The sequence below is a fragment of the Microtus oregoni genome, unplaced genomic scaffold, assembly GCF_018167655.1.
Source record: "Microtus oregoni isolate MIOR12 unplaced genomic scaffold, Mior012 000004F_ref0000308, whole genome shotgun sequence".
In the NCBI taxonomy this organism is placed as follows: Eukaryota; Metazoa; Chordata; class Mammalia; order Rodentia; family Cricetidae; genus Microtus; species Microtus oregoni.
In genome coordinates, this window is record NW_024543063.1 from 60,799,231 (window position 1) to 60,871,319 (window position 72,089).

Consider the following 72,089-nt stretch of genomic DNA (forward strand, 5'->3'; position numbering starts at 1 on the left):
TGACCCCCACATTAAAATTATTTTCGCTGCTACTTCATAACTGTAATTTTGCTATTGTTATGAATTATAATGTAAATATCGGTGTTTTCTGATGATCTTAGGTGACCCCTGTTAAAGGGTCACTTGACCCCCAAAGGGATTGCGACCTACAGGTTGAGAACCACTGCTCTAGAGGAACAGAATGGACAGAATGAATCCATATCTCTGTGTGTGTATGTATGTATGTATGTATGTATGTATCTATCTATCTATCTATCTATCTATCTAAAGGGGACTTATTAGCGTGGCTTATAGGTTGTGGTCCAGCTAGTCCAACAATGTTTGTCTCTCAATGGAAAGCCCATGAATTCAATGGCTTTTCAGTCCATGAAGCTGTATGTCTCAGCCTGTCTTCAGTATATGCCAGAATCCCAAAGAAGTGGGCTCTAGAGCCAGTGAAGGAATGAACTTGCCAGTGAGAATGAAGGCAAGCAGGCAAAGAGCAAAACCTTCCATGTCCTTTAGATAAGCTGCTACTGGAAGATGAGGCCTGAATTTAGGGTGGGTCTTGCTACTTCAAATTATCTAGATTTAAGGCGGGTCTTTCCAACTGCATGGGTTTCAGTTAATTCCAGATGTAGTTAAGCTGATAACCAAGACTAGCCATTGCAGATGGTGAATAAGGGATTCCTTTCCACCGTGACCACAGGACTCACTATCACAAAACCCGGAATGGAATTCAGGGCATCTGAGAGCTTGTACCCAGGCTAGGATGCCAGTCGGTCTCTCTTCACCCGAATCTCCTGGCTTACCTTGGATAAGGCTGGTTCCCTGGTCCATGTGGTTGCAACTGTGTTTGTTGCTTACATTTCGTGTCTCTCCCAGCTTCCTCACAGCCCTTCTTAGCTGTTCACCACTTCCGTGTTTCCCCAGACTTCCCTTTTCTCTGTTTGCAACAGAGTCTGCTCCTTCTTGTACCCACTCTTCTCACCGGGGCCATATGGAGGCAGCTTCTAGTCTTCCATATTACCTGGAAATCTGTTGTTTTTATTTATTATTGCAAGAGTGAGTGACAGGCAAGCTGTTGTACCAGTGATCTTACAATGGAGAGGCTTAAGAAGAAGGATATCAAATTTGATGCCAGCCAGGAGTGAGATCTGGTTTCAAAAACAATCAAAAAGACAGGGATGGTGGTGGCTAGAGACTGGCCTAATGGATAAAGTTGTGACCTTACAAGTACGAGGACCAGAGTTCAGATCCCCAGAACTCACATAAAAAAAGCTGGGCAGGTGTGGTGACTGCCCATAATCCCGGTACTCTGGGGAGAGGAAGAGGGGATCGCTGACAAGCAGGCTAGCTGGAGAAGTCAAATCTGTGAGCTCCTTGTTCCGGGAGAGACTGTACCTCAGTGAACAAGGTAAGAAGCAATTCAGGAAGACAGCTGACATCAAGTTCATGTCTTCACATACACAAATACATGTGTATCCACACACATGTGGACATGCACAAGATGTATACTACACACACGTACTAGACAAAATGATACATGTTCATATATTCTATATTTCCATAGGAACGTTACCAAACAAAGATCAGCACAGAGGAGGAATATTAAATCTAATCATTCCGCTGTAGAAGCTGCTAACCCTTGGCATGTAATTTTCTAGATATTTCCTTATTTACATTGTGTATTCTCAGTTTTCAGGGAAAGATAAGCTTGGGGAAGGTGGTTGTTTATGTGCCCCTTTTCTCTCACCATTTCTGCAATTCTGTCTTTTTAAACAACGTCTGTGCAGTGCGGATTAGAGGTACTGGGCTGCTGCAGCCAGATGGGGAACCCTCAGGCTCCTACATTGAAATCATGTGACTTTGTACTTCTCCAGCCAATGAAACCTCTTGAGCGAGAACCCAATGACCGACCGTGGTAGGGCACACCCATAATCCTAGTACGCAGGAGTCTGGGTTGGGAGGGTTCAGCTGCCTGGGTTACATCCCTGTGTAAAGAACCCCCCTCATCCCCATCACACCCTTCTTGCCTTTTATTTGCCTTTCCCCGAGAAACCTGTCTTGGGAGCCAAGAGACGTGAGTTGGCGCTGGGAAACTGGTACGGGGGTAGACTGTGAAAGGAAAACATAAGGAACCCTGACAGAGCTCAGGACAGATGGACAGACTTTTCGATGCCGCATTCTGATGCCCAATGTAACAGATGACAATTAGCAGCCACCAGCTGTTAAGTGACTGTGAATAAAATTAGTCTTTTTTTTTTTTTAAACTCATTTAGCAAAAGCGTTTTAACAAACCCAGCAATGGATGTTTGTTGGCAGCCCAGGGGCTACGTGGCACTGGGAGGGGTGGTTATTTCCTGCAGATGAGGATCCTGCTGGTACCATCTCGCAGGTCAGCATGGGCTTCTCTGAATGCAGGGAAGTGGGTTCTGTGATACAGCCCTCTAAGGCCTGACATTACATAAGTTTTCTTTATAGTCTCCAAAGTCCTGGTCTTCCGGCTCCCACCTCATGTTCATTGTCTATGTGGTCTCTAGGGAAGAACTTTTGAAAATGTGTTTGCGTCATGCCCCTGTTTAAAACCCTCCTACGCCAGCTAATAGCAACACACCACTCAGCAGGACACACAGAGTCATCCAGTAGGGTACCAGGGCATCTGAGTCTCGTTCCCCAGCGGCATCCACTCCATCCTTGGTTGTTCGGATGTGGCTCCACCTACAACATGTCAAGACGGTTTCCTGACCGGGATCCCGCAGACTTCCCCTTCACTGTCAACTTGATGGGATGCGCACTCACCTTAGAGACAGAGGCACGCTCTGGGACGCTCAGAAAGGATTATGGAAGGGGAAAGACTTGCCCTGACTGTGGAGGGTACCACCCCTAAGTCCAGACAGAATAAAGTGGGAAGGAGAACGGCAGTTGAGCGCTTGCCTTCCTCTCTTTCCGATCCCTGGCCCACAGAATGTGCGCTGCTCCACCCATGCCTTCCCGCTAGGAGAGAAGGAGCCCCCTGAAGCCATGAGCCGGAGATTTCCCCTGCTCTAAGCTGTCTCAGTCAAGCGATTTGATAAAAACTAAGACAGGGCCTTTGTTTCCAGTTTTCCCTCTCCCAGGAACTCTTTTCCTGGGGGTGCACAGGGACTCTCTATCCTCCAGGATAGCTCTCACGGGTCACTTATTTTTTTCTGACTATCAGCGGAAGTGGCCCCCTTGGCTTCCAGTTGCTCCTTTTCTGTCTAACCCGATTTTATTTCTTTAATTTTGCAGGTCACTATGGACTGCATGGGGTTTCCTCTTCTATTCTTTTTACTGCCATGCCCACATGCATGCCTCAGATATAAACTTTGAAAGGCAGGCATCTTGCGGCGAGGACAGTTCTAGCTCGTGTAATTTCATGTCACCTACCATAAAGAAATTGTAACTAGTTGGGAATGATGGCACACACCTGCACATTCCGGCTCTCCAGAGGCTGAGGTAGGAGGATCAGGAATCTGAAGCCAGGTTGGGCTACAGCCTGAGTTACACTGTGAGATAGCCTCAAAGCAACGGAAGCAGGAGTAGGGGAGATGGTGCAAAGTGCTTGCTGCAAAAGCATGAGGACCTGAGTTCAATCCCCAGCACACATGAAAGCTCACATAGATCATGTATGTATAATATAAGTGTTAGGGAGGCAGAGACAGGAGTCTATCTGAGGTTTGCTGGCCAGTCAGTCTAGCAGAACCATTGAGTTCCGGGTTCAGTGAGAGGCCACCACACATGTATATAAACATGTATGCATACCTATATACAGACACACACACACACACACACACACAATCCCCAAGGTGAAATTATCTCTCCCTAAAATAAACCAACCAAAAATATAATATACTGTAATAAGCAAAAAGATGCTTAATGTCTTTCCTGGACAAACACTGTTTTCCTTTCTAAGTTCAAAATATGGAAGGGGACACATCCTAAACCCTTTCCTCCGTGTCTTCAGGACTTTGGTGTCAGGGTTAGGTATATCAATATATCTGTAAATCGTCTTTCTGTCCTACATCCCAAGTGGGAAGGGAAAGAATTTGGCCATGACGTTCTTTCTTGGATACACACCATAATTATTAAGCCCCTCGGCTTCTTGTTGCAGGTGCAGAGCTTCTTTTACTTCTATTGCTTTGCTCTTCAGCTTTTCAGAACCCTGGGTTAGGCTCTTGGGTAGCTCATGGTTAAAGGTTGACAGGTTCCTTGCAGGTCATCTGCATCAAGGATGCCAGGCGTTTGGAGGTAGTAGAAGTTTGTGTGAGTGTCTATGAGAGCCAGGTATCAGCTCCAGTTCTTCTACATGGTTCTGGAATGTCCTTCTGGTTCCAATGCATCCTTCTTCACCCTCACTCATGCTCAGCTTCCTTTCTCAGCAGTCAGGCCTACTGACTTCAGGTTCAGACTTGGGACAACAGAGCTTTGCAGATCACTGACTGGCTTCCATAGTCACTAGGGACCTAAAAGCTATAATAAACCTATCCTATTAATCATGGTGGTTTTGTTTCTCTAATGAAGCACGTCTGGAAGATACCCACCCCTTCATCTTATGGTACATCCTGATTGACAAGTTGCTCATTCAAAAGGAACCCATTAGATTGCATCTTCTAGTGTCTTGTCCTTTCTGCCCTTGGGGCCATTGGTCATCTGGTAACCTCTCTCTCTCTCTCTCTCTCTCTCTCTCTCTCTCTCTCTGTGTGTGTGTGTGTGTGTGTGTGTGTGTGTATGTGTGTCTCTTGTGTGCCAAGGCATCAGGGACTCTTAATATTGATACAAATGAATTTTATGACATGAAAGTCAAGAAAATTTTTTTTATTGATTTTTATTGAGATCTACATTTTTCTCTGCTCCCCTCCCTGCCTTCAACCCTCCCCCAAGGTCCCCATGCTTCCAAATTACTCAGGAGATATTGTCTTTTTCTATTTCCTATGTAGATTAGATCTATGTAAGTCTCTCTTAGTGTCTTCATTGTTGTCTAAGTTCTCTGGGATTGTGATTTGTGGGCTGGTTTTCTTTGCTTTATGTTAAAAAACCTCCTATGAGTGAGTACATGTGATAATTGTCTTTCTGGGTCTGGGTTACCTCACTCAAAATGATGTTTTATAGCTCCATCCATTTTCCTGCAAAATTCAAGATGTTGTTATTTTTTTCTGCTGTGTGGTACTCCATTGTGTAAATGTACCACATTTTCCTTATCCATTCTTCGGTTGAGGGGCATTTAGGTTGTTTCAAGGTTCTGGCTATGACAAACAAAGCTGATTGAGCATCCTTTGGATATATACTGAAAAGTGGTGTTACTGGGTCTTGAGGAAGGTTGTTTCCTAATTTTCTGAGAAATCACCACACTGACATCCAAAGGGGTTGTACCAGCTTGCATTCCCACCAGCAATACAGAAGTGTTCCCTTTTCCCCACAACCTAAGAAAGAATTCTTTTTTTTTTTTTTTTGGGGGGGGGGGGTTTCGAGACAGGGTTTCTCTGTGGTTTTGGAGCCTGTCCTGGAACTAGCTCTTGTAGACCAGGCTGGTCTTGAACTCACAGAGATCTGCCTGCCTCTGCCTCCCGAGTGCTGGGATTAAAGGCGTGCGCCACCACCGCCCAGCTGAGAGAATTCTTTATTGGGAACAAGTGTTAAGTGGGAGGAAGTCCTTCGGTAGATGTGTTGCTTTTATTGGTTCATGAATAAAACTGCTTTGGCCTATGGTAGGACAGAATATAACCAGGCTGGAAAATATATATATATATATATATATATATATATATATATATATATATATATATAGAGAGAGAGAGAGAGAGACAGACAGAGAGAGAGAGAGAGAGAGTAGGTGGAGTCAGAGAGATGCCATGTAGCTGCTGAAGGAGAAAGATGCCAGAACAGAACCTTACCTGGTAAGCCACAGCCTCGTGGTAATACACAGATTAATAGAAATGGGTTAAGATGTAAGAGTTGACTAATAAGAAGCCTGAGCTAATAGGCCAAACAGTGTTGTAATTAATATAGTTTGTGTGATTATTTGGGTCTGGGAAGCCGGGAAACAAATGAGCAGTCTCTGTTCACACAAGTGGTCTACAAAGATTCATGCCAAGTCCTTAAAAACTCAGCATTTGGGAGTCCATCTCATTTGAGGGTATGTGTTCTCTTCTCTTCCCTCAGATCTATTCAGGGCCAGGTTTCTTTTCATAGGCAGGTATCTTGTTACCTTGTGCACAAGGAGTTAATTTACCCAACGGTCTGCGGACTCTGTGGGTTATTTCATATTTATTTCAATTATACAAGTATCCTGGGCCAGTGTATTTATTTTAAATCACATTATCTGCAGCTTCCAAGCATGTGTCAACAGAAAGAACGGTTTCAATTTAGTAGACTTTGAAATGGTGTGCAGTTTATCCTCACTTCAATTATACCCTCTACAGTAAGTCATGGGCAGCTTCGGGATTATTCAGGAAAGCGTAATGCTATCTGAAAGCATTGATTTTCCTTCCTCTTCAGGAGCAGTTCACTGAAGGATGTGCTGGAATTTTCTTTAAGGAAACACAAAAACACATTTCTTAACTGCAGCTTCTGAGAAATCTCAATTTTAGGTGGTGGTGATGGTGGCGGGAGGGGGGGGGTGTTGATGCTGGATGAAGCTGCCAACCAAGTTTCTGACTTTTAAAGAAACAGCAGCAAAGCCAGCTGCAAAGGGATGACCAGAGCAGGACTCCAGTTTCCTAGCTTCAGACAATGGGCAATGGAACGAAGGAGGAGTAGTCAGAGAATCTTTGTTCTCTGTTAACTTATGAATAATCGTTTATTTACCAAGCTCTGGGCTAGGGGCTACATATACAGTGGTAGACATGGCCTGTGCAGTTACTCAAGATCACACACAAAGAGGTTAGTTTAGTGTTGGCTGGCTGGTCCCTGGGAGAGGCAGCCCTTTCACAGCTGGGGAGTATAAGGGAGGGCAGTGTGAAGGGAGGAAAGCTGATCCAGGCTCAGAGTGTCAGGAGTTTGTTTCCACTGGTGAGTGCATGTGTCCTACCATGTGCAAAAACACTGTTTCTATCTGGCTTTTCCAACCCCTGGCTCTTACAGTATTTCCTACCCCCTGTCTGAGATAGTCCTCGAGAATTGGATAGAGAGGTGTTGTTCAGATGCCCTGTTTTCATAGTGGTTCTCAACCTGTGGGTGGCTAACCCCCTTGGCATTGAGTGACCCTTTCACAGGGGTCGCCTAAGACCATGGGAAAACACAAATATTTATGTTACAATATTCATAATTACTGTTCATAACAGTAGTAAAACTGTAGTTAGGAAAAAATGAGGAAATCATTTTCTGGTCAGAGGTCACCACAACCTGAGAAGCTGTGTTAAAGGGCCGCAGCATTAGGGAGGTTGAGAGCACTCCATTTGTGCCTGAGCACCCTCTGCCTTTGACCTGTTGGGAGTCTCTGAATTAACCACCATCCACTCCACAAAGGCAGGCTCACTTCTTCTTTCCCTAAATAAGCACTTGCTCTCATGAGAGCTAGTTTACTCAAGACCAGCATTAATCCTTCCTCAAAGGTGTTCGTTCCCCCAGTACTTCCTCCGGACTTTACTTCTTTGAAGTTCAAGTATTTGATACATTGGGAAGCTAAGCATCCTGGTTTTGGTGAGGATCCAACGCACTGAAACTGTAGCATTAGGTACAAGAGATCTAGTCTATCCAGATCCATTGAAGACACTGGAAGCAGACATCAGAGAGGCAGGATTTGTGCATGTAGAACGCAGTAGGTCGATTATTGCACACTGGGGAACATTGTGTATAAAGGCCTCCAGGGCCGGAAGCGACTTGGCCTTTTAGAATCAGAGAGGAGGCCTCTGAGAAAGTAAGGAGGCAAGATGGGATTCTCTCTGCCTAGGATACCAACATCTGGATATATTGTGGTCAGATTTACATTGTTGTTCCAACCGGACACTTTTCTTATTAATGTCTGATGCATGAATTAACCTAACCTCTTTAAGGTGGAGGGCTGCTTCAAAATCTCTCGCTCAAAACTGGGATTAGTTCTAAGTTACTTGGACGTAAATGATACATGGTGATAATTATTTATCATTTACTCAAGAGTTCAGAAGGGGCTGGGTGTGGTGGCACACACACCTTTAGTCCCAGCACTAGAAAGTGAGAGGTGGGTGGATCTCTGTGAGTTTAAGTCCAGCCGTGTCTGCATAGTGAATTAGTCTCGGGCCAGGTCAGTCAGGTCTACATAGTGAGACAGAACCTTCAAAAGCCTTCTAAGCCAGCTCAGCCCCACCTTTTAAAGCTTCCACAACCTCCTAAATTGGCATCACCAGAGGGCAAGAAGTCAGAACAGAAGCCCGAGAGGATCCAGACCGCAAGGACTTCACTCCCGAGCTCCCCTCAAGCCTTGGCAGAGCTTCTGGGTGTGGTTGTAACATGCAGTCTCCCATTAAATATGAATCATTTTCCTTTCATCTGTTCTTCCTCAGCCTCTTTGACCCTTACCCGCAGATGTCCCCGGACCTCGCCTTTGTCCCTCTGCAGTGGCTATGAATTTACAGTTTCTTTCTTTGTCACTGTCCCCAAGGCTGGAGAGAGCTTCTTCATTAAAGACCTTTTACAGGTATGGTGAGGTTCCACGCTACCTGTGATGGGGGAAATGGAATCCAGTGTACATTAGAAAGCTGGCCTGGCTGAAAGACTTGTCATGTGAGGTCACGGGGAACCGTGAAACTGGACGGGCGGGCAGGCGGGGGACAGGGTAAGCAGGGGTGGTGGTGGTGGTGGAAAGTGTCCAATGATGATTACTTATATAGCCCTGTGAATCCTATTTCAAAAGACAGTCCATATGTTCACTGAATTGGTCTGTTTGGACACATAGAAGAAGTATGTAAAATAAAAGAACAGAGAACCCCAACAGATGACCCTTCTCTGGTTCTGTGTTCACTGTGGTGTCGAGTTGACACCTCACTTTATGGTTTGTTTTAAAAAAAAAAAGAGTCAGACATAGTTGGCTGACAACCATTAGTATAGAAAATAACTTTGGGCTCAGTGACAGCGGCAGGGCTTAAAATAAGTTTATCAGCAGGACATGGCGGCACACACCTATAATCCCAGCTACTCAGGAGACTGAGGTAAGAGGATTGGAAGTTTGAGGCTAGCCTGGATAAATTAATGAGACTCTGTCTCACACTAAACTAAAAAGTAAAATAAATTCAAGAAGAAGTGGGGGTGGGGGGAAAGAGGCATCTGAGAAGCTTAGTGGTACCCTCTGTGTCCAATCTTTTATACAGTGGAAACAAAGTTTTCGGAATCTCATTGAATTTATTCAGGAGATCTCTATTTGTTGTATTGGCGGGGTTTGACAGACGCTATAGGTGTATTTGATTGTGCACTGTCTCACAGAAAGTTTTCTGCTCTAAGAGATGGGCTTCAGGAGCAAGGCAGCAAGCATCATGGGAAGTGGAAGGCTTCTCCAGGAGCGACCCTTTAAAACCTGGCCACCTCACAGCTCTTCTGGGCTACAAGGCTGGCATGACTACCCCTGCATCATGCAAGAAGGTCTTTGGCTAGGGTGCAAGTGACCAAGAGAGCTTAGTGTTTGTCAGGACCGTGAGCATGCCGTCCACGGTGGCTGTGGGCATCGTGAGCCACATGGAAACCCCATGAGACCTCAAGGTCTGATGTGGCCTTAGGGTCCACTGGAGGCTGACTACATCCCAATTTCTCAGAAAAGAGTGGAAACAAACATTGAGGAGCCCGTGACGACTCTGAGGAGCCACTACATTTGGGAGCCTACTCCTTGATCCTTGTTCTATCCATATACGTTAATATTTTGATGTTTTAAAAAATACCACCATAGCCATAACTGAGGTAAGTTTTCTGTAGAAAGAAAGTCTTCCATTTAAAAACTGTGTGGGAAAACCCACACAGTTCAGGAAAAGAAAAATAGCCTTTTAAAACTGATTGTCAAAGTTCCACACTAAAGTGAATGGTTTCCCGGGAGAATCAGACATAAAAATTATGTTCCTCAGAGAATTAATTTAATGGGTAACAGCTGATCCCAAGCCCAGCCAATACTACACCCTGCAGCCTCAGTCCATGTCTTCATTGTCAACTACTTTCTCCTGTACTCGAGTCTCAAAATGCCCCTTAAGAACACCTGCTTAAGAGGCACAGCTGGATGGCTGCGTGGACGAACCTTAAGAAATGAATCTATGCGAAGAATTCAGTAACCACGGCAAGCTGGCCGGCAGATGATTTTGAGGTACACAGGATCTTTGGATCTTTGGTGCTCCCTTCTTTGTCTATGTGAAAGGCCAGGCTCTCTCTGCAAGGAGGAAATGTCTTCCTAGCATGCTGGAAACTATTCCTATATGTTGGCTTTGTTTGTTTATTTGTCTATTCTGCAATTCGTCTATTGCTCAGTCTGTAAAATCTCGTGAAATTCTTGCTATATGGCAGACTCTGCAGATAAGGATAGATTAGTGAGTCACACGATTTCTACAATGTGAGAGTTTAATAGTGCCAGGAAAGACAGCCTTTGTTCAAAAATGTGCGGCATGTTACAGAGAGAAGTAGCATTAAGGAAGGAAGCATGACCCAGCACTTTGAAGAATGAGTCCAGGTCTTTGTTTCTTGGTACCATCAGCCTGGAATATACGGAGAACTAATACGTTGTGCACGTGATGTTCATGTTGATAGATGAAGCATCTCATCCATTTGATGGGAAAGAGCTGATTTGCCTGCCCTGCCATTTATTAAACAGAACCACTGTGTGGGAAAAGCAATGGGGCTTCGCCCTCGTGTAAGCAGTAAATTTTAAGCTGAGGAGACAGTGATGGGAAGTTGGGTAACAAGGCCATCGCACACAGGTAACAGGAGCTTGGCACTAGAAAAGTAAAGTGTGCAAAACATGCAACCGAGAGATATCAGTGATGTTACCCACACCAGGCAAGCTTCTTGTGTTTCTTCCCAATTGTACCAGCCCAACACTCATTTCCCCCAGCTTAGCAGGAATGCAGAGACAAGACTTCAATTTTGGCTTTGAATTTCAGAGACAGCAGAAAACACGTGGGACTGCTCATTCCGTAGATTTCCCGGTTATATAGGGCGTTGCCTACTGTCTGGGGAGTCATTCTCTCCCTTGTCCTACTTTGGTTTGGCCCACAGGGTTGATTGCTACAGGCTCTTGCCCAGCTGGCTTCTGATAGATACTGTTTCAGGGGTAAGAGGAGAGACACTGGATGCTACTACTCCCCACCTTTCCCCCTATTTCTGGTGGCACCTTGTAGACCAGCTTCATTTCATCACCAAGTTCTGTTCCTAGCAGGTAGCCTCTGGGCCCCGTCCTTAGGGAGCAACCGGATTCTAGAACCCTCCCTGTGCCCTCTCTGCCTTCCGTTTCAGGGTATTAGCTGCTTGCTGCAGCTCTCTAGGCTATCCCCCTGGTGATGCCCATCGGTCCCTGGTGACCACTCCATGTTTCCCACATCTCTGCAGCTCCCTCTCCATGCTCCACCACCTCAGTTTTTCTTATGCTCTAATTTCTTGCTTAGATGCTGGACGATCCCCTGGAGCTTACGAGAAAGGAAAGAGATGGTGGGGCCTTGGCTGAGGGTGGCAGTGGTAAAAGGTGTCTGTGGACCAGACAGATGTTTGTCTACACAGTCATTTGAGCAGTCAATTCCAAGGATACCAGAATTCTCATTATCAAAACAAACATAGAATGGGGGAAACATCTGGTGTCTTGACTTCATTAGATGTTCGGGTCATCCTTTAAAGGAAAATCTTGTCTCCTACTGAATTTTTCTTTTTCTCCCTCTACTTTTCTAAAAGAGGAAACTAATTTCCAGGGTCCAGGGTAATAAGGTTCAAGTGTTCTTTGTTCACAACCTTAAGCAACATGTCTGAATATGTCTGATAAACACATTTACCACACCCTCCCCTTCCCTGGGAATGAATTCTTCATCTTCAGTAGGACTACTGGTCTAGGTTGAAGTTTGTTGTTCAGCTTCTAGGAGCTGGAGAGGTAGTAGCCTTAGACCATTAGTAGCCTTTCCTTTGACAAATGGCAAAGGCTATCTCCCCTTTGGCCAGCAGTTCAGTGACCTTGTCTGTGCCCCCAGACCCAACTCTTCGTAGAAACCCTACATTAGCTCTCTTGGCCCTCCTAAGTCCTCCACCCAGGGTGGCATCTTGGCCTCCGAGTCACCTCCTCGCTCAAGTTCTACAGATGGTAACACCAGAACACAAGCATCCACTTTGCTCTTAAAGACTGCAAAGAACAAATCTGAACTATCTTGAAGATCGGTTGTAGGAAAGGCCGCCAAGATGCAGGGGGGTTGCCGTGGCCAGGGACTCCCGGCTGGCCTTGCATCTTCTCCGACGCCGTGGTGAGTGCTAGCGTCTCTGGTGGAGGATCTCTCACTCCTACCTGCCAGAGCACATCTACATTTTAAATGATTCTGTGCCTGCGAGTGGAAGTTGCTCCCGAACGGAAGTCTGTTTGCGCCTGTAGCTTCATCTCTCCATGCATATTCCTTGTCTAAAAATGTCAAAAATCTATTTTGGGGGTTTTGCAGAAGCGAACTCCTTCTGAACGACACTTGAACTGTTAACTATCATCTCAAATTTTGTTTTTGGGGGGTGGGGGTGGCTCTAACCTTCTAAAAGCCTGGCACAGGACGGAACTGGATTAAGGCTGAGATTTTCCAGAGGCTTTGCCTCACATCAGTGAAGTGTTTCTAATCACTTTGTGTCGTTATCCAAACCAGAACGGCTTCCGAGTCTCGTGCCCCTGCTGCCATTATTTAGGGAAACCATGTACCGTGGTCGAAAGAATCATTGAGCAGAATTCTTGCTATTAAAACAGACTTAGAAGGAACGACTCTCTGCATCCTTGACGTCATTAGACATCAGGTTCATCTCCTTGAGAAAGACACTGCTCCCCCCCTCTCTCCCCCTCCTACCTACTGTTGCTTTCTCTCCCTCCAGGTTTCTGAAAGAGGAATAAATGCGTGGGACTCAGGGTGGGTTTTGGGTTTTCTGCTTAGGCGCCTCGGTGACAGGCCTGAATGTTTGGGAGACCCTGGTGCGTCCCCATTCTTGTTCACCCTCAGAAAGAGACTAATTTGGATACATGCAACTTAGGTAGATCATCTTGAGATTATTTGGCAGGTAAATGTGAACCCAACATCATCTCTAGTCTGTCCCCTTCCCTGTGACATTCCAAGAGGCATTAGTGAGGACGCAGGCGGGAAAGTTTCCAGTCTGTGTCTTTGCATGCATTTGTTCATCTCCATCAGAATCCTTAAGGAATTACAATAACAGAGATTCATTCATAATTCACAATTTCCATTATCTTCTTTCTACATCTAGTGTGGGGGGTAAAATTTATGGCTTCATTTACATTGTGTTCTATGAATAATAGAAGAAATACAGTAAAGGCCCGTGGAAATGCTCTTGCAGCAGAGGCTCCTCGGAGCACATCTGCATCACAATAGCTTCCTCGCTCGGGTGCAGAATCTGCCAGCCTGCAGCTGCACGGGGAGCATTTCAAAGGGGCCATCCTCATTATACAAAGTCTTCTCTTTCTTTGAACTTCAAAGTAGAAAGGGGAGACCTTAAATGATATGGGGTAGGTGAGCGATGAAACTGTACGTTCAGGTATAAAATATCGTCAATTAGGAGGATGGGGGAAAACAGCCGGTCAGTGGAGCAAGCCTGTTTGCTCGGAATGCTGACTGGCACGCAGGCAGGGACAGATCTGAATTTAAGATTTCTTTGAGCTTTGGAGGCCTTAAGAATAATCTAGCGCAAAGCCCCCCCCCCCCCCTTCTGCAGATGGGGAAACCAAGGCACAAAGAAACAGACTTCTTCAACATTCTATATCAGAGCAGAGGGAGGGCCTGGAGCAGCCAGATCTCCCTGCAATCACATCACCTTTTGTTTTGAACTCAAAGTACCTGGCTTTGTGACAGGGCAATAAAGCTGGCAGTAATCCTCTTGGTGAGCCATTCTTTTTTCTTCTCAAATCTGGAGCAAAGATGTTGCCAAAGGTTCCCCCGTACTCCCCCCACCCCCACCCCAAAGTAATAATCTTCTTCAATTGAAAATCTTCTCTGAAAAAAATTTTTGAGATTTGAAGAAAGACATTGGTCATACTTCTAGGATGAAGTAAATCTCAATTTTCTTTTCTTAAACAAGGACGGTAAGGCTGATGCAAACCTGTCGATGGCCCATGTCTCTCCCTGATGTCTGGAAGGAGCCCTATCTGTTGCAAAAAATAAAAGAAAAAAGAAATAAAAAGCAACCAATGTCTGCGGAGAACGGCCTGTCGCTTGAGGCAGTCACTTTCCAGCCATCATCGGGTGTGACCAAGGCACGTCCGAGTCCCCTCGGCACAAAGGCTCAGGGTGTTGTTATTCAAAAGATTAGATTAGATTTTTTTAAAATGTACCTTTGCTTACAGTTTGTGGTGGGTCATGAAGAGTGATTTCTCAAACCATCTGTCCATCACTTCCTTTCCTGGACTCTGTCTCCTGATTCTTCTATGTATTTTTGGTAGGAGGATAAAAATAGAAAACCTTGGAAAAATCATCCTCTAAAGGTTTTAGAAGGGCGCTCAGGTTTTCTACGGAAGACTCATGGAGCACACTCTGTCTCTGATTTTCTAAAGTGGTTCAGATGCCAAGCAATGTGGAGGCTATTTGTATCGGGAAAAGGCAACCGATATTAGTAGGCGAAACGCATACAGATTCCACAGCCCTCCATGGGCATACATTCTCTGTGATCCAACACATCTAATACATTTAGTCATGCACAATACAAATCAAACAAAAGAATCAACAGCCAGCCTTTCGCCATCCCGCTTCCCACCCCAAGCTTTAGGGGATTCCTCCGGTTAAGCACAAGCAAAACAGAAAGCAGCGTTTTCTGCCCCCACCAACAAATGGGAAAACTCAAAGCCCATTTACTACAGTGCAGGGGGAGAAAGAGCACACTGCCTTGTTTACCTTTGTGTGCAAAGGGCTTGCACTCTGTATTCTGGGGAGTGTGGCAATACAAGCCGACCTGGTTGCAGAGAGAGGTCTACTAGGGTGTGTACCAAGATATACATGTTGGGCTAACAACAACACATCTGAATTTCCATAGTTTACATAGTAACCCAGATTCAATACATCAGCTAGTGTAAGAAAGAGCCTGTCCAGCGACCAAGATTAGCCTTTAAGTTCTGTAGAACCACAACTTCTCCAGGTTTTTCTTTTCCTTTTCTTTTTTTCTAAAATACACCAGCCTGCTACTCTTTCAGTTGTAGCTAAGAGCTGCTTTACTAAGCTTCAGATGAAGGCTGGACTTTTGATTCTACATCGTGAGACTTGAGGATTTAAGAACTTGATGGTTCTCTCACCTCGTAACTTAAATAAACTAACAAACTTCCTGCACTATAATGGGATGGGGGGCAGGGTTGATGTGGAAGTAAATTCATACATATTTTATTTCTGGACTCTGGTTCTTTTTTTATTATCTGGATATAGATTTCTGTTTGTTGAACTCTTTGGCGCTTCTGAAAGAGCATTGGGTAAAATAAAACTATCAACTTTATTTTAGAGAGAGCAAAGAGGAAAAGCCCACATTGTGGATGGTGCAGACTTTAGTTTTCTCTGCAAAATTTCATTTTTTATTTTATTTTTTTATGATACTGAGAAGTAGAACCAGGGTCTTGTGCACACCAGACAGTGTGTGCTGAGCAACTGAAGGGCATTTTTAGGCCTCCTCCTCCTTCTCCACTTCTCCCTTCCTCTCTTCCTCCTTCTTTCTTTTCCCTCCCTCTCTCCTTGTCTCTCTGAAACATGGCCCTATTGTATTACACAGGCAGGCCTTGAACCTAATCCTAATCCTCCTGCTTCAGCCTGAAGTAGCTGAGACTACAGTCCCCAATATAACCCGTAGAGTGCATACGATGTTACTCATATGTATGTTTTCAGGGCTGACCCTTTAGCCCTGGACAGCCCACTGTGTACTCTTCCCTGGGGAGGGTGACCCTCCCACTCCAAGCTTTACTCCCTTGTCTCTAGTTCTTTGTGTAGAGTTGAGGCCTCCTGGGATTTGCACCACGCAGTGTGACATGTTCATTGGTGTCCTCCTCGTTTAATTCACATGTGGGCAGTCATGTTTGGTGTGGCTTCTGTGTGAGGAGACACAATCTCACAGCAAAGTCCCTGGTCCTCTGGCTCCTACCGTCTTGTCTTTAGACCCCCTCTTCTGCAATATTCCCTGAGCCTTAGGAGTGAGGGTGTTTTGTAGATGGGTTCACTCCAGCCCCCATTGTAAACTTCTTTTGGAAGTACTCCACGCCAGCAGACATGTTCACATGAGGCGAGTCTTCAGTTTGCTGAAGCCCTACAAGGGTGAACGTACCCACATCCTAACTACTCATATTGAGAAACTGTATTTCTAGCACTTTAGACCTACATATTTTCTCCCTTCAGCCCCTGTCTCCATAGGGAAAAATTACCATGTCTTTGAGTAGCATGGGCTACCTTCTACCTATGCATCTTACCTGGGCCTACTTGACCATATCTGTCTTCTTCCACTCCCATCAAAGTTCTTACATATATCTGGTTACACATACCATTAATCCTACCATTTAGGAGGCAGGCAGATCTTGTTGAGTTCGGGTAAGACTGGTTTGCAGTGAGTTCCAGCAGGCCGGCTAAGGCTGTCTCAAAGGAGAACAGAAGAGGAGGAGGAAGAGGAGGGAGAGAAGTTCTTCCAGGTGTTAGGTCCCTTACTCACGCCACCCAATGGCCTTCTACATACAGTGACTATGGTTTATCTATTTAGACATGGGTGGGCATTTTGGGTAGTATTTTGGAGTGCTATGAATATTGTTGCTATGAATATTATAGAAAATTCTTGTACTTATGGTTATGAATGAAATCATAACAAACACATAACAAGGAGAATGTGTTATCTTTCATGTTTCTGTGGATTTCCTTGTTGATTCTGCGTGGACCCATGATGCAACTGCACTCAGCTAGAATGAGAGATTCAAGGTAGTCTTACATCTGGCTATTAGCACCGGCATTAAGTCAAGACAACTAGTGTCTCTTCCACATACTCTTATTCGCTGGTAGACTAGACGAGCTTCCCCTCGTGGTAGTCTCAGGGTAGTGTTCCAAAAGGCGTAAGTAAAAGCTTTAAGACAGCTGATGCCAGACCCTGGAATCACACCCAAAGCATGTGGCTAACCCAAATTCAGAGTTTGGGAAAACAGGCTACATCTTTGGATGGGAGGAGCTGTTAAATACTGTGACTATGTTTTATTTTTATTTATTTATTTTAATAATTTATTTAACTTTATTAACTTTATTTATTTATCTATTTATTTATTTTTATGTGCTCTGGTGTCAGATCCCCTGGAACTGAAGCTACAGACAGTTGTGGGTACTGGGACTGGAACATGGGTCCTCTGGAAGAGCAGCCAGTGCTCTTAACCACTGGGCCATCTGTCCAGACCGGTGGCTATGTTTTAAACACACAGTAACAGTGTCTTCTCTTGACTTTTAACCTTTGTATTGGGATCACACTTTGGATTGGCTGGCTGGATCATAGGCTAGTACATGCTGTGAAATAGCTTCTTGCAGCAATGGTTCGATTCCTATTCCCACAGGCATGCCTGAGAGTCGGATCTGCTGCATCTTTGCCAACACTTGGTATGTTAAAGGTGTCTTTCTTATTTGAACCAATGTGACGATACAAACAAGGAGTCAACTGGCCCTAACACACAAATCTAAACTTTTTTTCTAAGTGTATTCCGTGTGTGACAAAACAACAAGAGCCAAACAAGACCCCCAGACCTCCCTAAATCCTCTGTCGGCCCTGCTCTGTAAAGGTTATCCAGTCACTGGGGAGGTAGATGTTGGACAGTTTCAGCCTCTCTTTGAGCCTGTAGTCTGTGAACATAATTTAGCTTTAAAAAGGTCATTTGTCAAGGACCCATGACCAGAGAGCACAGAGCCTCCTAATTCTACCTCACTAAATGGACACGACATCAGATTGGCTTCTGAGTATGTATGTGTCTCTATACGCATAGATTAGTGCAGCTGCAAGCTATCATCAGGGAAGCTTCTGTTTGCATTAGATAGCAGTTGATAGAGAGACTCACAACTGGTCGGATTGTAGAGGACAAATGTCTATAGAGTGTTCAGGTATATATGGGACATCAACATCATACCACCTCCTCACAGGGTTCAGAGGACACCATGGAAGAGGGACAGATAGACTGTAAGATCCAGAGATCAGATCAGGGAGGCCCAGAGAAAAACCATGTTCTGAACACGTCAGGACCTCTGCAGTCATAAAATCTTAGATTTGTGCCTGCACAAGATCTGTACAAGAACAAGCCAGTCAGCATTCTATTATGAGTGAAAGGGAGACACAGGAGACCCCACCCCAAGGTGAGGAGCTCTCTAGAGTTGATGGCTATTAGGAGATGGATAACTGATTCTTGTTAGGGATGTGGTCCCCGGTAGGTTGACAGTGTTCCTATGGATGACTCATACCCATTGTGTATGGACAGCACCAATTGGTCTTGGTGGGTTATTAAAATCAAAAAGAGTGCCGGAAGTTGGGATAGGGTGGTGGGGATCTAGGAAGAGCTGGAGGGGAAGAGGAGGGGCAAATGGAGAAGAAAAATCTAGAATGTAATCACAACGGGATTTTCAGGCACAGAGAGGAATGAAACCATGCTATTTGCAGAAAATGGATGCAACTGGATGGGGATAATGATGCTAAATGAATTAGGTCAGTATCAGAAAGACAATATGTTTTTTATGATTTATTGTTCCAAGACTTTATATAGTCACTTGAAGACATGTATTCTATATAAGATGAAAGTGTTCAGGGAGACAAAGGTAATAAACAGGAAGGAGGGGGAGAGAAAGGGAAGGAGAAGGAGAAAATACACTTGACATACAAGAAACCTGTACAAAGGTAAAAATAAAATAAACTATTAAATTTTATTTTTATGTGTGTATTTTACCTGCATGTATGTCTGTGTACCATGTGCATGCAATGGCCAAGGAGGCCAGAAAAGGCCATTGGCTCATCTGGAGCTGGAGTTACAGACAGTTGTGAGTTTATGTGGGTGCTGGGAACTAAACCTAGGTCTTCTGGAAAAGCATCTGGTGTTCTGAACTGTTGAGCAGTCTCTTTAGCTCCCTAAATACAAATTTTAAGAAGGGGCATTCAGACTAAAGCATTTGTAATCTGCCTGCCCATATGTGTAGCCAGGGTTAAACATTGGCCCATGTACTCTGCTGTTTGGAAAAATATGAAGGTCAGGAGCCTTTGCCTGGGGTTCAGCCTGTGTGGTTTCAGCAGAGCCTGTGTGCATGCTGGTGTATGTCTGCCTATACCTTTGCCTGGAGTGAATGAGGGGTATAATTAGCCTCTGAGTCTATCTAGTCTCTCCAGCCTCCCAGGCTTCTGTGGTTTTTCCTCTCCTGCCATGGGAGCTTGGACCTCAGACTGTGTTTCCCTCCAGGTCCACACTTTTTCCTCGTCCCACAGAGAAGTGTGGAAATGAAAAATAAGATCCTGGAGTCTCATGGGCTTCATCTGATGGCCAAGGGGGTGCCTCAAATCATTGTGTTTTCCTGGGGAAACTCTCCTTGAAGTACTTTTCACAGCTGTGAAATGGATGTGCTTATTGCATGTCCCTAGAGGAAGATTATATTTATGTCATGTATAATTCCCAGGGGCTTTGTGTACATCTGGGAAACAAACCAATGCCTTGAACTTAGTTATTCCTGTTGCCTCCTAAACTTTATGAAGAAGATACTTTAAGAGGAGTAGGGGGTGGTTGTGTGTGTGTGTGCACGCACACACGCGTGTGGGTTTGAGTGGATGGGAGAGAGGACAGCAAGGACATATGGGGAACAAGGAACAGATAAACATGACAGCAAGTGCTGCAGTAAGGAACCCCACCCTGGAGGTGAAGAATAAAAATCCAGTCCGCTTAAATGACAAATCCAAGGGCTCATGGCAGAATGAGATAAAGCAGAGGTCACAGTCCAGGAGGACTTACTGAACGTATTGAAGAACAATCCCAAAGCAGGGCATGGTAGCACACAAGTGTAATCCCAGCACTCAGGTGGCAAAGACAGGCGATTGAGAGTTCGAGGCCAGGATGGGCTCAAGGGTAAGATTTTGCCTCATACCTCCAAACTAGACGGAAGTAGAACTGACCAACAAACAGGACTCTAGATCCTGATTTTCTTTCCATGGCCACAGCCGCCAACCGTCCCGTCTTCATCCTAATGAAAGTTCAGGAGCTTATCCTTCAGTGAGGGTCAGCAGAGGCTATCTGAATTGGGAACCCCTTTCATTGTCGAATGCAGGCCACTGTATTAGTTTGCTTTTGATTGTGGTGAACACCATGACCAAAAGGAACTTGGGTAGGAAAGGGTTTCTTTGGCTCACATGTCCTGATCATGGTCTGTCATGAAGGGAAGTCAGGACAGGAAGGTTGGCTACTGGGTTGCTCTCAATGGCTTGCTCAGCTTGCTTTGTTTTTACAAAGCTACCTGCCCAGGAGTGGTACCAGCCACAGTGAGACAGCTCCTCCTACATAACCATCAATCAAGAAAATAGGAATACCTACAGGCCAGTTTGATGAGAGCACCCGCTCAGTAGAGGTCCCCTCCTCCCTCTGTGGGTGTAGTTTGTTTCAGCATGACTAGAACCGAGCAGCGCCGTCATCCTATTGAAAGCGTAGGGTGTGAAGATTGCTTACCCATCCGCTCAGCCTTGGACACTGCTCAGAGCCTGGTGTCTCCTGGGACTCTAGGACAGGTGGCTTCTCAGGGAACTCTGGTCTGATCTGTGGACATCTGAAATGCTCAGCCAGGTCAGGTGAAGTTCACCATCAGTATCAGCCTCTTGTGGCTGCCAATCTGCTTTCCCCCCTCTTTTTACTTTCTGTCTGTCTGTCTCTGTATCTCTCTCTCTCTCTCTCTCTCTCTCTCTCAATTTATTTTTTAAAACAATCTTTTCTCATTTGACATACCAATCCCAGTTCCCTCTCCATCCCCATCTCCCCCTCCCCCCTTCCACTCATCCCACTCCCAATCCACTCCTCAGAGAGGGTAAGGCTTCCCATGGGGAGTCAACAAAGTCTGGCACATCACTTTGAGGCAGGACCAAGAGGGCCTAGTTTGGACCTATACAAGTTCCCCAGCTGTCCCACTAGCTCAGGTCAGCTGTTCCTGTGGGTTTCCCCAGTCATGGTCTTGACCCCTTTGCTCATATCACTCCTCCCTGTCTTCGACCGGACCCTGGGCTAGCTGTGGATCTCTGTATCTGCTTCCATCAGTTGTTGGATGAAGGTTCTATGATGATAGTTAAGGTAGTCATCAATCTGTGTAGTAATAAAGGCGGCGGCGGGGCTGCGTCCCCAACACCCCAGCCACCTGCCCGGATAGCTTATGCCCCGAAATAATTACACGGACACTGTATTCATTTAATCACTGCTTGGCCCATTCTCTTCTAGGCTAATTCTCACATATTAATTTAGCCCATTTCTAATCATCTGTGTATGGCACCCCAAGGTGCGCTTACCAGGAAGATTCTAGCCTATGTCCATCCTGGGTCACATCCTGGGTCAGAGCTTCATCCCGGGAGCGGGGCATGGCGTCTCTCTCAGGCGTCTGCTCCTGAGAGGAGAGCTTTCGAGTCTCTGAGCTCACTTCCTCTTCCTCCCAGCATTTTGTTCTGTTTACTCCTCCCACCTATCCTCAAACCAATAAAATGGGCCAGGGCAGTTCCTTTATTAGCCAATGACCTTCCTCCATCAAATCTGATTACAGGAGAAGGCCAGTTCTGGTACCCTCTTGGTGGTCTTTGGGGGCCTGTACTCTGAATTTAACAATACTTAAAAGAAATTTTAATTGACAGCTAGAAACAAAAATGAACAACAAAGGTGGGCGATGATGGTGCACACTTTAGTCTCAGCACTTGGGAGGCAGAGGCAAGAGAATGTCTGTGAGTTTAAGGCCAGCCTGGTCTACATGAGAGTTCTAGGACAGCTCAGGGCCACACAGAGAAACACTGTCTTGAAGAACAAACAAACAAAGAAAGAAAAACAATAATAAAAAACAATGTGGTAAAAATGGAAACAATGCCAAAGGAAAAAAAAAAAAAACCCTGATTGCTGTTTCATCTCCCATTCAAAAACAGGGAAGTTTTTATAAAAGATACACTTAGGAAATAGAACCACAATAATTATGAATGGAATGTAGATGCCAGGTTAACAGACAGGATTCAGTTGAGTAACAAGCCAAACAGATCTCCCAGAAGGTCAAGTTCAAAATAAAAAGAGACCGAAAGTAAGACCATTTAGACTCTGGTGGTTTGAGTGATAAATGTCCGCCACAGGTACATGTCTTTCACTACGTGGTCCACAACACCGGAGCATGACTTTGGGTGTTGATAGTCTAGCTGCATTTCCATGTGATTATGCTTCATGTTCAAGGTGGAGGATGTGAGCGCTCCGCTTTCTGCTCCTGCATCCATGCCTGCTTCCTTTTCTCTCTGCCATGATGAGCGCTCATCCCTTTGGAAACATAAGCTAAAATAAAGGCTTCCATCTCTAAGTAACTAACAGAGAGGTTCAGTTTGGAACGTTTAAGATCTGTGCAGTGGGCTTTCCTGAACAGGAAACAATTTCTTAGAGTCAAAGGGCGAATACCCAGAAAGTGAACCCCCGCTCCCTAAAGTCCTCAGTACAGTGATGATAAATACACAAGGCCTACAGGTCTCAGGACCATGGGGAGAGAGGAGAGGGAGGGGCCGGGAAGCAGAATGGTTTCAGATTTCTCCATGGACATAGTGGACATGGGATGACTAGAGAAATAGAAGGAGAAATGGTCACCACTTGGAAATATGTACTCAGGCAAACTATCAAACAAGGGACAGATAAGCATGATATGAGAGAATTACTGGGAAGTAGAGATGCTAAGAAATGTCACTAACAGCTACTTTAGGTTTGTGCCCCAAATAGGGGAGCTTCCTTGCTTTGGTCTGGCTTTAAGTTTGTTTCTTTTACTATAAGGACGTTTCCAGATGTATATATGATAAAACTTGTCAAAAGCTTTTGCTGTTATTGTTTCACTGTCCTCATTTTTTTGCCTCAAGCAATATTTTAAATATTTATTCGTGTCTAGTACTTAGAAAGGAAATATGAGGGTTGAATAAAGATGTTTTAGGTTAAAAAAAAAAAAAACTATCCCCTAGAAGCTACTTAAGTGTTCCGTCCAAAAGAAGAGAGGATTTGCCAAGGAGGAAGAGAGGGGATTCAGCAAAGAGGAGACCCATTCGCAAGAAGAAAGCGAATCAAATCTGGCACCTTCCAGAGCCTTCTAGGGGATTTTCTCCAAGAAAAGAAACTTGCTAGATAGCTGAGCAGCTAATGTCTTGAAAAGAGATTTAGACAAAAGGCAGAAAGTTTTAAGTTGCATTAGTGATAAGTTCGCAGGAGTGGGGGGACGTAGAGAAAAAATAAAGTTATTATGTCTAGAGGAACCAAAACTACACAGGAGAGAAAACAATCGATATTAGCTTATTCACGACTGGACAGCTGAAATGTCAACATTAGATATTGTCTGACAAAACTACAAATGGTTTTATTGAGAAGAGTGTGTGGGACAAGGGTATTTGGTGAGGCAAGGGGAATGAATAAAAGCCCAGTTCTCATTAGAAGTGGAGCAGGTCAACACAATGTTTAGAAGGAACCACCGAAGATACCATAGTAGGTTTGCTCTTTAGAGAAGCGCAGATAAATGCCAATGTTTTCTCTTTGGAGCTTTGTGAGTAAAGAAGAAAGTGGAGCAAAGAGTGCCAGTTGCTGAGTTTCATATAATCTTGAACAACTCTTTGACTCCTTAAGTAGATGCCTTTATACATTTGATAATCATAAAATTAAAGATAGCTTTAGTAGAGTACCTGTTGTGTCTTGAAGACCCCCTAATTAGTTTTTATTATTATTTTTATTATCTCTAGTATGCTGAAATGGAGCAGGAGTGAAAGGAAGGGAGGAGAACCTTTTTTTAAAATTATTATTATTATTATTATTGCCATTGTGTGGGGGCACCCAGGTGCCACAGCTCAAGTGTGGATATCAGAAGACATGCTTCAGGAGTTGTTCCTCTCCTTCATCTGTGGGATCCTGGGATCAAATTCAGGTCATCAGGCCTTTGTGGCATCTCACAGGCCCAGGAGAACCGTTCTGGATATAACACAACTCACGCTGTTATTTCAAAATCATTTTCTGGGTGATGATCTGGCTGTTGAACCTCAGCAAAGACTTGGAGACCTGTGCTCTCTTGAGAAGGAAGGACGAAGTCAAGTCTTTTACACAGACTGTCTACTCCGTGTTTGGGACAGCACCCTTCATGTTTTATGATTGTTTACCCTTCAAACCTCTGGGTCCCGATACAGTCCAAGAATGGAGTCGTGTGAGAATTCTGAGTGTTGAGAGAAAACTCCAAGAAAAAGACACGAGTCTTGTGACCTCAGTTTTTTCAAAACGCAGAAGTTCTTGGAATGTGTTTTCGTCCTCCGCCCAGGTGTACAGAGAGGAGTGAGCTAACTTCAGCTGTCGTTATTCATGTGTCTCTATGGAAATACAGTTCTTTGCCACGTGTGGCAGGTCTTTGTGATTGCACACGTTACACGGTGACTCTTATCCTCAGAGTATAAATTGCCTTATGCTCTGACTAAAGTTGGCTATCGCACGAGACTTTAGTTTGCCTTATTTTTAGGTCCCGCTCTCCCTGGTTCACGCCACCAATCAGAGCCGTAAACACCACTGCTGCTTATGATTGTCTTCGGTGGGCAGTTGTGAGAGGGTCTTGGAAGGGTTAACGTTGGTCGCCATCGCACAGTAAGAGGGAAGTAGGGCTGGGAGTGGAGCCCAGCTCCAAAGTCTAAGTCCATGCTCCTCCCTCATCCTCTCCACCCACAGCAGCCCAGAGCACACAGGCACAATCTTGAATGACAACCCCACAATAGAGTCGTGCAGAAAGGCCGGATGTGTGGGGGACTGGCAAGGTCCAGCTACATCTGTGCGGTCTTGCCAGTGAACAGACCCTTGGGCCGGTTCCCTGGTTACAGACTAGAGGCCTGCCCTTCTGTTCGTGGGTTTGCAGAGCATCCAGCCTCAAGAGTGTGGCACCACAGAACCAACCGGCTATGTGTTTAATCTTACAGATCCCTCCGACAAGACAATTGGTTCTCTTTTCACCCCGGGTAGGATGGGTGAGGGCTGAATGTGAACCGAATCATCATCTTGCTCAAAACGAAGCTAGCAACTTGAGATAACGGATGTCACAGGCCAGGAAAGTAAAACTCTAAAAACCACTGAGATATTTTTTGCCTTACCTTTATCCTGCTGGCCAGAACCTCTTCCCTTCACCCCTGTGCAAATAATTTGGAACCTGCAATGACTGAAAGTTTTAGGGGTCCCTGGAGCTGTGCAAACTTGGAGGTCGACTGGATTTATGTTTTGTGGATATTCCACTTTACTGTTGTTTGTTTGAAATAATCTTGATATGCCGTCCAAGTTGGCCCCAAACTCACAATCCTCCTGCCTCAGCATCCATTCCAGCTTCCATCTGAGCTTATAGGTGTGTAGCATCCTGCCTGCATTTAAACGTGTAGTTCTGGTGTGGGCCCTCTTTCCCGCTTCCTTTGTGTGTCTTTGCCACCTCTAGATCCTGTCCTGCACATAGTGCCAGCTCTTCTCAAGGATATGGGCACTCTCAGCGAGTATATTTTTATTGTGAAGACATCTGCACCTTCTTGCCAGCCAAAAACAACATATGGAAACGTTTCCCACATTTTCACCAGGGGGCACTCACTCCTTTTCCATGGATGGCTAGAGAGACTTTTTGGGAAGTCTTTGCTAGCCAAAATAGAATCTTTTTTTGTAGGCACAGTGACTGTTGGTTTGAAATAGCTCTGTCCTAAAGTGATTTCTTTGTAGCTAAACAGTGTTTCTGTTTGAAAGATGACTGGACTCTCGGACGCTTTCTTGGTAAATGTTTAGGGCCCAGCTTGCACACTGCCAGGAAAGCGTTTGGGGCTAAATGCTGTCTTATTCTCCCATGAAAATGAACAAAGCCAGGAAGACTTTGAAACAACAATCCACATGCCTAATCTGTAGGTACATTTTTTAAAAAAAAAAAAATAGTTGAAACCCAACAAATTGAAGCCGGTTTTGAAAACCCTCTCTGTAGGAATTGCCTGGCTATACCCCCATCGCCATGATTCATCGTCATGGACAAGTGGAGGGTCCTGGGGGAAACGTGTTTTCTCAAGTATGAATTCTTCCAAATGGAAAGCCATTTGTTTGCTATCATATCAGTCTATTAGCTGTGAAAGTGACACACTCTCTGTCAAAGGATCCATGCAGTCAGCCAAGCAATAGAGCAGTGAATGGGGGAAGGGGCCTACTTCTGGTAAGAACGGATCATGTTTGAGACTTGGTAAAAACAATTACGGATCTCAGATACCTTTTAATTAATTAATTAATTTTGGTTTTTTTGAGACAGAGTTTTTCTGCATAGCCCTGGTGGTCCTGGAATTAGCTCTGTAGTCCAGGCTGGCCTCGACCCCACAGAGATCCTCCTGCCTCTGCCTCCTGAAAGCTGGGATTAAACGCGTGCACTGCCACGCCCTGGCTCTTTTAAATGAGCTTTGTATTGTAACTCCAGAGAAATATAAAGATTTACTCAAATGTACAGAATGGAGGATAGTAGGAAAATTGGTTTCTCTTGTCCTATTGGAGTCTTGGCATAGAGCTTGTTTGATCTGCCAAAGAGTCACCAATCAATCAATCATCAATCAGTCATCAAAGAGGTAAATTAAAATAGGCTGTATTCACAGCATAGCTTGTCCTTCAGTCTGGACAGTGAATGGTACAGTGGAGAAGAACAAAAGTTTTGGCATAAGATCAATCTGGATTCAAATCTTGGCTCTAACACTTCTCTCCACAACCTTGGTTGGGAAATTTAACCTCTTGAGCTGAAAGTTTTCTGACATATAAAGTTGGGGGAATTATATTATCTACTTAATGGAGCCAACATGAGGACTAAAGTGGTAACCCAAGGAAAGTTTCTGTTGCATAAAAAGCAATGAGCAGAGGTAGGTGTTACCATGATCTTAATACTAAATCAACCCTATTCCAAATGCTCGCTGTTATATAACAAGGAAATAATCACATGGGTTGAAGTAATTTATTACTTGGCTTTTTTCCCCCTTCAATTAACTTCAGTAGCCAGCTATGGTAGCGCTAATTAGTTATTTAAAAAACAACAGCTGTTTGAGGGAGTTTACTGTCATAAAACAGAGTTGGGAAGACGAACCAATTCATTTCATCCAAACTTCTTTTAACATGAAGGGAATTCTTTAAAAAACTCTTTAAAATAAAGCCGATTTATCCACATAGTCATAAATAGTGTGGCCATATAACCACAGTACCCGACTGAGGTCCTTTCTCACAAATAAGGGCTTCCCCACGATCAAGGAGAGATTTCTTTTTATTTTCTGTATTCCAGCGGACTGGTATGTTTATTTTCATTACTTCCTGTCGATGTCTGAAACATGTTAGAGGACCTTCTAATCCAGCTTTCAATGAAAAACTAAAAATATTATCGAGTAATAGGTAGATTTAATCCAATCTTAATAAAAATGCCAAGGGTATTACTTCCAGAAATAAACAAGCCCGAAATTTACAGGGAAACACGTGTGCATATGAATGTGCGCCCGCGCGCGCGCACGCGCGCGCGCGCGCGCGCACACACACACACACACACACACACACACTCCATACCAACCAAATCAATACTGAGAAAGAAAACTGAAGTTGGATGTATCACACTTTTTGACCTAAAATTATAACTCCAAGTTATACTACTTAAAATAACGTGGTGCTGAGCTTACTCAACCTTAAGATATACTGCGGAGCCATGGCAATAAAAACGGCAAGGTACTGTCATAAACAGACATGTAGATCAATGGAATAGAACAGAGGACCTAGATGTAAGTCCTCACAATTCTATCACCTGGTTTTTGACAAAGATGGCAGAGAGGAGACACAAGAGAAAAGACAGCCTCTTTAACAAAGGATGCTGGGAAAGATGGGAGTGTAGCATGTAGGAGAATTCAGCTAGATCCTCATCTCCCACCTTGTAAATCAATTCCAGATGGACCAAAGCCTTGAATGTAAAACCCAGAATGCCGCATAATGGTAGAGGCAAGAGTAAGAAACACACGGCAAGAGACTGGCACAGCTTCAGACTTTTGAAACAGGAATCTGGCTGCTCAGGGCATAAGGTCAACAATTGACAAACAGGGCTTCATAGAATTGCAAACCATCTGTACAGCAAAGGAGACAGTTGCACAAAAAGGCAAACCACAAAATGGGAGAAAATCTTTGTCAGTTCTGCATCTGGCAGGATTTATATCCAGAGCATATAAAGAACTCAAAACTAAACCCAAGGAAATAAACACCCAATTAGAAACAGTCTTTGGAATCTGAACAGGAAGTTCTCAAGGGAAGAAAAGAATTGGCTGGGAAGTCCTTTAAAAGGTGTTCAAAATGTCATCATTCAGCAAGCAAAATGCAAATTAAAGCCGTGTTTGAAATCACCCCCCTCAGAATGGGTATCGTTACTATCAAGAAATCAACTGTCAAGGAAAGCTGGCGCTGATGTGGGGAAAGGGGAGCCTCTGTGCACTCCTGAGGGGAAGGGAGTGTAAACTAGTAGGATCACTGTGGAAATCAAGGAAATCAGCGTGGACAGTTCTCAGCCTAGAGAACTACCATGTGACCTGCTATTCCACTCCTGGGCAGATACCCAGAGGACTCTCTCGCTACAGACACACGGGTTCACCCATGCTCACTGGTGCTCTATTCACAACAGCTGGGAAGTGAAATCAGTCTAGACGTCAATCAACGGATTCATCCGCAGAGAAGATGGGATTATATTCGTCTGTAAGGAAAAATGAGGTAATGAAATTTGCAGGAGAATGAATGGAATGAGAAAACAGACTGAGGGGACCCAGGCCCAGAAAGACCATCACTCCAACTGATTCTCTCTCACTCTTGAATCCTGGCTTTGAAGCTCTAATTCGTGTTGAATTTGGAACATCTGCAGAGGCCCTGAAACTGAACAGGGAGCATCGTGGAGAGCAAGCCTGAGCAGTGGGGAGGGGTGCTGGGAGTGAGAAGGTCTTAGCAGGGATGGAGTGAAGAAGAGGAGGGATGTGTGTGGGAGGCAAGTTTATGAAAGGTGTAAAAATACATGGAAACTTACTAATTTGTAAACCAATCGCAAGATACATTGTTTTATTTATTTATGTTTTAAATTGATCAAAAGGAGGTACCCTTCAAGGCTGGATAGGGCTGCTTCTAGAACACGGTTGTTAAACAAAAATTCAGTGCCAGCAGTGAGATTACCCCCACTCCGCCATCCCTAATTGTAGATCAGAGAGTCACCGGAAGTCCTTAAAACAATATAAGCCTTTGCATTTCCTCTCAGTTGTTCGTAGCACTAGTTGAGAAAACTCAGTTGCTGAAGACACCACACGCTGAGGCTGCAAGATCGAGAGAAGCCAAGCTGGAACTGAACTGGCAGCTTTCTCCCTGCTTGCTGGTTTCTGCAATGCCTGGAGGTGTCATGCAGGCTGCTAGGGCACAAAGGCATTAGCAGTCTTACTCTGCTGTGAACCCTGTGAACTATAAAAACAGCCTCCAGGCAAGATGTGCATAGCCACATGATTAATTTTTTATATAAAACACAAAAAGCCTGTATGAGTAGAAGCCACAGGAGGTACTCATAACCAGCACTGTAAACTTGATCACAACCCATGGCCCAGCAGGGCATAGGTTCTAGCGGGGAGAATATACTACTATTGCTTGGCTAAATGGACATAGTTCAAACTGCCTTCTAGATACTGATGTTTTATACTCATAGATCAGTCCTGGTCTCAGCCCTGGTCAGAGAAGCTTCTGTCTGCGGTGAGCACTGGTTAATGCAGAGACTCAAAACTGGTCAAATGCCCATAGTAAGTGACTCTTGAGTGCTTATCCCTGTGGGGTTTCAGAAACCAGGGACAAAGTGGCTAACTGAGGTTCCTATTAACGTATCAAAGCAGATGCTGGTCCCTCTTCCACTCAGGACCTCTGGCTCCTCCCACCCCTCCCAGCATCACCCAGTACCCGTGTCTCCTCCCATCCCTCCCAGCATCACTCAGGACCTGTGACTCCTCCCATCCCTCCCAGCATCACTCAGGACCTGTGGTTCCTCCCATCCCTCCCAGCATCACTCAGTGTCCGTGTCTCCTCCCATCCCTCCCAGCATCACTCAGTACCTGTGACTCCTCCCATCCCTCCCAGCATCACTCAGGACCTGTGATTCCTCCCATCCCTCCCAGCATCACTCAGTATCCGTGTCTCCTCCCATTCCTCCCAGCATCACTCAGTACCTGTGACTCCTCCCATCCCTCCCAGCATCACTCAGGACCTGTGGTTCCTCCCATCCCTCCCAGCATCACTCAGTACCTGTGACTCCTCCCAGCTCTCCCAGCATCACTCAGGACCTGTGGCTCCTCCCAGCTCTCCCAGCATCACTCAATATCTGTGGCTCCTCCCAGCTCTCCCAGCATCACTCAGTACCCATGGCTCCTCCCAGTCCTCCCAGCATCACTCAGGACTGGTGGCTCCTCCCAGTCCTCCCAGCATCACTCAGGACTGGTGGCTCCTCCCAGTCCTCCCAGCATCACTCAGGACTGGTGGCTCCTCCCAGCTCTCCTAGCATCACTCAGTACTCATGGCTCCTCCCAGTCCTCCCAGCATCACTCAGTATCTGTGGCTCCTCCCATCCCTCCCAGCATCACTCAGTTCCTGTGACTCCCCCACCAGCACTTCTCACCCCTCTCCCTTCTTTGAACCTCTTCTTCCCAGGGGCAGGATTTCTTTCTACTTTCCTTCTCCCAGCCTGATTTCTATATAACAGTCATTTTGGCTCAGTAGCTCTCTGGATCTCTTGGCCTGGGCCATCTGTCTTGGTCAGAGGCTCCTTTCTTACTCTCCCTTCCCTTCTCTGCTAGCATGGTCCTGTTTAGTCTGATGGCCATACTTAGCCTGACTCTGCCCTCTGTCACTTTTCTCTCATACTGTCACAATAAAAATCTTCTCCATACTATAGGAGTAGTCATATAATCCACATTTTTATTTCATTTTTTTCACTCATCCCTCCAAATGGAACAGCTATATCAATTCGTCAGGGCTCAGAGAGTACCATGAAGAGTCTGTAGAAAGAATTTAAGAACTGAAGGTTGGGACAGAATGTTGTGAAGTGCCGGTTCATGGATGTGTCTGTTGCGCCCATGAACTCATAAGGGCAGTGGTTGCCTGCATAAGACCTGAGCAAGACAGGCCCATCAACATTCCATTATTGACAAAGGAAGGGCTCATAAGGCTCCTCCCTTCTCAGATGATGTGGTGGTTTGAATAGGTATGGCCCCCATAGACTCATGTGTTTGAATGCTTGTCCCATCGGGAGCAACACTATTAGGAGGTGTGGTCTTGTTGGAGTAGGTGTGGCCTTGTTGGAGGAAGTGTGTCAGTGTGGAGGTAGACTTTGAGGTCTCATGTGCTCAAACTATGCCCGGTGTGACAGTCTACTGTTGGTACCTATGGATCTGAATGTAGAACTCTCAGTTCCTTCTCCAGCACCAGGTCTGCTTATACACAGCCACGCCCTGCCATGATAATGAACCTCTGAACAGTAAGTCAGCCCCAGTTAAGTGTTTTCCTTTATATGAGTTGCTGTGGTCATGGTGTCTCTTCACAGCAATAGAAGCCTAACTCAGACAGATGAGCTGTTAAGAGTTAAAAGCTGCAGAAGGAGGGGCCTATCCCTCAGTGTTGTAATCACTAGACATTGTCCTCACGCAAACAGAAAACTTCCATCCGTGCTCATGCAGGCAGCCCTAATGAAGCGCAGTGGTTCACACGTTAAAAAAGATGCAAAAGTAAGAGGGAGGAGAAGAGATTTAGTGGGAGGGGAGAAGAGAAGATAACGGGGAAACTGACCAAAGAGTCTGTGTACAAAATGCTGAATGAATAAGTAACATGATAATGGCACAAAAATAGGAACCTTATTTGGGCTGCATTCTTTAAAACTTAAAATTTATTCGCATGTGTGCATGTCTATGTGTGAATGTCTGTGCATGAGTGTGCACCATGTGTGCATGCATGTGGTGATCAGAGAAGGACTTGTGGGAGTTGGTTCTCTCCTCAGCTTTACTATGCAGGCATGGATCATGGCGCCATTTTATGTATCAGAAGCAGGACATCAGAGTCTAGAAATAGATACAAAATGTATGGTCAAGCAATCTCTTTATTATTTATTTCCAAAGTCTCAAGAATGTCAGAAGAGAGTGTGGAGTGGGGTAGTGGGCGTGGTTTGGTATAGGGGAGTGGCAGGGTCAGGGTGGGCTACTTGACATTGGCCATGGCAATGACTTTTGTGACTCTCACACCAAAAGGTCAGGGTCTAAGAAAAAAAAAAAGGAATTAGGACTACACCAGCTTAGAAAGACTTTGTATGAGAAGTGAAAAAAATTGACAAGATGAGAAGGCATCTGACACTCTAGGAAAAAAAAAGTACACTAGCCACACATCTAATTTCGAGGGAATATCCTAAATTTATAATTAACTTTTACAATTCAATAATAGGAAAACCTATAGCCTTGTTAAAATGAGAGGAATGGGCTCAGGCAGACGTATTTTCAAAAGAGAGGTGAAAATGGACAACAGTTACGTGCAAGGCACTAGCGACCAGAAAGGGCAAACGTATGCCCAGGATGTCACTCCATATACATTAGAAATACTGAGAAATAGAATGGGAGACAGCAAATGGGGGCAAGTGCATGGGGGTGAAGGGACACTGATGGGGCAGATGAATGCTACACCAAGAGTCCTCAGGACTCACAAAAGCCCACCCCACTCACAACGGCCTATACTACCATGCTACCCCAGAGGGTCTGATGCCCTCTTCTGATCTCTATGGTGCCTTCTCTCACAAGGCAAAACATGAAAAAATTGAAATAAAACCTTAAAAAGGAACTCCTTCCCCCCCCCCCCCCCCCCACACAGTATGGATGGATCTGGAAGTCATTGTGCCAAATGAAATAAACCAGATCCCTAAAGAAGATTGTCGCATGATCTCACACACACATGTGGAACCTAAATTAAACAAACGGGTCAACTCTATAGAGATGAGAAAAAAACGGAAGGAGCAGGGAAGGGTGGGGAGAGGGAGGTGAAAGGGTAGAAGTAACAGATGTGTAGGACGAGCAAGTCTGGAGATGGAGTGGACAAAACGAAGACTATAATTAATGTTGCTTTCAGTCGGTCTCAGCCGCCCCTGTCAAAAGGAGTGTTGTGAGGTGACAGATATTAATCTGTTTTGTTATCACAAAGCCCTCCACTATCTGTGCATCCCATAATAGCTTGTTGTAAATCTCAGACATCTACAATAACATCGGCTAGAAATCCAAAGCTTGAGTAAGTGTGTGGTGAGTGGGACTGAGCTATCTCACTGCGAAGGAGGTAAGGCGTTCATTTTGGATAGGGACTGCACCGGGTCAAGTGGTCGCACGCACTCCGTTCTACACGGCTTTGTCCCAGGGAGGACACAAGAGTGCGAGCCTTTCCTCTGTGTTGGCTTTGGCTACGCTGTAATGGTGCTTTTACATCTGCTCTGCACTTCTTAGAGAGACATGAACCTATGGTGGCTTATGTTTTATGCTGGTAAAATAAAAAAAGAAAATAATATATTGGTCTAAGACTCATATTTTCTCTTTCCGGTATGACCTACTTCATCCAAGGCATCATATTTACTAGCTTTATTTGACCATCTGATTTGACCATTTGTCCATTGTATCTGTCTAGGGAATCTCATCATAGAAAAGGATGTTAGTGTACCACATGGCATGTGATATTTTAGAGGCTAAATAAGGTACAGAGATGAGATCCTGGTATAACATAAAAATGAAATGTATAATAATTTTTCTACTTGGGGATAGCCTTCCCTCTAAGAATCCATTAATATATTTAATATAGTAAATATATAGTATATATATTATATAGTAAATATATAATAGATTCCACATAAATGGTTGCAACTTCTTAATAAATGTTATTTAAAGCAGCTACAGTAATAAAACAAAGTACTAGCATTCTACAACCTTTAAAAATATGGCAGTGCATGGGAACACTGAGTGTGTCTCTCCCCCAGCGGCTCTCACAGGTAATCGATACAGATACAGTCTTCACTGTATCTCTGTTTGATTGAGACAAGGTCTCACTATGTAGCTCCCTCGGCCTTCAACTGCCATCCTCTGTCTCAGCCTCTTGCATGCTTGGGTTACAGGTGATGGTTACCTGCCAAGTGGATGCTGGAAACTGAACCAAGGTCCTCTACAAGAATAACAAGTGCTCTTAACCATTAGCTCTCTCTCTAGTCTGTGGTGATATTTTATTTATGCTGTAACAAATACAGCTTGCCTAGAGATCAGAGTGCAGAAATAAGTCACTAGCTAGCCATAGAGGCTAGGCAGTGGTGGTACACCCCTTTAATCCCCGCACTTGGGAGACAGAGGCAGACGGATCTCTATGAGTTCAAGGTTGCCCTGGGCTATGCAAAGATTGAATCTGTCTAAAAGAGAAGCAGAGCTCACACAAAGGTGATCCCAGCACTTGGGATTTCATGACTTTAATCCCAGCACTAGGGAGGTGGAGACAGGAATGATCTGGCTGGGCAGAGAGAGGACTATAAGGTAGGAGGAGACAAGAGTTAAAGGTCGTCTGAGGATGCAGTCCTCCAAGGACAGGATTGCCCTTTTGATCTGAGCATTGGTAGAGGTAAGAACTCTCTGGCAGCTGGCCGCTCTGCTTCTCTGTTCCTTCAGCTTTCACCTCTAGATAGTTGACTCTGAGTTTTTATTGAGACAATTAGAATTCAAGCCCAAGGTTCTTATTTTATTTAATTTTAAAAAGGTGAGTGCTTTTCCTTTCGTGTTCATTCTGTGTTATCCAACAATGCAGGCAAGAAGTACAAATGGCTAACTATACATAACACCTCCAAAATGAACCCGTGGGAAGAAACAGTGCAGCAAGGACAGGACCAACATTGTGTAAATAACCCTGGCTGGGAGGATAGAACTGAAGACCTGCTGGGTAAAGTGACCCTCTAATCCCTCTAATCCATAACAATCAATAATAAATAAGTAATAACAGAATGATGTGATTTTGGACAGGGTAGCACACTGCTGGTTTTTACTGCCATGGCGCTGTTTTGTCCCCTCGGACTCCTTGTCATTTGGTTGACTATGGCAACTAGGATTGAGTGAGATGGGAGAAATAGCCTCAGTCCTTGTACTCTGAGCTCTGAGTTCCACCAATGGAGATGGAGATGCCCATTGGAAATTGACAGACAGCAGGAAGAAGAAAGATGACCTAATGGCTTTTTGTTTCCTTTAAGATCACCTGATTTCAATCATTTAAAGCAAAAAAGAGCTCACAGGATGGGAGAAATCGGCAATCAACTTCGCTTTTAGTTCCGAACTCCAACCTCAGGAGTACACTTGTCTAACTGCTCAGCTTGAAACGTCAGCCGCAGAAGGAAATTCCTGCAGTGTTTTGAGCCTTGCCTTGTTCCTCCTTGTTGGTCACATGCTTTGACCAGCTTTGTGTTAGGACAGAGGTGGGAAATTGAAGAGCCAGCCAGGCAGACAGACATAGCCTTTGAGACTTAAACAACCCAAGCTTCTCTTCCCTACTCCACCTTTGTTCTATCCCATTGGTTGAAGTGATACTCTTAACCTACAAATCTACCTTGTTATTCTCTTGTATAAAAACTTCTACAATTCTATCCTTATTACACCCGCAGGGTAACCAAAATGATACTGTAGTTTTGAACTCTTGTTCACCTCTTCAGGACCCATTCTTGGCTTCCCAGAAATCCCTGGTTGACATTCCTATCCTTCAGACCTCGTGACATTTCCTCAGAAGCATCCCCATTCCCACAAAGTAGGACTGTGCAATGAAAATATGGGATTCTCTTAGGTCATGCTAATTTATGTAGCCACATTAAAGAAGTGAAAATAAATAGGTAAAACTAAGGGTTCTGGTATAGTTATTCAATATATATAAAATATTATACATATCTAATATATATATATATATCTTTAACATAAAAGCAATTTAAAGTTATTGATATCTGTTATTAGTATTTGGTGGTTGACCTTAAAATCTGCTGTGTTTGCTACACCCCACGTCCTGACCAATAGCGATGTGTAGCTGGGGACTTCAGTGCTGGACAGCGGAACTGTAAACTAAGATTGTTACTATTTTAGTCCATTTTATCCCATGTGTTCTTTACAAGACATCGTTTATGTCTCATGCTAAGATGCCAATGCCTGCTTATAGTTCCTTCTGGACCGTGAGTGATATGAAGGGATTGGGCGTGTCTGATGCATTCCTATGCCCAGTACACGTGTTTGCTGAACCATTGCTTCTGATTTTCAGATACTGTGAACCAGCCTTTCTACTCGTTTCCCCTGAGTTAACATGCACAGTCAAGGGGGTGACTTTCACCCGAGTTGAAGGCCCAAAAGCTAGCCGACTCCTGAAAAGCTATTGACTCACCCTCTTTTCTTAAAAATTTAGATTGATTTACGTGTATTCATGCTTGTCTGCATGAATGTGTGTCATGAGCCCTTTGAATTCAGAGGAGGGCGTCAGATTCCCTGGAACTGGGGCTGCATATGGTTGGAGTCACCCTATGGGTGCTGGAAACTGAACCTGGCTGGGTCTTCTGCAGCAGCAACAAGCACTCTTAACCTCTGGGCTGTCTCTCCAGCCCTTTGCTTGCTTTCTTAGAGAATCTTGTTCAAAAATAAACAGTACAGACTAACTTAAGTTTATTATTCTAATGTCAGTTTTCTGGTTTTGACAATGCGGTATAGAAATATGAATTATTATCAAGGGGAGTTGATTAAAGGATACCTGGGAACAAGATGCTATTTTGCAACTTGGAAACTTAAACTATTTTGGGATACAATGTTATTTTTTTTAAAAGTATCCCATCTGGGTGTAGTGGCTCACATTGCAGGCCCAGGCATTTCAGAAACTGAGACTGGGGGGACAACTGGAGAACTACTTGGGCAACAGGGCGAGTCATTGTCTTGTCAGAAATGGTCTTCACAATTTAGGCAATTCTAGGTAATTTCAATACTCCATAGCTCATAAATGTTTTTGGTTTTATCATCACAATGCTGTTTCTTAAGGGCAGAATTCTCCATGGGCTGGGAAAGGGCCGAGATCAGCAGCTCCTAGACTTTGTGGATTCCTGCCACACTTCCGAATATTAGTATTCTGGCAGCCCTCTTGGAGTGATTAGGAGACTAAAAACAACATTTAAACAAATTAGGAATAATTACAATGCAATTATTAGCACAGTGTTAACAATGCCTCCAGTGTTTAGAAAGCAGTCAGTGGCCACTTTTCCACACTGCTCTGCTGTTCGGTAGAGTGGGTTACAGCCTGGACATATATTCTCTTACACATTTCCAAATGCTTGCCTGCTCAGTCTCACACGTCTGTGCCCAGGGCAGGAGGCACCACCCTTTGTTTTTATGGCTTAACTGAACTGCCCATTGAACACTGCAACTGTGGATATTAACTCTGATTCAAAAAAATGTTGCACTGGACAGGACAAGGTTGTGTCGCTGTTCTGGATCCCTGGTTTATTAGTGTTCCATGGTTCAATAGTGGAGAAGCACAGACTTAGACACAGGGGAATATGTTTTCATTTTTGACCTGCGTAATTATTTTTACCAGGGTTGAGTTAGAACCCTGTGTATTTTTGACGTATAATATAACATTTATAAACCCTCATGTAATTTTTTGCTAAATGGACAATTTCTTGAGAAATTCTAATAACTTGCAAATTCCACAAAAATAGGAGAGCTATCTATGGTTTCTCTGGTGTCATTTGTCCTTTGGTGTTTGATTCCATTCAGTTCAGTTCTATCTCTAAAATTAGGTAAACAAACTTTTAATCTCTTATACAGTGAATTTCTTGTTGACTGTTCTTGCCAATCCAGACATAGACCTTGAAGAAAATCATCTATACTTAGAATGTTCATGGATTCGTTTCTCAACTACGTGTGAATCACACGCTGTGCCCGGTACTGAGGGGCTCAGAGAGCACAAGGGAGGTGAAGAGTTAACACGGGTTCTTTGCTAAGTCTTGGCAATGATGTTGGTACATACAGACACCTAAAGGGATGTCCACACCCTCCAGGAGCCTGACTCTGCAGGATGCAGAGCATCCCAAATCCTTAGGATGCTTTGTTCCACCGGTATAGCCCGTGCTTTTCTCTCTTGACAGTTTGAATGTAGATTTCATGCTCTCCCTGCCCGTGCGCATAATAGATCTCTCTTCCCACGGATAGGTAAGACAGTGGTATCTGATTACACCTGCTGTTTACCAAAGAGTTATATTGTAGACCCGTTTTGTGTCAACAGACATGTGAGTTAATATACACAGTGCAGCCAGAAAGCACAGAAATCACGCTGCCTGTGCTCAAACCCCAGTTCCGATATTACTAGCCTGGTGGGTCTTCTGAAACCCAACTTCTCTGTGTCTCGACTGCCAAATGAAGGATAATCACATGACCCTCCTCACCGTGCTGCCACAGGATTAAATGATAATGGCTGGAAGGCATAGTCTAAAAGCTCCACATTCCTTATCTGTCGACATCAATGAGTTTCAAGCTAGTTTAAAGCAGTCAACATTGTAAGGAAATACTCACAGATGAGGCTGGGATGAGGGGCGGGGCTCTCTGATGGTCCCCCATGGCATCTAAGGAAAGTGGATCTCAGGTTTCAGTGTCTCACAACCACCTAGGGAATGGGGTGAAAATACAAAGGTCCAGGCCTGACCTAGGCAGATAGCTTGCAGGCTTCCCTAGCGATTCCAGCGGCCCCAGACATTTGATCACTGACGCTCTGCAATTCTCTGTACTTTCAGAACTGTTCATCTACAGCATAATATTTAGTGGCAATGTAGACCTCATGGAATAAATTTGCGCTGAAGTATTTAAGCACTCCACAGTGGTGGTTGTTAAGGTGGTCCTCATCCCCCCCCCCCCACCGCCCCCCGCAGTTACAATTGCTGCAGTGTAGCTTCCCTGCGCTGTTCTGTTCTTTACTCTAGGATACCATATGCGCTACGATGAGGTTCGCGGGCAGGGCAAGGGGCTGGAGATTGAAACACACACACACACACACACACACACACACACACACACACACACGTCACTCTTGACTAAGAGTGCCAACTTTATTGCGTTCCAGAGCAGCTTATATAGTGCCTTCCCTGACCGATGGCCACATCCTTGCTCTCGGGATCTTCAGCTGTAAGCCATCAGAAACCACTCCCTGCCATCAGGAACTCCTGAGGGGCTCGTGCTCAGAGCAGCTGCAAGCACAGGGAAACAAGTTGTTTTGCTCAGAGCAGCTGCAAGCATAACAAGCTGTTTACTGCAGCAGGCAGGGGACATAGGAAATTCAGGGTCTGGGGATCCGCAGTCCCCAACACTGTAGAGAATCTTCAAGGAGTTCATAGTTTTCTGTTCATGAGTCACCATGTCTGCTCAGTATATTTTTTAGAAGTGAAATTGCTAGGGCCTGAGTATATGCATTTCGAATTATGATAAATATCAAATTGCCCTCTGGAAGGTTATGTCAATTTACTCTCCTGCCGTCTGTGTTGAAGAGGATACCTTTCTCCCTTATTCTGTCATTTTTCTCTTAATAGACTGTAACACTCTTTATTTGGGGGCATTGATGGAATAGATCCACATCAATGATGCCTGAATCTGTGAGCACCCAGCAGCCACATTTCAGAAACCCCTGGATCCTTATTATTTTCTTCTCAGCCACCTTCTACCCTACCTGGCCCTGGCTTCCACTAGTACGGCTGCCTCTTGTTACTTATCTGTCATATGCCGAAACCGAGGACAATGTCCTGCTTCTCTTGATTCCAGGCTGAAGTCCCTATTTTCTACAGCCAAGTTATTTATAGTCAAGAAATTCTGAAGTCAAAAATACAGTTCTCTCATTGTTAGTTCCTAGATGCCTTGCTCTGATCATAACCGCATCCCTGAGTGACGCATCATGGGAGTGAAAGCTCTCTAGTGATTTAGGAGCCTGCCAGGCAATTAGGGCTTCACCAGTGTAAGGACGCAGTAGCCTAGTGTGTCATCAGCACCATGACACACTAGGCTATGATGCATTGCCCCAGAGTAGAACAATGGCCCCCCAAAATTGTCATGGATTCTTTTAGACTTAGACTTGAAAACTTTGTTTGGAATTTTGGAATTAAGGGATAAATATGTCTCCCACCACAGAAGAGAGACAGGAGAGAGAGAGAGAGAGGGAGAGGGAGAGGGAGAGAGAGAGAGAGAGAGAGAGAGAGAGAGAGAGATATCAGCTCTAGGTCATTGTCGATTATGAGCTGGAGATGAGTCTTCAGGCTGGAGGGGCTGGAGGCTTTCTAACTGCAAAAGCAGTTAATTTTGCTAAGGGAAGATTGGCATTCTAAAAGAAGGGGCTTCCTTACCCTATTGTTTATGGCGTGCTTCCCTGTAAGCCAGGAGGCATTTGTCAGAATTCATTTGTCCATTTGCTTCTTTCCCATTTTTCTCCTTCCCCCTTTCATTCATTCTTCTTCTCTTCTATTCTCCTTCCCTCTCTCCTTCCATCTCTCCCTTCCATTGCTTTTATTCTTCCTTCCCTCCTTTTCTCCCTCCCTCCTTCACATTCTCCTTCCCTTCTCTTTCTCCTTTTTAAAACCCACAGCCAGTATGTGCCAGGGAACCATACACTGAGTTCTATCTCCTGCTTTGCACGTTTGTTTTTAAAGGGAAATCCTCCTTAATTACATGGTCCATTACTACAGAGTGTCTTGAACTCTTGACATAGGAACTTTCTTCCCGCAAATCCTAAAGTCCCCTGACAGAGCCATTCCTTTTCAGCATCCTTAAAATGAAACCGAGTTGAGGAGAGCAGCAGGAGGTGCCATAGTAACTCCCTGTCAGCAGCAAGAGTAGGGAGGACCAGAGAGAGGAAGAGGAGGAGACAACCTGGCTCTGGTTGCCGCTAAGAACTGGAGGAGTACAGGCTGTGGAATTACTCTGGTTTGAATTTGAGTTCTTACGTAGTCTCTTTTGCATCTGGGCAACTTGTCTTAACCTTGTTGGGCTAGTAAGATGGAGGTATGTCCAGTAACTGCCTTATAGAATCTTTGTAGTGATTAAATGAGTTTATTGCATTGAAAGGGCTCAGAATGTGCCTGGTAAGACTGAATGTGCTAGCAATTGTGGTGGCTGTCATTTTTACATCTCGTTACCCACAGGGAAAGCCACCCTGATGCTTGGCAGCAAGGGAGAAGGGCCAGTGAGTAATCTGGTATCTGTAGGCTCACAACATTTATTCCCCAGCCTAGATTTTCCCTCTGGATTAAGGTCCTTAGCACTCACTTTAAAGGACAGACTTCCAACCAGGCTGTCCTAAAAGTTCACGGGTCCTTCTAGAGACCTCTATATTGTGAAGCTCAGGACCTGCCAAGGGAGTGGGAAACTGACAATTGGCAGAACTGAGGTGCAACTGAAAAGTGATCCTGGCAGTAGGAAGGAATGAAGAGGGGACACCCTCATTACAGTGTGCCAGGCACTGTGAAGAATGCGCAGTGATGCTCAACTCTTAGCTCTTCACCGTGGTGTTAATACCCCATCGAGTAGATGAGAAAGACAGGGGAGGGAAGTCAGGCAACTTGCCCCAGGACATACTCTGACAAATGTATGGAATCAGGACTCTGTTCAGGTTGTTTTGATTCCAGAGCCAGAGGTCTTAATTGATTTACCCCTTTATACACATGTTGCGCTCCCAGAGACCATGGTCATTGTGAGGCATGTTCACTACGCGCAAGCAGTATGTGAACTCGAGATGAGACAGGTAGAAAACAGACCAGAAAAAGAACCCTAGTCCCTCAGCGGCTAACAGAGCTCCAGGAAGCTCCGGGTTCCCTGAGGCTAGGCAATCAGCACAAACTGAGTTCACTAAATTCAAGTGGGGGGGCTTGCAGGAGGGGCTCTGGGCTCTGCACTTGACTTCCCCGCCCTCCACAGCCAGCTTCCTTGTGATCAACCGGTGCAGGGACGGCAGGCACTCTGTAGATAAGCAAAGACGGTGCCAAATCCATCGCCTCTTTCTGCCCCTCCCTCCTTAGTCTCCCTTCAAAGCAAACTGCAAGGAACAGTTGTGCTCCGGTCGGGCATGACAATGTCATCCCAGCACAGGGCTGTGAGCAACTTAATCCTGCAGCTTGCAGCCCAGGCTGCATCATCATGGCCGGCTCTGGGTTGTGGGGGGAACAATGATCTTCTGCGGCTACCGATACATCTTTTCTCAAAGCACATTCGGTGGAATAAACACATCAATGCCAGAGACGATATTGTCACTTACTCCAGCCAGCCTTTAATTTCAGCTGGTAGATGGAAAGTAAGTTTGTTGAAATGAGTTTTTCCTAGTCTGCAGGAGTCCCGTTCTCTTTGGATTGGCGATGGGAGGCCAAGGAGGCCACTGTTTCCCTTGAATTTTTTTTTCTCCTTGTTGTTTTGGAGAACAATTTTCTCTGACATGTAGTTGGTTGTTTTATGGCTCTGAGAAATATATTGGTTTATTCATCTGTTGCAACTATAATAATATTGCCATTGGAGTCCCACTCGGTAATAAATCAGACCATTCCTTTCTACTCTACACAAATAATTAAAATCAAAATCGACTCTGCCAGTGAATTTGTCCTACAAGCTGAATAGAAGTGTGTGCTATAAGTCTAGATATTTTGGTTGACACAGGACTGTATATCTTAAAAATAAGAAACCAAAAGGTGGGAAAATAAGACCTTATTTCATTATGTACAATTTATAACATTTATCTTGAAGATAAAGTCGCTGTACTTGGCTGCCTATTAACTGGGAGCTAGGATTTGAATACTGTGGGGGTGTTCATGTTTCACAGCTTCCCAGACCCCAACACCATCCTCCTCTCTCTTTGTCTCTCTCTCTCTCTCTTTCACTGCTTGAGCCCTGGAAACAAGGACTGATTATTTCTGTCTTCATGCTTGCATGTACATTTTCATTTCTTCTTCTATAAAGAAGTAAGGGGAATATATAAAAATGCACAATTAAAAGCAAAGTAAAGCTGAGTGAGTCTGAGAAACAGATAGAAAGCGGGGAAGAGGTGCAGGAGGGTGAAATGATGGCGGAAGACAGACACAGAGCTGGTACTCGCTGAGGGAGGAAGGTTGTGTGCTGTGTACTGTGTCCTGACTCCTACTGATGGTTGATAAGACACACTGTGAAGACCAAGAAGTTACACCCGGTATTAACATTAGCGAGGGTTTTCCCCTCCAGGCCCTCACTAAGAGGACCCTTCTACTCAGGGACTAGAGTCTTCAGCAAGATCCTTAAGAAACACAGTTAATTAATTGGACTTGCCCTTATACTCGGCACATCAAGTAGCAGGGGTGTTTCTAACAAGGCCAATTGTGAAGCCAAGACAGTGGCTCCTTTTGGCCTTCTGTGAGCCAAGTAGAGAATTAGATACACTCAGTAGTCATTCCCGGTTGCTATGTCCCTCCTCCCTTTGTATATAAAGGGATACCCGGTGATTCAACGGAAGCCAATATTGCTGTAATCTCAGGGCTGTCCTGAAGCAAAGGCTGGCCTGCTTCTGTTATTTAGCTGATGTACATCAGCCTGGCGATGGGGTGGGGCTGGAGGACTATGGTGTCCTTACTCTGTGGCTTCTGTACATAGGGATCCAGCTAAAAGTTACTCCATCTCCATGATTTTGTAATGCTAAGACAGGAGAAACGCCTGAGAGAAATGTATATAGGCTCCCAAAGCTTCTAGCTGAATATGTTTGTTTACTTCTCAAGTCTATTTTATTGGTCAAAGCAAGTCATATGGTCATGTCTCATTGCAGGTTGGTCAGCTTGGCTGTAAGTGGAGAATCTGTTTTATATTAGAGCCTCAGGGGCATTCAGGGATAGCCTTTGGACCATATTTTGAGGAACACTAACCCAGAGAAAGACTGGATTGTGTGTCCTCAGGGAGTCTTTCAGACACTTTCCCCTGAGCTGGACTTTAGTTGCATGGTTGATAGGGGTGTTTTTGTCTGGTTCGAGGCCTCTGGTTGCTGCTACACTATCGATGCTGGGCCCTCCCTGGAACTCCTCTTGGAAATCATGTCATTGGACACACACACACTTGAACACAGAAACTAAAAGACAAACAAACAAAACATATATATGCAGATAATTTTTATAGCATTTATATAACCCCGTGTGTGGAAAGTATCATCATTTCAAAGTATAAAGATTAGTGTTCTATTCTATATTTTTTTGCATTGTTCTTGAAGTTTGTGTGTGTGAGGCAGGAACATTCCAGTGTAACTCTCATGTGCATGGCATCCCACACAGGTAGGTAGTGGCTATGATAGTGCACAGCAAGACCCAGAGGTTTAAACCAAACTAATTGGTTTCACCAGAGACATCTTGGGGGTTTTGTTCGAGTGAGTATGTGAGCAGAGGCTGACCTGGTCTTGAACTTAGAAAGCTGTGATTTGGAATGGCTGGGGCCACCAGGAAGTCTAAGGCTTTAGTCCACACATGGCACCATGGTGGAGGTGCGAGGTATAGAGACAAGCTGATCCTCAGTCTGTGCTTGAGCTCTTCATCTGTGCTGGCTTAGGGCATATACTCCTGCAAGAGAAATCTCTTGGTACTACCAGTTTGGATTCACAAAAAGTTTAAACAAGTTGCTTCTTCGATTTTGATGAGTTAATTTCCAATGTGGATTCCTTGGCTGATCATCCCTTATGATGCTTCACGAATGTTTCAGTGGGATGATGGGGTTGCTTCCCTCTACTTGGGAATTCCCATCTATTTTATTATGTAAAACAGCTTTAGAGTTTGAGAAAGTTGATTAGTCATGTTTTTCTAAGACGTACTTGGCCATTGCACCATTTTTTTGGGAGGGGAGATGAGTGGGGTGCTCATGTTTGTCACGGAACATGCTGTGCCAGGTTTGCTTTGGGAGGGAAGGAGCTCGTCTATGTTTTCAGTAATTATATGATTACGTAAGACCTACCTCCAGTCTTGTCCACTTCCCCATGTCCTTCTTACCACCTTGGTGTAATTAAAGTACTTTATCCTTAAGGACCCATGTGCCTAAATAGACATTGTGTATCTGACAAAAAAAATGTGTTTTAGACTTAATTTAGATTGCTAGGCAACCAAATTAAGATGGGCTAGATATTTAAATCAGGCAGCTTGGCTTAACTATTTATATATTCACTGGGTAGATGGACATTTATTTATCTATCTAGCTATAACTACTTATCTAATAATTATCTATGAGCTCAACAAATGTTTACTGAGCTACCATTTTGCTCAGCCCTTCACCTCTCAGATGCAAGAATTTGGAGATCTTCATCTCCTGAGTTAAATTCTGGTCCTTCCATGGCTGCTCCTGCAGTGCCCTCCAAGCCCTGTGGCCACTTACGCTGCTCTGGCTTGGTCGACGCTACCCTGGAATCTGAGATAGGTCACCACATCATGAGAAGTGGAGAGCATATCCCAGGATCTTACATGGATAAGCATGTTAAAATTTGACTTCTTCCTAAGACAGCATCATGTTTAACACGGCTGGTAACTCTAGGATAAACAGAGTATCTATGACTGCCCTTGGCATCACGCTGGTTGTAACATTCAGAACTGGGGGAGTTGTTTGTTCTCTCGAAGCGCATTCCCTTACCTGTCAATTAGGGAAGACATCAATATCCACATTATTGAATTTTATGAGGATTCCGTGAGCTAAGGCACACACGGCACACAAACCAATATTAACATCAGGCAACATCTAAATCTCATTATATTGCTAGTAACAATAACAATAATACTATATATACACATAGAACACAAACAGAATCCCGTGCCTTAGTAAATGATGGTATTTTTTTTCCCCCTTGCTTAACTTCATGTTTTCATCGTTTGGAGGAATCACCCTTGGCTACAGTTCATTGCGCTGAACTACATTAATCTTGACTGGTTTTGTTCTTCTTGACAGTAATGAATAGAAACTGATATAAACCAGCCATCAGGCCATGGAAGAGGGGTGCAAATGGCCCTTTCCAAGGCAGTGTTTAATTACCCTGTGTGCGTGGAATACCATATGCTGCCCCATGTTGCAGTCCCTCTGGCTGCAATCTGCTCTGGGTTACAACACCCTTCTCCTTCCTTCCTTCTTTCCTTCCTTCCTCCCTCTCTCCCTCCCCTCCTTCCTGCTTTCCTCCCTCCCTGCTTTCTTTCTTTGAGACTGGGTCTCATCTAGCTCAGGCTAACCTCAACCTCTAATTTACTATTTAGCTAAGGACAGCCTTGAACTTCTGTTACTCCAGGGATTACAGGCATGCACCACTACACTCAGTTTATGTGATATTCAGGATTAAACCCAGGCCTTCTTCATGAAGGAAGGTCATTGGTTAAATAAAAAGAAACTGCTTGGCCCTCATTGGTTAGAAGATAGGTGGGAGGAGTAAACAGAACAGAATGCTGGGAGGAAGAGGAAGTGAGCTCAGACTCCACAGCTCTTCTCTTGGGAGCAGACGCCTCAGAGAGATGCCATGCTCTGCTCTCCCGGGCAGATGCATGTGATGAAGCAAGCCGCCAGGTTAGACATGCCGAACCTTTCCCGGTAAGACCGGTACTCACAGATTATTAGAGATGGGTTGATCGGGATGTGAGAATTAGCCTGTAAGGGCTAGAGCTAAAGGGCCAAGCAGTGTTTAAATGAATACAGTTTGTGTGTTGTTATTTCGGAGCATAAGCTAGCCAGGCTGCCGGGGTGCTGGGGATGCAGCCCCGCTGCTCATATTACTATACCTTCTTCTTACATGTATGAAGTAGGTAAGCAAGCACTTCACCAACTGAGAGCCTGCGGTGATCACTTAAAATTTTTATTTCTTTTTATGTGTATGGGTATTTTTCCTGCATGGATGTCTGTACACCACACTAGTGCAAGACCAACAGAGATCAGAAGAAGGCAGATCCCCTGGAACTGGATTTATCCACAGTCAGAGTGGCCACATGGGTGCTGAGAAATGAACCCAGTGCCACTGGAAGAATAGGCAGTGCTTTTAACCACCAAGCCATCTCTCCAGATCATGTTTAAAGCCCATACTTGCTTTCTTCTCCAAATAGCTCAGAGAGAGGTTTGACTCTGTTGTTTTTCCTCATGATTTTATTTTATTTTTTATTTTTAAGCTTTTATCTATTATTTTCATGTCTCTGTGTGTGGATGTCCGAAGACAACTTGTGGCAGTCAATTTTCTCCTTCTATCCTGAGAGTTCCAGGGTGATAGCAAGAGTCTTTACTCACTGACGTGTTTCATTGGCTCATAATTTAATTACTTTATTAAACATTTAAAATTGTATTTTGTGTCTGTATGCACATGTATGTTAGCATGTATATGTCATGTGCTTGTGTATATATGTTAATATGTATACATGCACGTGTGTGTTAGCATGTATATGTGCATGTGTGTGCACATTCATGTCATGGTGAGCTTGTGGAGGTCAGAGGACGACATGTTGGAATCAGTTCTCTCCTTCCACTCTGTGAATCCTTGCTGTGGGATAATGCTCTTATACACTGTCACTTGTATTGGTTTAATAAAATGCTGATTGGCCAGTAGCCAGGCAGGAAGTATAGGAGGGTTGACCAGGCTAGAAAAATTCTAGGAAGAGGAAAGGCTCAGTCTACAGTTGCCACCCAGATGCAGAGGAAGCAAGATGAAAATGCTGCACTGAGAAAAGGTACAAAGCCACATGATTAAACATAGATAAGAATTATGGGCTAATTTAAGATGTAATAGCTAGCTAGGAATACACCCGAGCTAATAGGTCAAACAGTTTATAATTAATATAAGCCTCTGTGTGTTTCTTTGGGACTAAACATTTGTATGACCGGGTGGGACAGAAACTTCTGATTACAAATCCTAGGGATGGAACTTGGGTTGTCAGATTTGGGGCAAGCACCTTTACCTGCTGAACCATCACATTGTTCTGGCAATTTTATTTTTTTGATCTGCTGACTTTCTTATTCTCTTCTGTCCATCGTCTCCTTGCCTTCTTGTTTAGTGAGTGATACCAGCTGGGCTTCACGGGCTGGGACTAGTTAGTGCTTGATGAATTGAAGACAACAGAACTTCTCACATGGTGGTGAGGTAGTTCTATGTGGGCCAGCACAGATAACTGCTTCAAACACATTGTAATTGAGCACCAAATACCAAAAAAAAAAAAAAAAAAAAAAAAAAAAGTTGTGATTGACTGGTAGGAATGTAACTTAGTTGGTAGAGTGTTTGCCAAGAATACATGAAGTCCTGGGTTTCATCCCTAGCACCACATAAATCAGGTATGGGAGCACAAACCGGTTATCTTAGCACTTATTATGGCTAGCCTGGGCTATGTAAGACTCTGTCCTCTTCCACAAAAAAAAGGTAGGATAAAGTCTGGGAAATGCTTCCATTTGAAACTCAGGTTTGACGCTTCATTAGCCACCCACAACACACTGGGAGCCTGAGTGAAAATGAAGAAAGGCTGTTAGTTATCAAGGAAACAGTGCTTAGCAAGCCCAGGATGGCGCTTTCCTCCTCACCCTACCCACAAGAGACTGATTTGTCCGTGAATCTAAAACAAAGTCCAGCAAGCTTTCTGGAAAGAAGAGCACGTGTATTTCGAGCTCTTGGGGCAATGGAGCTTCAGACAGTTGACACTCAGACTGGCCAGTGGTATAGAATGATGGTCACTGACAGTGCAGGAAGGAGTGAGCAAGGCTAGATGCCAGCAACAGTTACAAAATAAGTAGAAGCCCAGAGATGGCCCATGGCCTTGGGCTTGCTCAAGAAAGGGACGGAGAAGGTGACCAAAAGAGGTAGTTGTGCGGGAGAAGAAAAAGTAAAATGACATCTTGATAGCAGGCAGGACAGGATTGGCAATGAAGCCAGGCAAAGGGCCTTCCACTTCCCGAGGAGTAGAGGGAGAACAACCCTGGAGCCTCTGAGCGACAGATGTTAGGATATCAGCTAATGACCAAAACAGATTCCAGAGAGTCTGGTCACAAAGGCGGGGAACAAGGTGTATCTGACAGAGGCAAGGCACATAGATCCAAACGAAAGCAAGGTTTGATGCTCAAGACTGTATACATCAGTTGACTCCAAAACATAGGGAAGTCTTCATTTTCTGAAGTCTGTGGCTTTGGAGTTGCTACTGCATTTTTGTCTTTCTCTCCTTGAGAAAAGCAACGCTAGCTCTCTACATGGATCTTTTGATAGATTCTCCTTGTGGCTTTGGAGAACATTCAAAATCTACTTCCACTGTCCCCTTTAGAGAAATGTGTTTGAAATGTTAATGTGTCTTTTCCTGCTCTCAATGCATCCTGACTGCACCAAAATCAGCATTCTCCCCAGAAAAGGAGTATCTTGGACCACCCCTGCTAAATGCAGAGGGAAATGGGCTATTTCCAGGGGCGGGGTAGCTGGGAATTCATCCCTCTATGGCAGTGGGGCAGTTATGAACCGATGCTTTGAGAGTTTTTCTGATACCTTCTCCCTGTCTTTTCCAAGGAAGAAAACTGTGCTTCCTCACCCAGCAGATCCTGGCTGGCTTTCACCTTTGCCGTACATCATTTTCTATTTATCATTATTGATAAGAAACATCGATAGTGGCTGGGGTTTCTTCTGCTTCCCTCAGAGATATGCTGTATGTTCAAGCTATAAAATATGAATTTGTAAAGACAGCTCAGAAAGTTTCCTGGGTTAGTTATGAGACCTCTCAGGTTCTGACCACCAGGGATTGCCCATCAGGAAAAGTAATGGTAAAGAAAATGATTTAAAAAGATATCCTGACTTTGCCCTCTGCAAAAGTGTTTCATATCCAGAAGTTTATTATAACTTTGCAATAACCTTGTAAAGTATCCTCTGAGTTAATTCTCTGGGACCTCTGAATTAGACTACATAGGTAAGAAATCAGGTTTCCTACTCTACTCTACATGAGAGTTAAGTAACAGAAGTTTCTGGAACCATTTCTTTGTCATGTGGAATCGGTATGACATGTTTTTCAGAGGAACTGAGGAACTGCATTAATTGAAATACTACATTGGCATTCCTAGGACAAAAATGGGACTGCCAAATGTGGTCATGTGATGTGGGAGTAATTTCTTATTAATAAAGAAACTGCCTAGACCCATTTGATAGGCCAACCCTTAGGTAGGCGGAGTAAACAGAATGGAATGCTGGGAGAAAGAAGCTGAGTCAGGGAGTCGCCATGGTTCTCCAACTCCAGACAGACGCAGGTTAAGATCTTTCCTGGTAAGCCAGCTCGTGGGCTACACAGATTAATAGAAATGGGTTAGATCAATATGTAAAAGCTAGCCAATAAGAAACTGAAACTAATGGGTCAGGCAGTGTTTAAAAGAATACAGTTTCCGTGTAATTATTTCGGGTAAAGCTAGCTGGGTGGCGGGACACAGCCCGCCGCTCCGTACTTCAACAGAATGGCAGCCACGTGCCAGGGACGCAGCCCTGCCGCTCGTAACACAACAGAGTGGCGCCCAACGTGGGGCTAAATCCACTTAAAAACCTGAGAAGGCTTAAAAATAAGGGAGAGAGACTTTAACACAGATTTTTGCTGTTTGTTGGTGGCGTGCTGTAGAGAGATTTCCTGATTTGGCAACATCAACAGAAAAAAAAAGCTGCGTCATTTTAAAGTGCGGCTTCTTGGGACTGTGCCGCCAGTGCAAACTCTGGCTTTAAAGCATTTCAATGGATTTTATGGGACTGGATGTTTGTGTTCCCGCTTGGGATCGGAAGGAGAGTGCTCTCAGCGCTCCCCGCCTGCACCTGGGCAGATGGCAGAATCAGGCTTAGGCAGGCGGAAGAGCATGGTGAAAGAGACGTGTTTTCAGACTGCACAGTGCTCTGCGTGTCAGATTTGGTTGTAACTTGGATAAAAAGAGTTTCTATGCTGCATGCTCAGTCTCAAAATTAAACTGCTGAGTGCGGCTCCAATGAGGACTTGCTGTGTGCCTGGAACTGTGCACAGCTCAGGGGCACCAAAAGGATCTGAGGCAGGAGCGGCTGCTCCTTGCTGAACTGTGCTGGTTGGCAGCAACTACCGTAATTACCATAATAACAGCACAGTTAAGGTTTAGACTGGGCAGGACACAGGTGGTACCGTATTACCTGTACATGGTGCAACTTAAGTTTTTAAAAAGTGCTTAACATTTTAAAAAATGCTCCTGGATAGTAAAAATATTACAGATTCACAATAAAACAGATTCAGACATAACAGACCTCAATGGATCACAGTGTTGGATGAATGTACATAGGCTTGAGAGAGAGAAGAATAAGAATATAGAAAATAAAGTAAATGTCTTTAAAAAAGGGTAAAGTCTTTAAAGAGACAGAGTACAGATAGTTAAGAGATTAAAAGAAATAAAGAAAAATAAGCCACGTAAAAATGGAAAATTCACAGAGAGTCTGGATTATGTACATTGTGTTTTCTTTAAAATTTTTGACTGTGAAGGAGCTAAGTACAGAGAGACATTTCATTCTATGGGCTGCCAAGTGAAACCAAAACGGATATCATGAGGGTATGACTTCAGAATTTGGGTCTAAGGATATGATGCTTTGGAAAGGGTCTTCTTTTGTTTTCACAGAGGACCAGACCCTGTGGATTTCTTCTATTACAATTTGGTATGATAGACCACGCCCTCCTGAAAGGTTGTTGTAAACACCCTCAAAAAATTACTTCACTCAACTGGCAACTGAGATAAACCTGGCACACAGGTTACACCCTAAATGATCTGATTAACAGCGCCCCCATTCAGCAGGAAGCAGTTTGGAGAGAAAAAACTGCGCCCATGTTCCCAAAATATTGTTTGTAAATGTTCTTCTACATTTAAAGGGGGAAATGATATAGGTATGAGTAATTTGCATTGGTATGGATTTTACAGTCAATTTTGTTATATGTATATGTATTTCTGATCTTGATTAAGGTATTGTGACTGTGTAGTTCATTTAAAAATGTAATGTATAATTAAGAAATATAGGTTAATGGTTAATCATCAATAATAGTCAATCTTGTAGTCATGTTAGTTAGATTTTCTAGATATATAGAGATACATTTCAGTTAGATAGACATTCTTCATATCTTTCAAAGACTGCAAAATATGGCATTTAATGTTTTAATAACTTAGGACTTTTCATGACAATGAGACATATCTGCTCCTGGTGGCACCAATCTACTTCGAGAGGAAGATGGGCATCGAAGAGGATCCTTATGGAGTTGGATAGCCATTTGGGCAAGAAACTGCTCTTGCCTGGACTGTTGCATAAAATGGACACAGAGAACCCGCAGAGAGAGGACTGCTGAACTTGCCTAAAGGTGAGACGGTCTTTTGGGGTTCATGACTCATGAAAGAGTCTATGAGACATTCTGCAGGACACAGCAGATAGTGACTGAACTGTCTTTAAAATTTCCTGCTTCATGGAAATGTCTGCTGGATACTATGGGTCTGAAGGCTGAAGATGGATGCCCCAACCATACAAAAGAACTTTGGGTGACTGTCCAGGCAGCAAGATGTCTCTGTCATTTCTAGAGTTTTCTAATTTCTTGTTTACTTAGGTAGTATTATATCCTTCTGGAGTCTTTGATGGAGTTGAAAAATGAATAGATAGTTATAGTTTTCCTTAGTTATGATAAAAGATAAAGTAGATGTAAATATTGTAACTGTAATTCTTGCTTGATAACTGTTTTGCTATATGTAATTTTACTATGTTAAAGTTAAAGCTTTTCTTTTTTGTTTAAACAGAAAAAGGGGAAATGATGTGGGAGTAATTTCTTATTAATAAAGAAACTGCCTAGACCCATTTGATAGGCCAACCCTTAGGTAGGCGGAGTAAACAGAATGGAATGCTGGGAGAAAGAAGCTGAGTCAGGGAGTCGCCATGGTTCTCCAACTCCAGACAGACGCAGGTTAAGATCTTTCCTGGTAAGCCAGCTCGTGGGCTACACAGATTAATAGAAATGGGTTAGATCAATATGTAAAAGCTAGCCAATAAGAAACTGAAACTAATGGGTCAGGCAGTGTTTAAAAGAATACAGTTTCCGTGTAATTATTTCGGGTAAAGCTAGCTGGGTGGCGGGACACAGCCCGCCGCTCCGTACTTCAACAGAATGGCAGCCACGTGCCAGGGACGCAGCCCTGCCGCTCGTAACACAACAGTCATGTAGATTGTGAACTATACAACTTGAGTCTTCACATCAGCTACAACATAGCAACTTCATCAATGAGGAACCCTAGCATCAAAGAGGCTAGAAGGTTGTTTCTACATGTTACTTTTCTGTGAAAAACCGTTTATATGGCAACAAAGACCATTCACATGTTTTAAATCAACAATTATGATATTTTAGTATTTGGTTCTGAGTATTGAAATAACCATTACTTAGTAAAAGTACAAGCTAGAATTAATTTTATTTTTCTGAATACTTTATTTTTCTTTGACCCAATTCCAGAGTTGTCAGGATGTCTCTAGTCGGTTCATCCTATGCCCCGTATCACATTAGTCTAGGAAATTCTTTCCATCTATTCATCCATCCATCCACTCCTCCATTCACCCACCCACCCACTCATCTATATATCCATCCATCTACCATGCAACCACCCATCCATCCATCATCCATCCATCCATCCATCCATCCAGGAAGTGCTGTTAAATAGGACTTAACTTGCATATGACACTATTCCTGGTACAGAGGAGATGAAGACATTTAGCATGGTTTAAGGGACTCACAGATTTAAGGGGGGGTCAGACAGGTAAGGGGTCAACAGAGTGACTGAGAAATGTTTGAATGCTCCAGTCACTAATTCTCCAGTTGAGGAGTAGATGTGTAGTCTTGACTACGAGCTGATCATGGCATGGTAACGGTATAGTCATCAACTTGACTGGGCCTGATGGTGCCCAGAAAATTGGTCAAACATTATCATAAGTGACCCTGGAAAGGAGGTTTTGGGTGAGTAGAGTGAGGCAAGTAGATTTTCCTTCCCAGTACGGGTGGGCCTCATCTAATCACTCAAAGGCCTGCTGGCAACAAAAAGCCAAGCAAGAAGAAATTTCTATTGGATTGTGAGTGTGGCACTTATCTCCTCTCTCTCCTGATTTCAGACTTGAATTGAAACTTGAGTCTTTTGTTTTTTAACTAAATTTATTTCATGACAACTTCATATAAGTATACAGCACACTGATTACTCTCACCTCCACACCCTCTCTATGTCCCTCCACCAACTCATCTTTCCCCACATCTGAATCTCTTTGTTTTGTTTTGTGACTGAGTTTCATCTAGAGGTTATTAACACAACCATAGGAATGGATGAGCTTCTAGAGCAGTGGTTCCCAACCTGTGGGTCATGACCCTTGTGGCAACGCTGTATCTCCAAAAATGTTTACATTATGATTCATAACAGTAGCAAAACTACAGTTATGAAGTAGCAGTGAAAATAATTTTATGGCTGGGGGTGGGTCACCACGACATGAGGAACTGTATTATAGGGTCACAGCATTACCAAGGTTGAGAACCATTGTTCTAGAGACAGGTAGACTTCCTAATGGGTATACAACTAGATATAATGATTCTGTCAGAATCCATAGATAGTCAGTAGTTCCACAGGGAGGGGTAGGGCCCCATGAGTCCCTCTTCCACCCATAACTGACTGTTGACAGGCCCAGTCTTATGCAGGCCCAGTGCAGGCAACTTCAGGCTCTGTGTGTTCCTGGTTGCAATGATGGCGTCATGCGTAGAAGACAGTGCTTTGTAACTCCCCTCCTGGTCACTCAGCTCTTACATTTTCTTCTACCTCCTCTTCTGAGACAGTCCCTGACCCTTAGAAGTGGTGGTATGAATTCCTTGTTTGGGGATGAGCATGTAACAGTCATGGAATCTTGGCACCTTGAGCAGCTATGAATCTAGATTAACTGTCATATACTGTATAGACAAGCTTCTCTGACCAAGGCTAAGAGTAGCATTTATCTATGGTCATAAGCATAAATATTTAGAATCCAGTTTGATGCCATGTCAAATTAACAAAACAATAGTGCATTATTCCCTAGGGACTGTGACATCCTCTGTCATGGGTTTTTGAACAAATTTATGTAGTTTAATCATACAGTATCAGGTATGGATTTCTTTCTTTGGAGTGAGTCTCAAATCCACTCAGAAAGAGGTTGGTATCCCCATAAGAGTTATGCCGCTTCTGCACCAGAGGGCAAATCTGGCCTGGCAAGTTGATACTGTGGCTTTCAAGATTCACTGTTGCCTACGATTGTTGAGTTTTCTCCTCTGGCAGCCAGCATGGCACCTTCTGCCACAAGGTACTCTAGGGAGTAGAGAGGGAGTCTCCAATTTAGTTCTAGCTTTGCCTACATCCTTTCTCCCAAGATGTGCGGCATCTTCAGCAACATGGTCTTACCATCTAGTTCAGGTGGATAATGACAATAGTCTGTGTTGTTTTCAGGGACTCTGGATTTTTTCTGACTGACAGCTGTATGGAGATATCCCATACCTGGTACTGAGATTTTTGTTTGAGCACTCATGGCTGCTGGGATTGGCATTTTCCACATGTGTAGTGTATCTCTTGTTCACATGCTTCTAAAACAACAAAATAAAAGTATAGAGTGATAAGTTTCTATAGGAGGAGAGAGTTGCATGTTGGTTCCTGGCTGCTTAGCCCTGAAATAATCACACAAAAACTGTATTAATTAAATCACTGCTTGGCCCATTAGCTCTAGATTCTTATTGTCTGATTCTTACATATTAATTTAATCCATTTCTATTAATCTGTTTATGGCCACATGGCTGTGGCTTACCTGGTAAAGTTCCAGCGTCCATCTCCAGCTGGGCTACATGGCTTTTCCTCCGACCCCGCCTCCTTTCTCCCAGTTTTCACTTTAGTTTTCCCCACTTAGCCTTGTTCTTTTGCCCTATTATAGGCCAAGGCCTTTTCTTTATTCATTAACCAATAAAAATAACACATAGACAGAAGGACCTCCCACACCAAGTTTCAATATGTCTTCCTACAACCCCACATCTTTTACCTTTTCTCTTTCCTTGTTTAAACCTTACCACCCTTGTATTCCTCCCCTCCACTTTAATTTCATGTGAGTTCTTTTATATGCTCCCCACTTTAGCCATCCCTCCCCTCATGACCTCTTTCCAGCTTTCTGGTCTCTACAGACATTCCAAGTCACATACAAAACTAATTTCAAAATTATGGTCCATATATGAGAGACAACACATGACATTTCTCTTTCCAGGGCTGGGTTACCTCACCCAGTATGGTGTTCTCCAAATTCTCTCTATTTGCCTGCAGTTTTCATAACTTCATTTTTTTAATAGAGTAGAATTCTATTCTTTAAATGCACCACATTTTCGTTATCCATTCATCAGCTGATGGAGATCTAGAATGAGTCCATTTCCCAGCTACTGTGAAGAGGGAAGCAAGGACCATGCTGTGCTTGGCTTTCTATTGTAAGATAGCCTGTAGCTTTTTTTCCTGTTCTTTCTTTTTTCCTTTTTTTTTTTTCTGTGTCTTTATCTGGGTTGGGTATTAAAGTAACACTGGCTTTTGGGAGTGCACTTTCTTTTTCAAATTTCAGAGAATAATTTTAGAAGTGTTGGCTTTAGTTCTTTAAAGTTCTCAGAGAGAATTTTGCTATAAATTTATCTCTCTTCTTTTTGGGGGTTGGGGGAATCTTTCTTTCTTTCTTTCTTTCTTTCTGATTTGTTTATTTGAAAATTCTCTCATACATTGGTTCCCCTCCCTCCTCTCTTCCCCCCCCACTTCCTGTTTCCTCCTCTTCTAGATCCACTACTTCTTTTTCCCTTTCAGAGAGAGAAAGAGAGAAAGAGAGAGAGAGAGAGAGAGAGAGAGAGAGAGAGAGAGAGAAGCTCTTCCAGGAATATCAACCAAACATGGCATAACAAGTTACAATAAGACTAGGCACAAACCCTCTTATCAAGGCTGAATGAGGCAACCCAGAAGGAGGAAAAGGGTCCCAAGCACAGGCAAAAGAATCAGAGATACCCCAACCCCACTGTTAGATGTTTCACAAGAATACCAAGCTAACAACCATAATGTATATGCAGAGGACCTAGCTTAGACCCATATAGGTCCTTATTTGTCTCTTCACTCTCTGTGAGCCCATGTGAATTTTGATTAGTTGATTCAGTGGGCCATGATCTCATGGTATCTTTTACTCCTCTGGCTCTTAAAATCTCTCCTACCTTTCTTATGTGGGGTTCCCCTGGTTCTGCCTAGTGTTTGGCTATGGATGTCTGCATCTGCTCCTGTCAGTTCCTGGATGATGCCCTCTGATAACAACTGAGCTATGCACCAGTCTATGAGTATAACAGAATATCATTAAGAATCATTTCATTGACTTTTTAAAAAAGCACTTGTATTTGGTTGTATCTTGGGTCTGGGCTGTACTGCCCCTGGTTCCTGGTCATCCAGGCAGCATCAGAAATGGGCTCCCTCTCTCAGTGTGAACCTCAAGTTGTACCAGTCATTGGTTGGCCACTCCCACAACTTCTGTACCACCAATACCCCAGTCATCTTATAGGCAATTAGATTGTAGGTCAAAGGTTTTGTGACTGGATTGATGTCCCACTGCTGGAAGTATTGCCTGCTTATAGAAGATGACCAGTTCTGGCTCAGCATCCCCCAATACAAGGACACTTTGCTAGGGTCACCCTCATAGATTTCAGAGAGTTTCCACAACACTAGGTTTCTACACCCCCCAAACCCACACTCCCCATCCCATTCATCTTTCTCAATTATCTCTCCCTCCATCCATCCCAACCCTGGTGGATCCCTGTGATTCCCATCCCCACCAACTCCCCAGTCCACCCACTAAACCTATTTTTCCTTCCCAGTGAGATCCTTCTTTGAGCCTCCCCAACCCCTTGTTACTTAGCCTCTCTGAGTCTGTGGATTGTAGCCTGATTATCTTTTAATTAACAGCTAGTATCTACTTGTAAGTGAGTACATACCATGTTTATCTTTCTGGGTGTGGGTTACCTCATTCAGGTTGACTTTTTTCTAGTTCCATCCATTTGCCTGCAAATTTCATGATGTCATTGTTTTTTAATAGCCGAGTAATACTCCATTGTGCAAATGTACCACATTTTCTTCATCCATTCTTCAGTTGAGGGGCATCTAGGTTATTTCCAGGTTCTGTCTATTATGAATAAAGCTGCTATGAACATAGTTGAGCAAGTGTCCTTGTGGTAGGATACAGTGTTGTTTGGGGATATGCCCAAGAATGGTATAGCTAATTCTTGAGATAGATCAATTCTCAATTTTCTGAGGAGCTGTCATATTGATTTCCATAGCGGCTGTGCAAATTTGCACTCTCACCAGCAATGGAGGAGTGTTCTCCTTGCTAACATCCTCTCCAGAATGAGCTGTCACTTGTGTGTTTTAACTATTATGACAGATGCAAGATAGAATCTCAATGTAGTTTTGATTTATATTTCTCTGAAGGCTAAGGATGTTGGATATTTCTTTATGTGTTTCCCAGCCATTTGAGACTGCTATGTAGATAATTCTCTGTTTAGATCTGTATCCCATTTTTTAAATTGTATTATTTGGTTTGTTGATATCTAGTTCTTGAGTTCTTTATATATTTTGGAATAATCCCTCTGTCAGATGTGGAGTTGGTTAAAATTCTTTCCCATCTCTCAGATGCCCTTTTGTCCTATTGGAGGTGTCCTTTGCCTTACAGAAGTTTTCAGTTTCATGAGGCCTGATTTATTAATTGTTGGTCTTAGTGCCCGTGCTCTCTGTGTTTTGTTCAGGAAGTGGTCTCCTGTGCCAATGAGTTCAAGGCTATTCCCTACTTTCTCTTCTGTTAGATTCAGTGTATCTGGTTTTATGTCAAGGTCTTTGATCCATTTAGACTTGAGTTTTGTTCTGGGTGATAGATATGGCTCTATTTGCATTCTGTTACATGCTGGCATCCAGTCAGACCAGCACCATTTGCTGAGGATGCTTTCTTCTTTCTATTGTTTATCTCTGGCTTGTTTATCAAAAATCAGGTGTCCATAGGTGTATGGCTTTATGTGTGGGTCTTTGATTCAATTCCATTGATCAACCTGTCTGTTTTTATGCCAATACCGTTTGGTTTTTTATTGTTATAGCTCTGCAGCACAGTTTGAAATCAGGGATGGTGATACCTCCAGATGTTCTTTTATTGTCCAGGATTGTTTTAGCTATTCTTTTTTTTCTCCCCCATGTGAAGTTGAGTATTGTCCTTTCAATGTTTATAAAGAATTGTGTTGGAATTTTGATGTAGATTGCATTGAATCTAGATTGCTTTTGTTAAAATATCACCTTTTACAGTTAGTCCTACTGATCTGATCCATGAGCATGAGAGATCTTTCCATCTTCTGATATCTTCTACAATTTCTTTCTTCAAAGACTTGAAGTTTTTGTTGTACAGATCTTTCACTTGCTTGGTTAGAGTTATCACAAGATATTTTATATTATTTGTTGCTATTGTATAGGTTATTGTTTTTGTGATTTTTTTCTGCCCATTTGTCATTTGTATATAGGATGGTTATTGTTTTTATTATTTTTTGAGTTAATGTTGTATCCAATCAGTTGACTAAAGATGTTTATTAGCTGTAGGAGTTTGCTAGTAGAATTTTGGGGTTTGCTTATGTGTACTATCTTATCATCTGTAAATAATGATATGTTGACTTCTTTCTTTCCAATATTTATCCCTTGATCTCTTTCAGTTGTCTTATTGCTCCACCTGGAACTTCAATACTATATTGAATAGATATGGAGAGCCTGGACAGCCTTGTTTTGTTCCTGATTTTAGTGGAATTGTTTTGAGTTTCTCTCTGTTTAATTTGATGTTGGCTATTGGTGTGCTGTACATTGCCTTTATTATGTTTAGGTGTGCCCCTACCCGCCCCTGTGAGACAGGGTTTTTCTGGGTAACAGTCCTAGCTTTCTTGGCACTCTTTTGTAGACCTCTCGTCTACTCCTCTTGGGTGTGATTTCTTCTTTTTGTTCCAGAGCTTTTAGGTGTGCTGTTAAGTCATTAGTTTGAGATCTCTCCAGTTTCTTCATTTAGGTGCTTAGTGCTACGAACTTTCCTTTTATCACCGCTTTCATTGTGTCCCACAAGTTTGGAAAGTTTTTCATTCATTTTCATTGAATTCTAGGGAGACTAGAAAGTCTTGCCCCAGTATTCATTTAGTAGAGAGTTGTTCAGTTTCTATGAGTTTGTAGGCTTTCTGAAATCCAGCTTTAAACCACAGTGGTCTGATAAAAATTCAGGGGGTTATTCCAATTTTATTATATCTGTTGAGACTTGCTTTGTGACTGGGTGATCTGTCCATTGACAAGAGCGGGGTATCGAAGGCTCCCACTATCTATGTGGAGTGTCTATGTGTGATTTAAGTTTTAGTAGTGTTTCCTTTACAAACATGGGTGTCCTTGCGTTTGGGGAATAGATGTTAAGAACTGACAGATTATTTTGGCGGATCTTTTCATTTGATGACTACAAAGTGTCCTCCTCTGTCTCTTTAGATTAATTTTGATTTGAAGTCTATTTTGTTAGATATTAGAATAGCTGCACCAGCTTGTTTCTGAGGTCTATTTGCTTAGAAAATCTTTTTTCTAACCCTTTACTCTGATGCTAGTATGTGCTTATTGTATTCAGCAGAAAGATGGATCCTGTTTTTGCATCTATTCTGTTAGTTTGTGTGTCTTTTTAAATTGGGGAATTGAGGCCATTGATATTGTTAGATATAAATGATCAGTAATTATTAATTCCTGTTATTTTGTTGTTGCTCGTGGTGGTGGTAGTTGTGAGTGTGCATACACTTTCCTTCTTTTGGTTTTGCTGGTGTGAGATTGTTTATTTTCTGTTTTCATAGGTGTAGTTAACTTCCTTGGGTTGGAGTTTTCCTTCTACCTTCTGTAGATAGATATTGTTTAAATTTGACTTTGTCATAGTACATCTTGTTTTCTCCATCTGTGGTAACTGAGAATTTTGCTAGGTATAGAGTAGTCTTGGCTGGCATCCATGATCTCTTAGAGTCTGCAGTACATCTGTTCAGGTCTTCTGGCTTTTAGAGTCTCCATTGAGAAGTCAGGTGTAATTCTGATAGGTCTGCCTATCAGATTTACATTGTAAATCAGATTTACATTGATTATTATGTTGCATGGGGACTTTCTTTTTTGGTCCAATCTATTTGGTGTTCTGTAATCTTTTTGTACCTTTATAGACATGTCCTTCTTTAGACTAGGAGAATTTTCCTTATGATTTTGCTTGTAGCTCAAACTCTAATTGGTTTTAATAATAAAAACACGAAGTAAGATATTAGGGAGTGAAAGCCGAAAGGTCAGAGAAGCAGAGGAGTCAGCCTCTAGCGTTCTTTTTTTTTTTTTTACCTCTGCCAAACCCTAAAACCAAAGTGGGCAAGATCTTGTCTCCATGAATCTTCAGACTGAATGCTGTCTCTATGAAACCTCCGAGTGAATCCCGAGTTTCCATGTACAACTAGAACTTAATATATTTCTTTTATGTTTTCCAACTTAGTGGAGTATAAATTGTTTTTTTTTTTTATTTTTATTTTTATTTTTTTTTTAAAGCATGTCATTCTTTTCTGGGTCTCACTCCTGTCTGTCTCTATTTTCATCTTTAGTTTTCTTAATTTGAGTCTTCCCTCTTTCTTTGGCTTAAACATGCTGTGGATTTGTCAATCTTGTTCTCTTCTCAAAGAGCCAACACTTTGTTAAAGCGATTCCTCATAGTTTCTTCGCTTCTCTTTCTGCCGTGCTGTTAATTATCCCTGTCTACTGCTTTGCAGTCTGGAAGGTAGCTCTGCTCGCCACTCTGCCCCCAGCCTTGCACCGCTTTGGAATTTGTTTTGTACTTATTTCGCTAAAGCTTTATGGAGCATCATTAGACTATTTCCTTTAGTTATCTCTGATTTAAATTTTTATTGCATATATTAGTTTACTCTGTGTGTGTGTATGTGTGTGTCCATGACCATGCCACAGAGCGTGTGTAGAGATCAGAGGACAACTTAAAGGAGCCATTTCTTTCCTTCCTACTCTGTAGGTCCTGGAAATCAAACTCAGGGCATCAGATTTGGTGGCAGGTCCCTTTACCTGCAAGTCCATTTTGCCCTGGATTTTATTTTTCCCACATTATTTTGTACATATATGTGATTCATGTGCGTGTGCATCTAGGCACCATGGGTGCGCAGTGCCCACAGAGGCTAAAGGAAGCCTTTGGAAACCTGGAACTGGAGTTACAGATAGTTGTGAGCTGCCCCATGGGTGTTGGGGATCAAGCCCAGGTCCTTTAAAAGAGCACTCAGTGATCTGAAGTGCTGAGCCATCTCTCTAGCCCCATGGCTCAGGAATGGAGGAATTAGAGTGAAAACTTCCCCTTTGTAGACTGCAGTTTCTCATGGGCTACGGTATGCTGTCCTTTCATGTTTATACACTTCCAGGAATTTTAAAATTTGCATCTTGATTTCTTCAGTCTCTCACTTAATCATTCAGCAAAGTGTTACTTAATCTATGAGTTTGTGTTTTTCTTCTGCTTCTCCATAGCTTCTTTTAATTTTGATTTCCAGCTTTATTCCATTGTGGCCAGAGAGAATATAAGATGTTATTTTCATTTTCTTGTATTTCTCAAGACTTGCTTTGTGTCTTAATATTTGTTTTATTATAGAGAATTTTCCATGGGATGAGAGAAAAATGCACATTTTCATAGTGTTGGGTAGAAGGTTCTGGAGGTGTCTGTTAGGTCCATTTGGTTTAACCCCACTCTTTCTTAGTTTACCGTTGGTTTGGATGACCTGTGTTGGAGAGCGTGGGCTATTGAAGTCACCAGCTCTGTTGGAATTAATCTGTGGCCTTGTTTTTAGCAGTATGTCTTTCCTAATGTTGGGCACACCTGAGTGTGGTGTATAATATTTAGAATTGTAATGTTCTCTTGATGCTACTGACCTCTTTCATTTTTTCTGATTACCTTCGGTTTGAAGGCAATTTTGTAAGACTTTTACAATGGCGATGCCTGGTTGTTTCCTGGTTTCATTTGTTTGGAATACATTTTTCTATCTGTTCACACTAAGATAATGTCTGTCTTTCATGAGTAGGCATGTGGTTTTTGTAACAGCAAAAAGATGGGCACAGTCTTCTCCTTTGTACCCTTTAATCGAGATGATTCATATTTGAGAGCTCTTATTGCAAGTGTGTAAAAATTCCTGCCATTTTGTAATTTTTGTTTCTGCATAACAGCTGCCCTGGTACCATGTCCCCCTTGTAGCTCTGGGATGTGTTCATCTTTCATTCATTCCATAATATTCTTCCCAATATCTTCTTTAGGGCTGACTTTGTGGCCATAAATTCTTTTAGCCTATTTTTTTCTCATGGAAAACTTTTCCCCCCTTCAATCATAATTGATAGTTTTGCTGTGTAAATTAGTGTGGGTTTGAATCTGTGGTTTTTTAGAACTTGAAATACATCCCTGTAAGCTCTTCCTGGCTTTTGAAGTTTTTACTGAAAAGTTATATCTTATCTGGATGCTCTTGCCTTTATATGTATCTTGTCCCTTTCTCTTACTTCCAAGGCCTTTATCTTTGTTCAGTATATTCAGCATTTTAGTTACAACATGGTGGAAGGTGTTTCTTTTCTGGTCATGCATATGTGCTGTTCTCTCTATCTCTGGAGTCAGGTCGTCATCTCTGTGTCTACATTCTGAAAATTTTCTTCTATGAATTCATAGAAAATATTTTATATGCCTTTGATAGAGAAGTTTTCTCCTTCTATGACCATAACTCAAAGGTTTGCCCTCTTCATGGAGTCTCAAAGATCACTTATGTTTCAGGACTACATTAAAATATTTTTCTGTTTCTTTGGTTAAATGACCTAATTCCTCTACCTTGTGTTTGAGCCCAAATCTTTGTCTTTTATATGATCTGTTCTATTTGCAAAGTTGTCTGTTGGGTTTCTTATTTGACTTAATGAAATTTTAATTTTCAGATTCATTCCATTTTGACTTTCTTTAGTGTCTCTCTAATTGAGCTTTATTTTCATATCCTGAATTATCTTCCTTATTTCATTGAGCTGTTGGTTTCTGTTCTCTTGGAACTCAATCAGGAATTTATTACTGTCCTCTTTAATTTCATCCAGGTGTTTGCTCATGAATTATTTCAACATATTTACAGTTGCTCTTTGTTCAGAATTTCTTCTAAGTTAACTTGTCATTGGATACCATTCCCATGAGACTAGACTTTTGAAAGAGGCATATTTTCTCGGTTTTTCGTACTGTCTGTATTTTTATGAAGAGACTGGTGCGTATTTTCTTGGCTGTGGCCTTTGGTAAAGTCTGATCTACCTGTGCCATGTGGACATTTGAACATCTGTTTATGCAGTTTTGCTGGTTTGAAGTCAGTTAAGTGTTGGAAGTCCATCACTGACCCTTGGGAATGGTGTCTGAGATGCTTTCAACTTGGAGAGGGAAAGGTATGGCCTTTGACCTTATGAGCAGGTGCTCTGTATGATCTGATAGAGAGGGTGATGGTTTGCCAGCGTCAACCGTTGTGTGGCCTCTGACCTGAGGTTCAAGAGAGCACTTCAAGAGTCTGCTGAGGTGGTGGGAGTTCTGCTTAGGTCAGAGGTCCTGGGGAGCCAGTCCCATGTGGGGTCTGAGGAGCTGGTGGTTAAGGTTAAGGAGAGGGGCATGTAGCCTCTCACCTGGCAATCTTACCCCAGTTGGGGCTTGTGGCACTGGAGAATGTGCTGGGTCCTGAGAAGTTGGGGGTGAGGGCACCAATGAGAGGGAACTGTGACTTCTAACTGGGATGATTGTGGGAGGGCACAGTCCATTTGTAGTCTGAGCGGACTCCTCTGTGACCAAACCCCCAAGAGACAGCTGTTTGCTTTCCTTCCAGTTCCTGCGATCTAAGACCCTGACAAACCGCAACTGAAGAGAGCAGGTTGTTTTCAGCTCACAATTCCAGTTACCTTCCATCATAGCAGGAAGTTCAGGAGGCGGGAAGTAAAGCAGTTGGTCACGTGACAGCCACGACCAAGGGCAGAGAGAAATGACTGCTCATGTTCTTACTGCTCAGTCCTCATTCTTGCCTCTTACACAATTCGGAGGCTAAACCCAGGGCACAGTGCTGCCGTTTGTATGCTGAGTCCTCTCATGTCAATGAACACAATCAAGAGAGTCTCCCAGGGATGTGCCCACAGCTTGGTCCGAACTAGGCGGTCTCTTTCCCTCTTCCTGTGTGGCTCTAGAGTACATCAAACTGACAGTTAAAAAAGGCTGTCACAATAGGAAACCTTTTTTATTTTTGAGTTCAAGTAATTCCATTATCAAGTATGAAAAAAATATGATGGCTTTATGTGGAATATGCCTAGAATTATTCTAAGTCCCAAATCTTTTGAATGAAAAATAAATGTCCACTTTATTCAGAATAAAACATGCTAAAAGATATATATAGGATGTAGCAAGCCCAGGCTATTAAAAGAATACTAAAATTAGTCTTATCCACAAAGATTTTGAAGTGTGACTTCTGACGAAATCAGTCCGAACACCCTGCTGTCATTGGATAAAACTCTCTTTGGCAATGAGATCTTCATTTTCAAATTCTCTGATTGGGTTTGTCTCTCTAACACCAGAGACGAGCAATTATATTTTTAGGGCTCAAATTAGGAGTTTCCTATTCACAAATCTGTACCAGGTGACTTTTTATAAACCAAGGTACTGCTGTCGCCAAGTTGAGCACCTCTGGGAACAGCTGTAGGAAGGCAGGGAATTCAGGCCAGCGTGTGACCTAGTTGTTTGAGTTGGATGTGGCAGCTGCGAGTGACTTCAGCTGTTTCCACTGAGACAATTAGCTGCACACCCTTGTTCGAATTCTTAGGGAACCCCAGTTGGCAGTTGCCCCCATGATTATCTGGGGGTGATCTTCAGGAGCTGCCTTACAGATGGGAATTTTGGAGGTCAGGGTGGAAAATATCACAGCGACCTTCTTCATGGTGTAGCTGTGAAACATGCGGTGTTCTGCTTCCTCTGTAGTTAGCACATGGTCGAAGACTACAGAGCCCATGGTGGTGGTATGTGCCTACAGTGCCAGCACCCAGGAGGTGGAGGTAGAAGGATCAGTAGCTCAAAGTCAGTCTCATCTATATGATGAGTTCAAGGCCAGCCTACATCTATTATTTTTCTATTTTTTAACTTATTATTATTATTTTATTGGTGTGTTTTGCCTGTATATATATATCTATGTAGGGATGCTGGATCTGGAGTTACAGACAGTGGAAGCTGTCATGTGGGTGCTAGTAATTGAACCTGGGTCTCCTGGAAGAGCAGTCAGTGTTCTTAACCTTTGAGCCATTTCTCCAGCCCCCTCCCTTTTTACGAAAGAAAAGTTTTGGGGTTGAGGATTTAGCTCAGAGATAGGGCACTTGCCCAGCAAAAACAAGGCCCTAGATTTGGTCCTCAGCTTTGGAAAAAAAAGACAAAATAAGAAAGAAGAGTTTCTGCTGTCTATCCCAGAGGCAGAGGTTATAGCCGTACCCAGGGAGTCCAATGCTGGCTATGTGATGGAGAAATGGACAGGGATAGGAAGAGAGGACTTCATGCATGAGGGTTAAGAAGAGGTGGGGAATCGTAATAAGAGGGGCTGGGCTGACTTCTGAGGATGAGAACTCCGGGACATCTTTCTCTGATCTTTGAGAACTCAGGGACTAGTATGTTAAAGGTATTGGAAAGAAGACTTGACTAGACAAGGACCTGCTGTGGGCATCACACCTTGGGCAGAGGGGTGATCAGGTGAGGTCTGAGGCTGGCATCTCTGGAGAGTGAGGGGCAGTACAGTGAGCCGTGGAGTGTGCTGTGATGTGAGCTGTGTCGGGGTGCAGGGATGGGTGGTGGAGGGCCTGGCGCTCACCAGTTTAGATAGTTGCCCGCACAATGGGAAACTATCATTGTATTTGAAGCAGGGGAGTGAGTGACTCGCCCCGAGTTAGGTCTCCATAAGAACACTTAGGATGCTTTGTGAGTATTGAGACAAAAGTGGAGGGGAAGAGACCAGGGAAGGCCACTGGAACAGTTCAGACAAAAGCAGAATGAAAGTGGAAAAACTCAGGGTGTGTTTCAGAGGATGATCAAGGAATACAACTTAGATGCGGAAATGGGTTGGAAAGGGAAGATGAGATGTTATGAATTACACGTTGATGCCTCCTCCGAACTCTTCTCCTGAAGCTACAGCATTCACCTGGGTGGTGTGCGGTGGTGGAGCCTTTGGGAGGTGATGGAGTTTAGGTGAGGTCATGGGAGTGCATATCCCAGGGTTGGAGTAGCATCTTTATAGTTAGTGCTGCATCCATGCCGTGTGAGGGTCAATGAGAAGACAGCTGTCAGAGATCAGGAAGGAGGCTGTATCAACCAGATATGCATCGCTGCAATGAAATACCAGAGAGAGGCTGCCTATGAAGTGCAGAGGTGTATTTAGCTCACAGTTTGGAGGTTTGAAGCCTAAGACTGGGTGGGCCTATTTATTGGTTTCTCTCTGCTGAGGGTGGCTGATGGTAATGGCAGAGGCATGTGTCAGGGGAAGTAGCCATACATTGAACTAGAGCAGAGAAAGAAAGAGCCCAGGGTACCACACTTATTCAGGGGCATGGTCCTAATGGCCTAATGGCATCCCACTGGGCTCTACTTCTAAAAGGGCTAAAGCCTCTTCAAATACCACTGCTCTGGGAACCAAGCCCTTATGCAATGGACTTTTATTTAGAACTCTCTTTTTATTATTTTTAATGTCTTTCTATGTGTGTGTTTATGTGCACACAGATGTGGGAGCCCTTGAAGGCCTGAGGCATTGTGATGATCCCCCTGGAGCTGTTGTTGATGGTGTTGGGGACCACACGTGGGTCCCCAGCAAGAGCACTTTATGCTCTTAACTTCTAGCTGTCTTGCCAACAGCTACCCACATTATAGAGCTTTGAGGGACCCTTCGGGTATACTCAAGCCAAACCCTGCTGACAGCCACTTGATCTTGAACATCACAGGTTCCAGAATTTTTGTTAGCAGCCAGAACTAAGACATCAAGGATAACCCTGCTTCTGTCTGGGAGTTTGGGCAGATGGTTTATTGGATGCTCTTCTTTGAGATGAGAAAGGAACAGAGAGAGAAGGTAAGGAGGGGATTTAATACAAATGTGTAGAGATTCTGCACTAGTTTGACTACCTCTAGATGAGGATTTGAGTATATGCAGATCACTTGGGATGTAGTTCAAGGAAACCCTAGTGTGGGAATGGGAAGATGAGACAGACTAAGAAGGCAGCCAGATTAAGGTAAATAATGAAGCAAGTTAGTTTGGAGGATGCTCGCCTCTGCTGCCCAGCAGACTTTGGGGGTCAGGTTAGCACATGCTTCTCAGGTCTGCTTCACCTAGGTAGTGAAGGGCTTGAGTTTCTTAGTCCCTCACCCATTGTAGCCACAGCCCGAAGGCTGTTCCTGGAGGGAATGAATTTGCCAGTACTTGTGTGTGCAGGTGCGGCAGCCTCTAGCAGACAGAAGAAGCCCCCAGGGAGAGAGATATAGGCGCTGGTAGCAGGAGGTATGGAAGACAAGGTTATGGGCTGCTCCAGCGCTGTTGGCAAATAGGGAAAGGCACGTGGCTTCAGCAATGCTGGTGAGAACATAGAGCGAAAGCCCAGGACTCCTATGTATAGGGAACATGGAGCCCAGGGAGGCAGGGGATAAAATCACCCCTGGGGTTTGTGAATGGAAAAGAGAAAAAGTCCTTGAAGTTAAAGTCTGCAGCGTGTCAGCATTTAGAGACGGCCTTGAGGGAAATACTGACAAAGAGTGGCTCTTGGGACTGGAGGCAAAGAAACAGAATTAAAGGAGAGAAGGGGAAAGGGAAGACAGGAGGAGAGGGGAGGGGAGAGGAGGGAAGGGGGAAGTAGTGTTGGCTTTATTATGACAGGAGTGGTTGCCTGTTTTCCAAGCTGACCTGGCTCCCTGGTGCCACTCACAACAGAGACTCCATTTACAAGGTGACTGTTGTATTAACTAGATCCTCAAAGGCCTTGCATACTTTGTTTTCCTTTGAGCTGTCCTCTGGGACTGTGTGGGGCAGTATCTCTATTGTGTCCCTATGGAGTCCCTTCCCTTAGATTTCTAGTAAGTCATGGTTGAATGCAGTCTGGGGAGTTTTTCTTCTGAATCGGGAATTTTGTAGTTATCAGTTTCTGGAGGTGTGTCTGTAATTATCCAGCCTGAGCATGCTCAGGACTCTCAGCGATATTTTACCAGTGCATTGGAGTACGGGCAGGGCATCATCTGCGTGAGGAGTTATCTTTCCTGCAGCTCTGACAAAATACCAAAGGAGAGCAAAGGCTCACTGCTGCCTCTGCTTCTGTAGGTTGCAGTCAGCAGCTGCTACCTCCCGTTGCTTTGGGCCTAACATCAAGGTCATGAGAGTGTGTGGTAGAGGAGGCTGCTCACTCATGGCGACCAGGAAGCAGAGAGATACAGAGCAAGCCTGATGTGCCAGGTTCCCTTCTCTTGCCTTGGCTCTGTCTGGGTCCCCAGCAAACTGGACAGTGTCTTCCATATTTAGAATGGGTCTCCCCCTTTCAGATCTACGCGGAAATGTGCTTTATGAATCTCCCAGATGTCTCTCAGTCCCACGAAGGTGCTGATTGAGGTTGATCGTCACAACATCAACCCAACCCCAAGTGGGCTGGATGTCCGGGGAAGAGACAAAGACCTCCTAAAGGTGGGTTTGTGATGCTCCGTTCTACATCAGCTTCTGCTGTAGACCAGACTGTGGGGGAAATCAGAATTAAAATGAGATAAATACAGCATCAAATATGACTGAGTGGGAAACTTTGCCCATTGCCTGCAACAAAGAACACCCTTCGCCCTCCGTTTGACAGTCTGTTGACTCAAAGGTTGATTACAGGCGTCTGCTGCTCCTTTTCAAACATCTCTGATTTTTAAGGACTTTCCTGATTGTTCATTCAGATTTTCTGGTAATTTTCTCTCTGAGGTTTTCTCATTAAAAACTAGGATTTGGCAAACGATGGGAGAGTTTAAGGAGTTGAAAGCATATTTGAAAGTGCTCAAATATTTCACATCCGGAGCCTTTATTTCTCCCTGTCTCTAAAGGTACCTCTAATTGCAGTCCTTTGTTCTTGTGATTTTGGTCTTTGTTCAAAGACTGTCTCCATGTACAGAGCCCTTGAGGCCTGCTCCTGGCTTTCACAGAGAGAGGCCCCTATGCTGGTGGCCAGCCGTTCCCGGGTGGAGTGTGCCGTATGAAATGTTCGATCCCGTTGTCTCTGTCCTTAAAACCTCTCTGAATGATCACTGTTCTCGCTTAGTGTGAGATAAAAATTAAAAGCAGGTTGAATAAAAATATAATTGTCCCCCATTTCCAAGGGAAGATGATATCCTGGAGGAAAGGATGGAGAAAACCGTCCTCAAAGAAGCTACCCTGTCACTGGAAGGCGCTCTGACTCTCTTCAGATAGGCCAATGTTCCCTTCCATGACAGAACTAGTTAAGGCCAGTTTTCCAGAGCTCCACTCCGGGTCTTGTGTTCTAGGTATCGTGGGCTCCTCCATGGCTCGGTACAGATGGAGCCTTGTATGTACCACACAGGGCATGGAGAAGCATGGCAAAGGTTGATGCCAGGATTTTCTTAGCCCACTAGGGATAAGTGGGGTCCCCGCTGCAGCTAGCCATGTGTGTCGCCATACCACAATCCACGAGCAGGAGCGGCCTCAGAGCAAAATGGCTTTGGAGGCCAGGCTGGATCTCACATAAGATAAAGACTGTGCACCATGGTCCCTTTGAAGGGAGAATGGTGGCTGGATGGGAGAAGGTTCTGGAGCCAGTCCTTCTTAGCTTTAATTGTCACCTTGATACAACCTTGATCTGAGAGGACAGCCTCTACTGAGAAATTGCCCAGATCAGACCTGCTTGAGGGCATGTCTTCAGGGGGTTTACCTGAGTGTTTAGTGATGCCAGAGGGCTCAGTCAACTGTGGGCCAAGCCATCCTTAGGCATGAAGTCCTGAACTGTGTGAGAGAGCTAGGCTGCAAGAGGGTGGTAGGGAGCCAGCAGGCTATCCTCCTCCTCCATGTTTTCTGCTGTATGTCCTTGACTGTAAACAGTTCCTAGGGCAGAGCTAATGCTGTGTAGACTGACAAGCGGGCCTGCCTTCCAGTTTTTGCTTTAAGTTCATGCCTGAATTCTTGTTTAGAAAAAAAAAAAGGTGGGGGACAGAGGGGAAGTGCTGTCAACAAATGGTGCCCACGTGGACAACTGCATCCACATTAAGCCTGAGAGAGCTTGGGAAGTAATTGTAGACAGAAAAGAATAGAGTTAAGCATGCTTATTGATAGCAGCATTTTCTTGGGTGGGCTCTGTTTGCTAGAGGCAAGTGCTTTCATTTAAGAGAGGCTTCCTGACTCAGCTTTAGCTATAAAACCTTGCAGCACTTTTAAGAGGCCCTGCCACTAAACACTTAAATGGTGTTTATGGATAGGCTACAGCATGCTTCTTGGTGGCTGCACTGACCTTGAAACTCCATAGATTTGTGGCAATAAACATGGCTCCAGCTAGTACCTCTGCCATGAAACTAGGCTCTCAGAAAGCTTAGGAATGGGTTGGATCCAGCCTTCAAAGCCACCACTTTAATCCTA